This window comes from Chenopodium quinoa, unplaced genomic scaffold, assembly GCF_001683475.1.
Source record: "Chenopodium quinoa cultivar QQ74 unplaced genomic scaffold, ASM168347v1, whole genome shotgun sequence".
In the NCBI taxonomy this organism is placed as follows: Eukaryota; Viridiplantae; Streptophyta; class Magnoliopsida; order Caryophyllales; family Amaranthaceae; genus Chenopodium; species Chenopodium quinoa.
In genome coordinates, this window is record NW_018744367.1 from 8,273,450 (window position 1) to 8,345,538 (window position 72,089).

General features: G+C 36.7%; 4 protein-coding genes across 6 annotated transcripts; 1 reads left to right on the top strand and 3 right to left on the bottom strand.

The window, feature by feature from the left end:
* Positions 1-14,690: 14,690 nt before the first annotated feature.
* LOC110696736 (DNA damage-inducible protein 1-like) lies at positions 14,691-15,350 on the bottom strand. The gene has a single exon (XM_021874089.1). It carries the CDS (start codon positions 15,348-15,350, stop codon positions 14,691-14,693), a length of 660 nt encoding a protein of 219 aa, XP_021729781.1.
* Positions 15,351-25,365: 10,015 nt separating this feature from the next.
* LOC110696634 (histone deacetylase 6-like) lies at positions 25,366-29,589 on the top strand. The gene is made up of 4 exons (XM_021873975.1): positions 25,366-25,497; positions 25,595-25,731; positions 28,720-28,845; positions 29,127-29,589. The coding sequence occupies exons 1-4, from the start codon at positions 25,453-25,455 to the stop codon at positions 29,296-29,298; spliced, it is 480 nt and encodes a 159-aa protein (XP_021729667.1). The 5' UTR covers positions 25,366-25,452; the 3' UTR covers positions 29,299-29,589.
* A 1,391-nt stretch (positions 29,590-30,980) lies between these two features.
* LOC110696633 (FAD-linked sulfhydryl oxidase ERV1-like) lies at positions 30,981-36,849 on the bottom strand. Its single transcript, XM_021873974.1, has 6 exons — positions 36,584-36,849; positions 34,950-35,027; positions 34,677-34,724; positions 34,406-34,470; positions 32,614-32,691; positions 30,981-31,332 (listed from the first exon to the last, which is right to left on the bottom strand). Exons 1-6 carry the CDS (start codon positions 36,767-36,769, stop codon positions 31,218-31,220), a joined length of 570 nt encoding a protein of 189 aa, XP_021729666.1. The 5' UTR covers positions 36,770-36,849; the 3' UTR covers positions 30,981-31,217.
* A 4,020-nt stretch (positions 36,850-40,869) lies between these two features.
* On the bottom strand, positions 40,870-47,407 carry LOC110696635 (protein sym-1-like). 3 transcript variants are annotated; one of them, XM_021873977.1, is made up of 7 exons: positions 46,674-46,764; positions 45,782-45,905; positions 45,572-45,677; positions 45,105-45,220; positions 44,752-44,980; positions 41,522-41,646; positions 40,870-41,339 (listed from the first exon to the last, which is right to left on the bottom strand). In XM_021873977.1, the coding sequence occupies exons 3-7, from the start codon at positions 45,576-45,578 to the stop codon at positions 41,256-41,258; spliced, it is 561 nt and encodes a 186-aa protein (XP_021729669.1). In that variant the 5' UTR covers positions 45,579-45,677; positions 45,782-45,905; positions 46,674-46,764; the 3' UTR covers positions 40,870-41,255. The 3 variants fall into 3 exon arrangements, with proteins under 3 accessions (XP_021729669.1, XP_021729670.1, XP_021729668.1); XM_021873978.1 differs by lacking the exons at positions 45,782-45,905; positions 46,674-46,764 and having other exon boundaries at positions 45,572-45,760; XM_021873976.1 differs by lacking the exons at positions 45,105-45,220; positions 45,572-45,677; positions 45,782-45,905 and having other exon boundaries at positions 46,674-47,407.
* Between the last annotated feature and the right edge of the window lie 24,682 nt (positions 47,408-72,089).

Genomic DNA, 72,089 nt, shown 5'->3' on the forward strand with positions numbered 1-72,089 from the left:
ATCTGGCCCCACGGGACAATACTTTCACCACGCGCCAGAATCCAAAGTTCGAGTTTTATTTAAATTAGTCTTCTACACGTTCTGATTTTGTAAATTTATCTGTTTAAAACATTTTTTGAACGCATTTAAGACTTTTAGAATTTTGTGTCAAACTCGAATTACTATGCGAATTAGATGGATTTTAGAAATTGGATTGAAAATTAAAAAAGGAAAATTTGGTTTTACAATCCCAACTTTAACCGATTTTCTGTAAATAATCCCAACTTTGTGATTTGGGTAAAAATACCCAGGTCACGTTTCCCAATCAGAAGGGGACACGTGCCACCACAAGAGAGTCCCATGGGGACCAATCATCAACTAACACGCGGCATCTCCTATCATTAGGGAAATGGCGGCCTTCAAAGGCCTAAATCCCGAGGCGCGCCCAAATCCCGAGGCGCCGTAAAAACGGCGCAGCCTAATTACCTAGGTTGTTAACCTAAGACAAGGGAATTGATTCCCATTGCCCTATACATAGGGACATTTATCCCATTTTGGGGGCACGTTCATTTATTGCAAAAAACACAATTCTCTTACAGCAGAGAAATCACCAGATCACGGGATCTGAGAACATTTACTTTACTTTCCGCATTTTACTCAACTTCGACACTTACTAACTTGATCGTCGGAGGCAGAATTCCGAACACCCGGAGCTTTCGTGTGCTTGCAGGTTCAGGCGAAGAGGACCTAGTCTTGGTGAAGTAACTCTCCCGCAGGACATCTCGCAAAAAACCCCGAAACACTTTGGATTATTCTGGAATAATCCCAACTTATATATGTATCTTCTTATAATAATTTGAAGTTTTATTTTTATTATACATAATCGTCCCAAAAGGGATCAATAAAAGCAACAAAAATAACACTTCGGATTATTTATGAAGATACCTATAAGTTGGGATTATTCTAGTCTAATTAAAAGTTGGGATTATTTAAAGAAAATCGATCAAAATTGGGGTTATTAAAACCAATTTTTCCAAATACAAATAAAAATTAAAATAAATGGATTGAGTTTAAGATGGCTAGAAAAACATTTTTTAATGGATTTAGAAATAAATTAAGTACTCCTTTATTTCAATACTAAACCCGAACTAATTGGCAATGAAAGGTTTCCCTTATCATCGAGTTTTGGTCAAGAAGACATTTTTTGGTGTCTATAGGTTGATAAGACTATGAACTTTGTACGACCTAGTCTTTCCTCAAGAATAGTCTTTTTACATAAAGATACTAATTTGGGAGGCGGGGTGTGCACACTTAGGAGAGGAATTTGGATTAAAGAAATGGATTTTCAAAGCTTTGAAAACTATATTGATATTTATTAATTTTGAGAATTAGATTTTTTGGAATTATTGAGTGGGAAAAGTTTTATTTGAAAAGGTTATTTTTAAGAATTAATGCTATCATGAATTTCATGACTTGAGTTTTCGAAAGCATGTTTATGAATAAAATGAATTTACTTATCTTGCACTTATATGTACTTAGCATATATTTCTAATCCGTACTTTCTATTTTGTTTTGTCACATGTTTACCTTATTAGTAAGCAGTGATGAATTTTCAGGTAGAGTCTTGATTAAGCATATGGGTCTCCCGGGATTTGATTCACCTAGTTTAGGAATGTTGGTTGTTTTTTTATTTCAAATTGAGTACTCATAACAATTGTTTACTATTTTAAGTATTAAATAAAGAAGAGTTGATTTTTCCGCTGCAAGTTTGTTATTGAGTTTAGTTCTTTAAAGTCTTGCGTAATCACGCGGCGGTAATACACCTAAGCTTCTCTCTAAGGTATATTTATATGTATTATACTAGATTTCCGTAGAGGGAGATTTCGGGGTGTTACACTTTCCATTAGAACTATAGGTATAGAATTTTCTTCTCTAAAATTCAACAAGTGTTTCACTTTATGTGGTACATCATTACAAAATTGAGGTGAAAATTATGTGTTTAAAAAAGTGTATTTTTAAAGAAGTTTGTATATGTATGTGGAAATGTACATTTTATATGAAATTTCTTTTTAATTAAAAAAAATACATAAATAAACATTTGTGATTAGTTTATAATTGATGACAAAATTATAATTGTTATATTTTGTTATATTTATGAAGGTTTAAATTGCAGGATTTCTTTCAATTTCAATGGGAAATTAACAAAACATTGATTTGTTTTGTAGACGACAAAGGTGATTAATTTATATTGCATAAATGTTCACATGAGTTTTTGAAAATGAACATTTTAAATAAACTGTTAAATATGCATATATATTTTTGTGACCATTAGCTTTACAAAATTTTATTTATGCGTATAAATATGATGGATCTCGAAATTAAGCAAATCAGATGATTTAAATTAACACGTATTAACATCTTTAAGTATGTAAACATGTAAAAATACTCATACTATCAAAATGAACATATAGTGTTTCGTAATTGTTTATTTTACCTTGGCATTGGAGACATTTTTGTGTCATCTAGACCACATGGCTTTTTATTTCATTCAAAAGTGATTGATCTACTACTGGAGACTTTTGGTCGCGGTTTTTTTTTTTTATATATTTTATCTAGTTTATTTTGTATGGGTTCATCATCATCATATCTGTTTTCACAAATTTTAAATGCTTTTAAAATTGATTCTTCAAAATAAACACTTCTACAATTAATTTATTAAGTAACTAATACTTACATTTCTTCGAATTGTTTGAAGTTCTTCTCTGAAACTGTGTCCTTCGCACTGCAAAAAAAAAAATATTGAAAAATGTACTTTTTTAAATTACTAGTTTTTGAACAAAAATTAGTAAAAAATTACCAAAATGCAATTGGTCATACTCTTTTTCCATGTTTGATGTTTCAATTTTGTTCCCGCAACACAATCACAACAAAAAATTAGTAAAACTAGGGTTTATTATACTCTTTTTCGAACTAAATATGAACAAAATCACTTACTCTTTCGAATTTCGACTTTGTTATGTTGAATTTTGTAGTGATTGAACAATATTTTTTGATATTTTGTCATAAATTTGTAGAAATTTTTGGATCAAAAAATGTAGAACAATGGGTTTAGAGAGAGAAAACGCAGAAAATGTGTGTAGAGAGAGATAATGGAGAAAAATAGGCGAGGAGAGAGAAAGTGAAATGATACAGCGGTTTGAATTTTTTTGTATATATACAGGGGACAAACAATTATTGTGCGGTTACTGTGTAGTTTCAGAAAGTGGGTATATGGGGGTTGTTCAACGCGTCGTTTAGGGAGGTGTAGACACCTGATTGTGTCTCCCCAAAAACCAAACCCAGTGATGAGTATATTTCACGTCTTTGATTATCGAGTTAGGTGAAGAGTTGAAGAGTCTTGTGAGTTTCCTTTAGCCTTGACCATTTCTAACCTTTCCTTAAATGTTTATAGCCAAAATCATTTATTTCGTGTCTTTAAACCCAAAATCATTCATTTTGTGTCCTTAAAATCATTCATTTCTTGTCCAATTTATAAAAACGTCCAAACCAGTTTATTTTGGTCCATAATCCTGGTCCAATTATTGTTCATTTGGATGCAGTTTAAAAAGAGCTTTCCAACGATATATTATAAGCTCAAATCTGAATTATAACGAAGAACTTATGGCCAAAATACTAAACCAAGCTTAAACCGAGCCTTACCTGCGACCCAATGATCATGTGGAGGGTCCATTAACCTTAAGCATCATTCATAAATCCCTTAGGATATATTATTAGCATCTAGAATCTTCTAGAAGGTTCTAATTTATCTTATTTTTGAAAAGATAAAGATTTTAGAATTTTAATTCGAATAAAACACTTGTTTTTCAATGATTTTAATTCTGATAAAATTAGAATACGTACAGATATTCAATTAACCCAATTCAATTCCGAGGGTTTGGTCCCTGATCTATATTTCAATTCTTATTTGATTTATTTATTTGATTTAATTTTTCTTGAAGTTAGTAACGTGTGTATTGTTTTGATAGAAAGAGATACGAGACATCAAAGTGAGTAGATCTACTATTCTTATTCCTCGCTTTGATATAGAAATCATGCTTAGAATATTATTTTAACTCCTAGTATCATGTTAAGATGTCTTTTTTATTCCTAGTATCATGTTAGGGTGTTGATTTTGATTTCTAGTATCATATTAGGATGCTTTCATGATTTCTAGTATCATGTTTAGGCTAAAGCTTTGATTTTTATTGTTTAGTGACATGCTATGGTTTGTTATAAATTTGTTTAGTATCATGCCTAGGATCTTGATATTAATCATGATCTAATGATATTATGATGATTGTTGTGTTAATCATATGTTGCTTGATTATTCATGATTGATTGTTATTCCTTGATCATGCCCTTCTTGCAGGTTTAAAGGGAATTTGTACTTGAAATCACGCCTAATGAGAAAATTAATAATTTGATTAGGCTTAAGACGATTTTAATTCAAGTGATCACCAATAGTAGATTTATTTGTGCATTAATAATCAACCGACGTAGATTAAACAGGTTTAGGGCTAACTCGATGTATGTATGTTGATCAGAAAGCGCACATGAATATCATAAGAATTAAGTAAAGGCCGATTTAGGGAGGGTTCAATCTCTTTTAGGTTGGATTCGTACCATCATCCTCGAATATCCAGTCATGGTTCCAGACCACTATGGAGTTAGCGATCTCCTTGATCATGAATGGGGTGTAATCTTCACACCTGTGAACGGTTTACAAGTTCCTAAAACTTGTTGGCGACTCTTTTATCTCTAGCTTTCTTTCCTTTGGACGCCGCCATGCCTAAAAGCATGATCACAGTGGGGCTCAAAGTTTATGCTTGAAATATTCCCTACAAAAGGGGGTAAAAAAAAAAGGGGAACACATTGTGATATCATCATATGGAGATTGAGGAAGTAATGGACTACGTAGTACTATATTTAAAATAACTAGATTTAAGCTCGTACGATGCACAGTTTTTTTTATATTTATTTTGATTTATGGATGTCTTTAATATTTTTTATTTAAATTCTAATTTCTTTTACCTAAATCGAGGAAATAAAGGATTAATTTTTTTTTGTTTACTTTAAAGTCTAAATTTTTTTAATTAATAAATTTAAGTATATAAATCCCTAAAATATTGTGATTATAATTTTATTAGAAATATATAATTTTTTTTGAAGAATATATTTTTTATTTTTAATGTAATAAAAAATTGTGATTCCATTTGTTGATGACACTTAAATTAATTAAAATTTAAATAAAATTAAAAAAAACCGTTTACATTATATTTATCGTATATTTGTGTTAGACATATTATGTAAATAATAGTGGCCCGTATATATTTCCTGTATATATTAGGAAACTAGGTTATGTAATGTACTACTATATATATTGTGCATAATGAATACAGAGCTCTCAAGGGATTATTCCATCTTACATGGTATCAGATAGCCCAAACCCTTACCGTCTTCCCCGACCCTCTTATCTTCCTTCTCGAGAACTCTTATCACCCTGCTTTAGGTGTTACAAATATTGAAAACCTAATTCCATTGACTCTCGATGTGGACAAGGTTCAATACACACCTTGGGAAACCTTATTCCGCAACACTGCTAAGGCCTATAATATACTGCACCATATTGATCCAAAAGCAACAAAACCTACAGACATCAGCACAAATTTATGGGGTCGTCTTGATGCTATCATTTTGCAATGGCTTTATGGTACAATTTCTACGGACCTTTTATACAAAATTCTGGATGAAAAAGCTACGGCTATGACGGCTTGGGATACTCTTTGTGCTTATTTTCAGGATAACAAGGCTACTCGTGTAGTCCACCTTCAGCAACAGTTTGGTGAAATTTACCTCAAGGATTTCCCATCTCTTGATGAATATTGTCAAACTCTGAAGACAATTTCGGATCAACTTGCTTCTCTTGATCACCCCATCTCCGAAGACCGCTTAGTTCTCCAACTGGCTGGTCATCTCACTTCGGACTATGGCATGGTTTCTACTCTTATTCAACAATCATCACCGCTTCCCTCATTCTCTAAGGCTCGGTCTATGCTCGAATTGGATAGAGTTAGCCGTGATAAACTGAAAAGGCATGATGCGTCATCATCTCCAACGGTTTTGCTAGCCACAAATGACTCCTCGAATTCGTCCTCGTCCCAGCAACATGGTGGGGGAGGAGGCAAAGGTGCTGGTGGGCGTGGCAAACCCACCGGGCTTAACCAAACCAATCCGGCGCTGGTCGGGGTACTGAACAGAAGCAGCAGCTTCAATATGGTGGATATTATCCACCGTGGGAAGCAGCATGGCCACTACAATGGGCATTCCCACCTTGCCCATTTCCTTCTCAGCCCACGCAATGGAGGGGTCACCTCGCAGCAGGGTATTTTAGGTGTTTCATCACGGCAACAAGGGCAGCCTAATCAAGCATTTGTCGCTCCCGGTAATAGGTACCAACCTACAGATTTGCTAGAATTCTTCAATACTTTGTCTCTCCAAGCTCCGGACCCAAATTAGTATATGGATACGGGAGCATCATCTCATCTTATGAACAATTCAGTTATTTCTTCATCTATTGTCCATTGGCGAAATTTTAGTTCTCATATTTTGGTTGGTGATGGCTCTAAAAAAACCAGTTAGTGCGTGGTTCTGGTACTTTAACCCTTCCTACGCCTTTCCCTCCACTCTTAAAAACATTTTATATGCACCAAAAATAATTAAAAATCTAGTCTATGTACGTCAATTCACTTCGGATAATTTCGTATCCGTTGAATTTAACCCTTTTGGTTTTTCAGTGAAGGACCTTCGGACAGGGACAATACTGACGAGGTGCAATAGTGTTGGGAATCTTTATCCTGTTGCAATAGTGCAATAGTAATACTGGTTTTTGCTATTATTTGATATTTCTTGATGATTACTCTGATTACTTGTGGGGTTTTCCTCTCAAAAATAAATCAAATGTGTTCCTACTTTTGTGAATTTTCATTCTTATGTAAAAACTCAGTTTGTGTTGTCTATCAAAGTTCTTTAATGTAATAATGGCCGTGAGTATGATAATGATAGTTTCACTCTTCTCTCTCAAACTAATGGCATGATTTAGAGACATTCTTATCCTAACACGTCTACTCAAAACGGTAAAGTAGAATGCATGATTCAGGTGACAAATAATATTTGTCGTAGTTTATTATTTCATGCCTCCCTTCCACCTTTCTTTTGGGTTGAGTCACTTCATATGGCCGCATATTTATTGAACATCCGACCCACTCGCCTTCTAAGTTATCTTACTCCAATGCATGTGTTGTACAACAAATCTCCCTCTTATGACCATCTTTGTACTTTTGGGTGTCTTTGCTATCCATATTTATCTGCTACGTCTCCAAATAAGATGAGTCCTCGTTCCACACCATGCATTTTTCTTGGGTATCCATCCTCTCATCGTGGCTATAGGAGCATGGATATTAAAACTAAGAAAGTCATCATATCTAGACACGTAATTTTTTATGAGTCTATATTCCCAAAGGCTGAAAATTACAAATTAAACCAACTCTAGACACTTATGATTTTCTAAGTGATGATACTAGACCAATTTTTTCTCCTTTGATCCATCAAATCAATCCAACTCCACCTACTCCACCCACTCAAACTTGGCTCACTACCCAGCAGGCCACCACTTCTTCTCCATTATGGCCCATTACATTAGAAACACCCTCCCTTTCTAATTCTCCTTCACACGGGCATAATAGTCCACGCTTGGGCTGTGGGTCTGTTCAATCAGCCACGAGCCCAACGCGGGCTACCCACGTGCAGGATCTTCATATTCCCTTTCTTGGGTTAGACCCCGAAGCTTCGTCCACTTCACCCACTTCTCACAGCCCACATACAGTAGTACATGATGTTACTCATCCTCAAGTTCAACCTACTCACTCTATGCAAACTAGAGCTAAGTCTGGGATTGTTAAACCGAACTTGAAATATTTAAATCTTGTACTCACTTCCTCTCCAATAGTCTTCCCTTTGCCTAGATCACATCTTGGTGCTTTTAAGGACCCTAACTGGTATAATGCTATGTGTGACGAATATAATGCAATGATCAAGACTCATACTTGGGATTTGGTTTCGAGACCGTTCGATGCAAATGTTATTCGTTGTATGTGGATTTTCCTGCATAAGGAGAACTCAAATGGTTCTTTTGAGAGACATAAAGCTAGGCTTATCGCTAATGGTAAAGGATAGGAGATTGGTATTGACTGTGATGAGACTTTTAGTCTGGTTGTCAAACCGGCTACTATCCGTACAGTATTAAGTTTAGGTGTTTCTCGGAAGTGATCTATTCATCAGCTTGATGTGAAAAATGCTTTTCGTCATGGTCACTTACAAGAAACAATCTACATGCATCAGCCATTGGGTTTTATTGGCCCTAACACGCCCAAGCATGTGTGTTTTCTTGGTAAGTCTATTTAGGGTCTTAAACAGTCACCGCGTGCCTAGTATCAGCAGTTTGCTTCCTACATTCTGTCTTTGGGGTTCGTAAACAGCAAAAGTGATACTTCTTTATTCATTTATCGGTAAGGTACGGAAACAACATATCTTATCTTGTATGTTGATGATATCATTCTTACTTGTTCTTCCGATGCACTTCGTCGTCGTATCATTTCTTTGTTGAGTTCCGAATTTTCCATGAAGGATCTTGGTTCTCTCTCCTACTTCCTTGGTATTTCTGTCACTCGCACGAAGGATCATATGTTTCTTTGTTAGAGAAAATATGCTCAAGAGATTCTTGCAAGGGCTGACATGTCTTCTTGCAAATCAGCAGCCACCCCTATTGACACTAAGTCCAAGCTTAGCACTAGTAGTGGCAAACAGATTGACGATCCTTCTCTTTATCGTCAACTTGCTAGAGCTCTGTAGTGTCTTACATTCACTAGGCATAAAATATCGTATGCGGTTCAACAGATTTGCTTATTCATGCATGATCCGCGTGAGTCTCACCTCCATGCCCTTAAGCGTATCTTGAGATACATTAAAGGTACGCTTAACTATGGAATGCACCTCTCTTCTTCTTCTAAACCTAGTCTGGTCTCTTATACTGACGCCAATTGGGGTGGCTTCCCCGATACCCGTCGATCTTCTTCTGGATATTGCATTTTCTTAGGTGACAATTTGGTTTCTTAGTCTTCTAAACGGCAGGAAACTCTTTCCCGTTCTAGTACTGAAGCTGAATAGCGTGGGGTTGCTAACGTCGTCATAGAAACTTCTTGGATTCGAAACCTTCTTCTTGAACTTCATTGTCCATTGCGCAAGTGGTGTATTGTGATAACATAAGTGTCGTCTACATATCCCACAATCCCGTCCAATATCAACGGACTAAACATTTGGAAATGGATATTCATTTTGTTTGGGTTAAATTTTCTCTTGGTCATATCCTTGTCCTCCGATGATCCATATACCTTCCTCCTTCCAATATGCTGATACTTTCACCAAGGGTCTTCCTTAACCCTTGTTCACAAACTTTCGTGCAAGTCTAACCATTCGTCCGCCTCCCGCTTCGACTGAAAGGGTGTGTTAGACATATTATGTAAATAATAGTGGCCCGTATATATTTCTTGTATATATTAGGAAACTAGGTTATACGTGCCACTCTATGCACGGCTGTGCAGAGCAAGACATTAGCTACAGTTTGGGCTGGAAATCCTGCACGGACGTGCCAAGTATGGCACAAACGTGCAGCCTGTTCTGCACGGACATGCCAACTTAAGCACGGCCATGCAGGCCTTGTATTATAGAATTAGTAGCTACTGATTTGGGTTAGGCATTCTGCACGGACGTGCAGACTTCTGCATGGACATGCTAGGTATCTTGCACAGACATGCATAACTCTGCACGGACGTACATGCTCTAAAACCCTTAGGTAGAAGGTTCTGACCCTGCTGGAGCACTCTTGCACGGACGTGCAAGGTTTGGCACGGTCGTGCAGGGTCTTCTATGCCCTTTTCTTCCCCTTTTCTTCGGTTTTGCTCCTTTCCTTGGCATCTTTCCATCCTCTTCTTGCTTCTAACCTCGGTTTATTATTCATAGGCTTGATTTGGTCGTCTTTGGACCTAAAATCTCAACAAAAAGCACTAACAACCCGTGAAGCATAGGATACACAAAAATTGCATAATAATAGAGTAAAATGAACCAAAACACAAATTTATGAAGTAAACAAGTTTCAAAAACACCCTAAAATCATATCAAATAGCAAGTTATCAAATCCCCCCAAGCTAAGCTTTTGCTCGTCCTCGAGCAAAACAAACATGCCAAACCAAAGAAGGAAACCAACTTGCTAACATCAAACCAAGGAGAGGCAACAAGGAGGAAGCACAAATACACAAATCTGCATGGTGACAATCATAATCACTTTTAGCGCAAGTGAAAAGCAATTAGAGGACGAGTTTTATCTCGTAGGGGTTTCTAGTGAGCTTAACCCACAACTCACACAAACCACAACAAAACTATCAAACTACACAAATTCCAATGTTTTTATCACCCAAGTCATACAAGTGAGCGACTTTCAAGAATTACCAATCATACAAATGTACACATGAGTTGGGGGTAAAGAGGAGAACTAAGCAAGATTGCACTAGGATACTTCTTTAGACCTTTTACTAGTTCATTAGAGCACATCTAGATATTCCAAAGTTGTAACAAGCCCTCTTTCGGTTATAAAATCTCAAAATGCTAGTCTACCTCCCAAAATGCACACCCAAAGTCCCTTAACTACACTCTAACTCAAGAATTTCACAAGAAACAATATAGTAAACAATGTGTGGGAGGCATCCACAAGTTGACCTCTAAAGAAGAGAAAATCAAAATTTTGAGAATTTTGGGGGAGTTTTTATTCTCCCTTCTTTTCTATGTTTTTTTTCTCCTTTTTTTTTCTTTCCTTTATTTTTCAACATTCATTGCCCTCGCCTCTTTTAATTGTGAACGGCTCTTTCTTTATTTGAAACGTGTGGCTTATTATGCCACTATTACACATGATACAAATAGAGCTAACCCTAATAGAGTTTCATTTCGGGGAGGAGAGGAAGCATATTAAGGGCACAAGGGACCGTAATTCGATTCAAACATATCCTACTTTGGGCAAATTTGACAATATCCTATGCTAGACGTGCAATTGAGCATTCATCGGTTTTCGTTTCATATACTCTAATGCAATAAAGATTAATAGACCTCTAAATGACCCCAACTCTTGCACACACCCTTCTAAAAGAACTTTTACTCATCACTCAAGAGTCAAGCAAGCAAAACATATAAGCATCGTCATTTGAGTCTCATCCTTGAGTACTTTTTTTTTTAATAATTTTTTTTAAAGCGAGAATATTTACAGCATTAAGCTAAGCTAAGCATAAAAATAAAAATAATTATACATCTAAATAAGGAGATAAGAGAGGTATTCACAAGATAAGAGATTTGGATTTAGGGTATTGGATTTCAAAGGGAGCAAATTTGGATTCAAGTGATTTGGGATGTTAGGGAAAGGGAACAAACAACATGCAAATTCAACATGAAAACACGAGAACACAACATGAACCAATGACACATGAGAAAACACTCCCCCCAAGCTATCATAAACATTGTCCCCAATGTTAAAGCAATGCAAGCACAAAGAGAAGGGGAGGAAGAAACTAACTCATTGGTTCGGGCCCCTTGGGAGCTTGAGCCCCTAGGGTAGAGATGCCGGTACACATTGCAGAATTTGCCTAATTCCAATCTGAGACCCTCGAAACTTGATCTCATATTGTCATATGAGGTCTTCATGTCTTCGTTTGACTTTCTCATGGTCTCAAATTTGGTGGTCATGCTACCGAAGTTCGTATTCATGTTGATGATTTGCTGCTTAAATGTGAGGTATGGGTTTTTTTCACCCATCCCTTGACCTTGGTACTCCTCTTGGTACCCTTGTTGGAACTCGTGTTGTTGATCAAATTGTTGTTGCTAAAATTGTTGATGTTGTTGATGATGTTGTTGTTGATGATGTTGTTGTTGCTCTTGTTCTTGCTCTTCTCCCTTTTCACCGGGAGCCCAAGGAAAGTCCTTCTCAAATATCCAGTTGCTTTGGTCATAGATGGCGGTGGTCTCCAGGTCAGGGAGATAGGCATAGGGCCGCCTACTCACCAACCACAAGTAGGGGTGGTTCTCCTCTGCATCCATGAGCCACTTCATGGTCCTTAATGACTACATGTCCAACTGTGTCAAATCAAGGTTAAGAGCAACAACAATAATAGTAATCATGCCACCTATGGTGATGTTGCCGGATCCTGTGGCAACATCCTCAAGGTGGTCTACAAGCCAAGACCCAACATCTAAGCTAGTTCTCCCTTCACTCAAGTGCCAAAGGAAGTAGAGCTCCCTTGTGAATACCACCCCAGAGCTATCCCCCCTAACAAAAGTCGTGTTTACTATAGTGCGCTCAGAGAGTCTAAATGCGGGGTGGATAATGGCGGTGGCCTTATCGGATCAAGGGTTGTACTCAAAAACCCCCGGGATTCTTCTCCAAAGCATTATAACCACGGGGGTGTCTATTATTAAGTTCGATAGTCCCGGTTGTGGGCCACCCAAAATCTTTGTTCACTCTTCTTACAGTCATTTTATGTTCGGTGTTCATGAGTTGGAAGGTTATGTAGCGGGGGGTCCTCGTGGTGTCCCGATGCACATAAAGGGTGGAGAGGAATTCAAGGGTTAGTCTCCTATAGGTTTGGGCATGCAATTGTAACCAAGAACCTAGGTCGGCACCCTCAAACAACATCCTAACATCGTCTCTAACCCCTAGGGCATCGGCTACATTGTCATTGTAAAACTTAGTGGGCCTAATTCGCCTCCTACTATTTCTAAGGAAGTTGACCGAAAAAGGCCGGGTCATCGAAGATTATTCCCATTGTATCCACTTGTGGTGGATCAATGGGAGGAGGAGGCGATGGGTTCCTAAGTCTAGCGGAGGAGGTGTTTCTTGGTTGGTTCCTCCAAGACATGATTGGTTCTTGTGCAAAGCAATTAAACACGCCACAACAATTCAAATCACCACACTGAACACACAAAAGCTCTAGGTCCACCTAGACAAAAATTCAAAGCGCAACACAACACCAACAAACACCACACGAATCACGTTGGGGCTCTAAGTCCACCACCTACAATCAATTTCAAGCAAATCACAAAAGCAACCAAGATGGGCTTCACTATTTTAATTCTTAACAACTCAACACCAAGTTTGCAAAACTCATGCATTCATGTCAACTATTCATCACAACAACACATCTAAGCTAGCATGCTCTTCATTCACAAAATCAATTCCTCCAATTCATACTCACTTACAAACATCTAATTCTCACAAAATTCATGAAACACTATCAAATTCAACAATCCTTAGCATTTATTAACAATCATTCACACACTACCAATTCAAACAACTTTTCAAGCAAAATTAAACACAAATTATCAAGAGTTCAAGCATAGAAGTAGTGAATAGAAGGAACAATTATACCGAGTCTATCGTGGGTGTAAAACCCGCAAATGAACCTTTCTAACCCTCCTTATGCTTTCCCTCCTCTACCATGAAATGACATTTTTCCCAATTCAAAACTAAGTTCACCTCTTGACATCTTTTTAACACTTTAATCAAATTTGAAAGACAAGTGTCAAAAGATGAACCAAAAACAGAAAATTCATCCATGAATACCTCGATTGATGATTCAAGCATGTCAGAAAAGATAGACATCATACACCTTTGAAACGTGGAAGGTGCATTACAAAGTCCAAATGGCATCCTTTGATAAGCAAAGGTACCAAACGGGCATGTGAATGTAGTCTTTTCTTAATCCTCGGGTTGGATTGGGATTTGGAAGAATCCCAAGTATCCATCCAAGAAGCAATAATGACTATGTGATGCTAGTCTTTCCAATATTTGATCAATGAAGGGGAATGGGAAGTGACCTTTCCGGGTGGATTTATTCAATTTTCGATAATCAATGCACATTCTCCACCTGGTGACCAACCTTGTAGAAATGGTCTCACCCTTATCATTTTTTATGATGGTCATGCCTCCCTTTTTAGGCACAACTTGAAACGGGCTAACCCACTTACTATCGGAGATAGGGTAGATTATGCCCGCTTCAAGAAGTTTTAAAACTTCTTTTATCACCACCTCCTTCATGTTTGGATTGAGCCTTCTTTTGTGCTCAATCGAGGAAGCATGATCATCATCAAGTAGAATTTTATGCATGCATATGGTGGGACTTATCCCCTTAAAGTCATCAATTTTGTACCTAATGAAATCTCTATACTCTCTTAAAACAACTAGGAGTTTCTCAAGAGAGGTGTCATCGAGTTTAGCATTGACAATAACGGGATAACTTTCACTATCATCAAGAAAAGCATACTTAAGTAGAGGGGGAAGGGGTTTAAGTTCAACCTTAAGTGGAGACGTAGTCCTCTCCTCTTTTGCTTCCACGTTAAGCACTTCAAATTTCATCACATCGTGGATCTAAGGTTGGTTGAGCAGTAGATCATACCCCTTTGCTTCTTCACCCTCCTCAACTAAGCCTTCCGTTAGGGTAGCTTGTAAAGGATCTCTTTCATATAATCTTTCTCGAAACTCTTCTAAGTCCCTCTCCAATGTGTCAATTCTATGAACCTCATCAATCAATTTGTGAGAATGAAAATGAAATTTTCTCATCTCCCACGTTCAAAGTCAATCTTTCTTCCTTCATATCAATCACCACTCCCACGGTGTTCAAAACTGGTCTCCCCAAGATGAGGGGTACTCTTGTATCCTCTTCCATCTCCAATACCACAAAATCACATGGCACAAATACTCTTCCAACTTGAACCAGCACATCTTTAAGAATTCCCAAAGGTAGCCTAACCGTGCGGTCGGCTAATTGTAAGGACATTCTTGTTGGCTTCAAGTCTCCAACTTTCAAGCTCTTTGCAATAGAATAGGGCATCAAGCTCACACTTGCCCCAACATCACAAAAAGCATCCATAGCTTCCAAATCTCCAATCTTCATCGGTATTGCATAGCTATTGGGGTCACCAAGCTTTTGGGGAAGCTTGTTTTGAATGATTGCATTCACCTCCTTAGGAAGGGAGATGGTTGCACTCTCTTCAAGCCTACTCTTGTTGGATAGAAGATCCTTCAAAAAAATTTCATAGGTAGCCATTTGTGACATAGCATGAAGAAAGGGGATGTTCACTTGAAGTCCTCTCATGACTTCAAGAAATTTTGAAAACTTCTCATTCAACTTCTTCTCTACAATTCTATGAGGAAATGGAATGGGGGGCTTATATACTCTCATGGGGGGCTTTTCTAGTCTCTCTTTATCTCCCTCATCTTTCTTTGTGGCTCCCTCATCACTCTTTTGTTCTCTTTTCTCTCAACTTCAACTACTTAATTTTCAATATCATCGTCACTTCTCATCACAACTCCCTCATCTCTCTTTTGTGGCTCCTCCTTCACTCATAACCGAACCCACATAACCTCTTCCCGATCTCAAGGTAATAGTCTTAGCTTGCTCCTTTGGGTTCACTACCGTTGAGCTTGGAAAGTGACCACTAGGATTGGAGGATGAACTTCCAACTTGTTGTGCAATTTGAGCCAATCAGCTCTCAATTATCTTATTGTGCGCTTAAAGTTGTTGGATGTTTACATTCATATATGCATTGTTCCTTACTTGTTGTGTCATGAAAGTTTCAAGAACGGATTCAAGGCTAGTCTTTTGAAGAGGTGGAGGAGGAGAAGTGGGTTGGTTATATTGTGGTCTTTGTTGGTTTTGATCCCTTTGGTTAGGATGGCGATATGGAGCTTGCTGGTTTTTAGTATGGGGTTGGTTGTAGTGGTTTTGAGGTTGGTTTTGATTTTGGTTGTAGTTGTTTTGTGGGGGGGCCTTGGTTGTGTTGCTTCCATCCCGTGTTTTGTTGGGGTTTTCAACTTTGGTTGTAGGATTGGAAGTATTGCTCATTTCTTTGCCCAATTTCTGCCGCTTACTCTTGATTTGTTGAGTTGCAATAAGAGGACAAGTGATCATTTCCTCCACAAGTCTCACAAGACATGACTTGTGTGGAAGAGCTTGAGGGTGTGAGGGTGGTGCAATAAAGTCTATTGCACTAAGATCATGGATTCCACCCTTCTTTGTTTGAGGTTGCCTTCGATCACCTCCATATGCATAATGCTTGGCCACTTCCTCAATCATCTTATATGCATCATCCACCGATAGCTTTTTGAGGCTACCACCAGCCCCGGAATCAAGGTTGGCCCTTGAAATAGGAGTAAGACCGTCATAGAAGCTTTGTACAATAATCCATGATGTAAAACCATGGTGGGGGCATTTCCTTGTGTAATCTTTAAAACGTTCCCAAGCTTCACTCAATGTTTCATCAATGTCTTGATTGAAATTGGTGATCTTTCTTCTTAATTCGGCAGTCTTTTCCGGAGGACAATACTTTCCAAGAAAGGCTCTAGTGATTTCTTCCCATGTACTTAATGATCCCTCTTCAACCGTTCTCAACCAATGCTTTGCTTTATCACGGAGGGAGAATTGAAACATGTACATACAGATAAACTCTTCCGAAATGTTGTTTTGCTTGATGGTTGTACACAAGTCAAGAAAGTTTTCCAAATGAGCAAAGGGACACTCATGAGGACTGCCTCAAAATTGATCGCTTTGAATCATGCGGATGAGTTGAGGTGAAAGCTCGAAGTTGTTTGAATTTGTGGTGGGGAGACATATGCCACTCCGAAGTTGGAATGCATTGGGGTGGTCATAGTTGTAGAAAAGGTGGAGGAGGATTCTCTCCCATGTTATCTTCTTCGTTGGTTCTAGAAACCTCTTCTGGATCGAAATCCGAATATACAATAGAGAACTCGGGTGTGCCTTGCAAAAGTCTCCTCACATTTCTCAAAGTCCTATTTAGCTCTGGATCAACGGGAATAAGCGGTGATTGCTTACTCTTTCGTGTCATGCAAAGTCAAACAAAGCTAACAAAAACGTTAGCAATGACTATCACAAGTTAAACACACATAAACAAAAATTAAGGTAAGAAAACTATTATACATATACACACATTTAGTCTCATTCAACAATAATATATTTAATGTGACTTTACCTCCTCGGCAACGACGCCAAAATTTTGATAGGCCGTCGTCGAGCCTACCAAAATAAATCATATTTTGGTTTCACTAACTAATAGCAAGGGTAAGAAAGGGTCGAACCCAAGAGAGGCGTTGAATCAACCACCGAGATACTACTGTTCAATTAAGGTAAATGAAGTCGAAATTGGTTTGGTTTTAAGTAACTTCTACTAGTTTAAAACAACTAAAAGCTAAGGGAAGATTAACAATATTAATAGGAATCAGGGCTCGGGTTATACCACTCAACTTCATTACAAATCACAATTAGCATGCAACAATCAAAGTCAAAATAGGAGATAAAGTAGGGGAAGTCATCTAAGGCACCCAACTACTCTCTCAAGCTAGAGGGATTACTTGAATCATAAATACAACCTACTCTTGTGGTTACAAAGCATAAAACAAGTGTTAAAGCATAATCATGATGACATAAACATTCCCTTGACCGGAAATTCCTATTCTTATGGCATTTCAAGTCAATTAAGCATAAGGGAGCTAAGTCAAGTTCATCTCTCGATCCTTCGTTAAGAAAGCTTGGACAAATAGTTCTAGCAATGGCCATATACAAGAACTAAACAATTAAACCACTTAGCTCAACTAATTAACATCCCACAATAACAAAATTAGCACATGCAACTAGTTATTAGTGACTAAATTGAGGGTTTTACCCAAACCCTAGAAATTAGACTACTCACAATCCATGGAAATTAAAGCAATTAAAGATTTCAAGCAATTCATGAACAAGTTTAAACTAAGAATTAAAATAATTAACAATCTAAGCATACAAGAATTAAGCAAGTAATTAACAACTAAGTAGATAGAAATGGAAGAGAAGAGTAAGAAATAGTTACTTTGAAGCTTTAAAGTGAGCAACAATGGTGGAACTTGTCTTCTACATTGATTGAATTGAAATTTCCAAGATTAAAAACTAAGAACTAAGCAATGATTTGAGAGTTTTTGATGGTCTAAATTACAAACTAAGAGAAATGACTATAAAAACTTCAATCTCCGTAAAAATGAGCTCAAGGGGGGTATTTATAAGACCCCTAAATAATAAGGACGGAGAAAACAAGAATCGGGCTCGACTGCAGGTCTGCACGGACGTGCCACCCTATGCACGGCCGTGCAGAGCAAGACAGTAGCTACTGTTTGGGCTGGAAATCCTGCACGGACGTGCCAAGTATGGCACGGACGTGCAGGCCTTGTATTGCAGAATCAGTAGCTACTGATTTGGGCTGGGCATTTTGCACGGACGTGCAGACTTCTTCACGGACATCTTGGGTATCTTGCACGGATATGCATGCTCTAAAACCCTTAGGCAGAAGGTTCTAATCCTACTGGAGCACTCCTGCACGGACGTGCAAGGTCTGGCACGGCCGTGCAGGGTCTTCTATGTCCTTTTCTTCCCCTTTTCTTTGGTTTTTCTCCTTTCCTTGGCATCTTTCCATCCTCTTCTTACTTCTAACCTCGGTTTATTATCCATAGGCTTCATTTGGTCGTCTTTGGACCTAAAATCTCAACAAAAAGCACTAACAACCCGTGAAGCATAGGATACACAAAAATTGCATAATAATAGAGTAAAAGTGAACCAAAACACAAATTTATCAAGTAAACAAAGTTCAAAAACACCCTAAAATCATATCAAATAGCAAGTTATCAACAACCGATTTAGGTTCCTTTTTAATCTTGCTGTTAATCGAAGTGATCACTAATTTTTAGAATTATGCGTGCATTAATAATTTAGCCTAATTTAGTTTGGATAAAATTGAATCTTTGTTTATATGCTTTTGAGATCATATGAAATACTTTTCGCAATAAAATTCGAGCAGAGGCTTATACGGGTGAAGTGGCTTCCATGACTCACTTCGTACCATCATCCTCGATCCTCTTTTCGTGGTTTCAGACCATATGGAGTTATTAATCTCATGGATTATGAATGAGGTGTAAATTTCATGGGTCAATCGTTGTTTCCTATTGTTATCCCTTTTCGTGGTTGCCTTTTAATAATTCGTGAACGGTTTACAAGTTCCTTAAAAAACTTGTTGGCGGCTCCCTAATTTATTTGTCCCTAATCGTATATGTCAAATCCCACTTCCTATGATTTCCAAGCATATTCACAACATACTTAAGTAGGCGCGCTTTGAATGACGCCTACAGGTGTTTCTTTCGAATACTAGATTGAAAAGGCATGAGCTTGAAAAAATAAAAAATAAAAACTAAATTTTAACTATGCTTTTGTGGTGGAGTGTGAAGGCGAAGGTAGGAGGAGAAGGGGCGAGTTAGCGCTATTGTGGAATAATTCAATAGATGTGGATGTCCAATCCTATTCACAAAATCACATTGATGTTTAGGTGTAGTCGGCCTTCCATGAAGGGTGGAGATTTACGGGTATTTACGGTTATCCTGAAGATGATAATAAACATATGATGAGTTTACTGATGAGGACTTTGATGGATTCTCAAGGGAAACCGCGGCTATGTGGAGGTGACTTCAACCTTATGATGCTATCTAGTGAGAAGCAAGAGGGTTGTGATTTTTGTAATGAGGAAGCAGACATATTGCGAGGAGATGTGAATTTCTTGTAGGTGATAGACTTTGGGTATATTGTCCATGACTTCACTTGGACCAACAATCGTGGAGGCAATAAAAATATTCAAGAAAGACTAGAAAGATACCTCGCAAATTAAGCTTGGAATTGCTTTCCGGGCTCCTTTGTCACGCATTTGTCCAAAGGGAGATCTGACCACCTTCCCATTCTTTTGTGTGTTAAGGAAGCGTTGAGTACTCCACGGAAAAAAAAGAAAAAAAATAAGGATGTATCGCTTTGAAGAGATATGGTTGAGATATGAAAATTACGATGAAGTAGTCTCTTATGCGTGGGAAGAGGGGCGATTATGCTCAAAAATCGCCTTTACTTCGACTCTCTTGAGTGCTTGGACTAGAGTGAAATTTGGAGATTTTGTTAAAGAGATGAAAGCTTGTAGATTGAAGATAGAGAGTCTCATGAGTGAGAACCAAACGGAGGAGGTGATTGCTCAAATGCGTGCCTTAGATGACCGGATGGATGAATTGGAGAGAAAGGAGGAGATGTTTCGGAAGAAAGGGAGCCATCAAGAATGGTTGAAGAATAGAGATAAAATTCTATTTTTTTCCATATGAAAGAAAAGCATAGAATGGCAAGGAATGAACAACATCAATAAAATTAAAAATGCGGTAGGCAGCTCTTTTATTGATGAAAATCGTATTTCTTAAGTTTTTGTAGACTACTTTGATGATCATTTTGCCTCCAATAGTCACATTGAGGTGGAACCAGTTATTGACAAGGTTGATCAGATCATCACTGAAAGTAAACTTAGCTCTTTAGATGCCCCTTTCACTGCCGAAAGTTCGAATGGCTCTCTTCTAAATGCATCCTATGAAAGCTCCCGGCCTCGCTAGTATGTCAGCTATTTTGTTTCAAAAATTTTAAGAGATAGTTGGTATTGATGTTGTTGGGAAAGTGCTTGATATTCTCAATAATAATGGTGATATAGGTTCTATTAATCAGACTCATATTGTGTTAATTCCAAAATAAATGTGTGAGTCTCCTATTGATTATAGGCATGTCAGCTCGTGTAATGTGATGTATAAAATTGTCACTAAAGTGCTTGCTAACCGATTGAAAGTAGTTCTTCCTTCTATGATTCATGAATCTCAGAATGGCTTTGTTATGGGTAGAATAATCACGGACAATGTGTTGGTTGCATATGAATGTTTTCATTACCTTAGAAAAAAGAAGGGGAAGAAAGGCTACTTAGGGCGCAAAATGGATATGAGCAAAGCTTATGATCATGTTGAGTGGAGTTTTTTTTGGAAAAATGATGATATAATTAGGGAAATTTTAGAAAATAACACCACAAATTTATCAAAAAATGGATTATAACACCACATAATCTAAAGCTTTTATTATAACACCACAAAAATTCCCAAAAATTTGATTTCACCGCCACTTAACGGATTTTTAGACGGGATCCGTTAGTGGGACTCACTCTGGACACGTGTCAATAAGACATTGGTTTAAAAAAAGAATATAAAAATAAAAATAAAAACAAAAAACCTTAAACCCTAACCCAGCCACCAGCCCACCACCGCCAGGCTTGACCCCACCGCCGACAACCCAACCTCAGCCACCGGAACCACCACCTAACCTCATAGCCCACCAGCCGAACCCACCACCTAAACTCCATTTCCCACCAGTCGAACCCACCACAGCCTTGAAACCACCACCTAACCTCCGACAAACCCCTTCGCCCACCAGTCGAATCCACCATAGCCCCACCACAAATCCCACCACAACCATCAATCAAAACCCTTACTCCCACCAAAACCATGGATTGAAACCCCCCACCCCACTATCTTCTCGTTCCATCTCTGATTCCCAATCGTGAAAACCACTTACTCACCCTCTTCTCGTTCCCTCTCTGGCCCGCGTGCTCTGACGACCCTCTTTCATGGTTATGGTGAGAGCTAGGGTGGGATTATGGGGGCTGTGGACATGTGGTGGGTGGGGCTGGTGGGAGATTGGGTTTATCGGGTGTTAGGTGGTGGTTTCAAAGGTGAAGGAGGAGGTTTCGGTGGCTGGATTGGCTTACTAGCGATAGGTTTATAAGGCTGCCGTTGGTGAGGGTGGTGGCTGGATTAGGGTTTGGAGTTTTTTCTTTTTTTTTAATTCAATGAAATAGTGACATGTGTACATTGTGGGACCCACTAACGGGTGTTTGGATGAAATCTGTTAAGAGGTAGTGAAATCCATTTTTTGGTTTTTATGTGGTGTTATAATAAAAGTTTTAGATTTTGTGGTGTTATAATCCATTTTTTTGAGAAACTTATGGTGTTATAATCTAAAATTTCCTAAAATTAGGCTTGCCGGAAAATTTTGTGGGACTGGTCATGAGGTGTGTTAGTATTGCTTCTTTTGATGTACTAGTAAATGGGCAGTTGTCAAGATCTTTTAAGTCGAGTCGGGGGCTTAGACAAGGTGACCCACTTTTTCCCTTTCTGTTTATTATATGTGTGCTGGAGGTTTGTCAAGTTTGCTTAGAGATGCAGAAAATAGACGTCTCATTCATGGTGTCAAAATTGGTCGGAATGTTAATTCGATATCCCATCTTTTCTTTGTGGATGATAGTCTATTGTTTGTGTGAGCTAATGAGGAGGAGGTGGATAATGTGCTTAGTATTCTTTCTACTTATGAAGTAGCTTCTGGTCATAAACTGAATATGGATAATTTTGAGGTGTCCTTTAGCCGAAACATAGAGCAAGAACGGAGAATATACTTCAGATGAAGTTATCTTTTAAGACTGTAGAAGGACATGACAAATATTTAGGGTTACCAATCTACATCGATAGTTCTAAGAAACAAGTGTTCCAAAATATTCAGGATAGAATCTGGAAGAAATTTAAGGGTTAGAAAGAAAAATATTTATCTCAAGTGGGCCGAGAGGTTTTGATTAAGTTAATAGCTCAAGCAATTCCTACTTATGCAATGCAATGTTTCTCTACTCCGATGAGCATCCTATACAAAGTTGAGAAATTTTGGCAAAGTTGAGAAATTATGCCAAAATTTCTTTTGGGGCCAGAAAGGGACAAGAGAAGGATGAATTGGGTGGCTTAGGAAAAATTTTACGTTCCGAAGAAGCAGGGAGGTTTTGGTTTTCGGAATATGAGGAATTTTAATAGAGCTCTCCTAGCGAAGCAAGTATGGCGCATCCTGACTAAAGATAACTCTTTAATGGCGAAAGTTCTAAAGGGAAAGTATTTCCCTAAATCATCTTTTATGGATGCTAAGATCGTCTCTAATACTACACTTAGAGATCGATCTTAGGGTGCGCGGGATGTTCTTATGAAAGGGCTAAGGAAGACTATGGGAAATGGGGCTTCAATTGACATATGAAAGGATCCTTGGGCCTAATATACCTGAATTTCATGTATTAGGTACTTGTGATCAGAGTGAGAATTAGCTAACTGTTGTGCGTAAACTCGGAATAGAAGGATGTGGGATTTGCAGACTCTGAACAACCTGTTCACCTCGTTTGAAGTGCAGGAAATTTATAACATTTCGATTCCTCTTTTTGATAGTCCGGATTTGTGGACTTGGCATTTTTCAAAGGATGGCAAATTTTCTGTGAAGAGTGCATATAATATGATCACTGTGGCACAGGCTCAAGAAAAGGCTACCATTTCCTTGGCAATAGTTGACTTTGAGTGGAATATTATATGGAAAACTGAGATCCCACCAAAGATCAAAAATTTTGGCTAGCGGGCTGTTAGAGGAGCTGTTGCTGCTCGTGCTACTTTGCTTAGTAAGGGTATGACTGTTAACCGTTGTGGCCAATGTGTGGGGAGATGCAAGAGACCGTCTTGCATAAGTTAATTTTCTGTGGTAAGGCAAGGATGATTTGGTTCTTATCTCCAATGAGATTAGAGATGGAGAAGTATAATGGGGCTATCTTTGCGAAGTAGTGTTGCGGAGTGCACGTTACTTATAAAGATTCTGGTTGAGGAGGAATGAATGGATTGAAGAAGGAGCTGATTGAATTTATTCACTAGGCATTTGGTATTGTGGGTGAGTTCGAGCAAGCAAGGGAGACTGATTTTATTAATAACATTCCTGAGAAATTGCAAAGTCACTGGAGTGCTCCTTCACCTGGTATTATCAAAGTAAATTCAAACGTTGCTATTTTTAATACCAACCATGTGGGTTTTAGGGGTGTGATGAGGGATGAATCAGGGGATGTAGTTGCCTTTACGTGCTTGCAAATTGATGGCAAATTTGATGTTAATGTGGTCGAGGCTATGGCGATGAGGCACACTTTGAAGATTGTCATTGAAGCGGGTTTTGTGAGGTTGTGCTTGGAGACTGACAACCTCAAGCTATATCACAACTTGAGGAAAGGCAACATTGATCCAACGACTTTTGGTATGGTAATTAAAGACATCCTTCAACTGGTTCGCTCCTGCCAGTCTTGCTCGTATTGCTTTTGTGAAGCAAGATGGCAACAAGGCTGCCCATAGCTTAGCAAAACTTAGCTATAATTTTGTTGGCCTTAGAGTCTAGTTGAAAGTGTATCTTAATGAGATACGCGAGATTGTAATAGCTGATTTAAGCCCAACTTTTACTAAATCAGATGCTCGTGTTTCCCGTATAAAAAAAATTAATTTAAAAATATTAATTGAACAAGGTAAACATAACAAAGCCTAACTTCTACTATAAAATATTTTAATATCAGCTAAAATAGGATAAATTAAAAATAACCACCCCTCAAATCACCTTAAATTGAATTTACCACCCCTTTTTTTGTTTATTTTAAATAATCACCCCATAAAGTAACAAAATTTAGAAATCAGCACCCCTTATCTAAAAGTTCAATTTTTTAAAATAAAAACATTGATTTTTGAGCAAAAACTTGGTCTTTTAAGGTTTTGGGGGTCACTTTGACCCTTTGATTTCAATTTGGGGTCAGAATTGAAAAAAAAAAATATTGAAAATGCCTCGTTTTTCATGTTGAAAATTATCTCGATGTGGGTGAAACCCTCAAAAAGAGGCATTTTTGATAAAAAAAATTTAGGTGCTAAAGTGACCCCCGAAACCTTAATATACCAAGTTTAGGCACGAAAATCAATAACTTTTAGTTAAGAGGTTGTGATTTCTAATTTTTTTTACTTTAAGGGGTAGTTATTCAAAATAAACAAAAAAATGGGTGATAAAATCAATTTTAGGTGATTTAAAGAGTGGTTGTTTACAATTTTTACGCTAAAATTATTTAATTTTGGTGGCCTTATTCTTAATCCAATTTACTACAAAGTACTTTTTTATTGGTTAACAATACTCAAATACTACGTAGTACAGATTATCATTGAATTAGCTTAGGCCCCGTGCCATGCACGGTAAGTGTAATTTTTTTTTAAAAAAAAAAAATAATTATTATATCTAACAAATAGAAGTGATGCTTTAAAGTTATTTCTTTAATATCAATAATGTGAATTAATTTTATTACGGAGTATTACTTTTTTGGCAAAATTTAATATTACTCAGTTTATATAATTAAAAAGGAGTTGGAATAATATTTTTGGTAAAAGGAATATTTTTGTATTGATTGATATGACATGACATATGTCATTCCCGATATCTGTTTTACTATTGTATTGATTGATTGCGTATGGAGAACGCTTTCATTTTGCAGTAAAAACTGAAATTGAATTCCCAGAGAGAGCGCGTTGGAGACAACATCAACATGGCTGGGGAGGCTTGTTCTTCTTCATCAGCTGCCATTCCAGAGGTATAAATTCACTTTTGAACAATTAATCATGCTTAATTTCTTGATTTATTTTCTGGGTTTTGAAATTTTGATGATTTTTGGGCTATAAAACAATCAGCAATTCGAAGATGAAGAAGATTTGCTGTTATATGGAGGTGGGTCTGGTTGGGTGGAGCCAAGAACATGGTGTGAGCATCTTCCTTCTTTGACTTCCGATCTTTCTCACATTCCCACCCCTGATACTTCCTGCTTCAGGTCTTTTTCTCTCTCTTTCGATGAATTATTACTGTTTACTCATTATTATTGATTATTTTCGAAATTGCCCATCAACAAAATTATTGGTTTTGTTATTGGTACTAGTTTAGGAATGTAGGACAAAATCACGTCTATTCCGTGATATTTACTGTATGTTTGGTTAGTGTTTTAATGTTTTTATTTATTTGAAATATTATACTCCGTAGTTAGCTCTTAGGACTGCGTATAATGATGAGCCCTTTGGGATGGACAAGACGATACGTTAGTAAAATTGATAATTGAAAATATCTGAGTTGATGGGTGATGTTTGTTATGTTAAATTGGGATTGACAAGTTTATGAAGATTGATTTGAATAGCCGATAGTACCCAATGAGCTAGGAGCTACTAATGCTCTGATAGGTGTTAGATTCGAATCGAAACAGTTTTATTGTTGTAAAAGACTAATATCAGAAGAGATGGGTAACCATTGTACATCCAAACTGTTCGACATTTACTAAGGTAATAGAGTAATTTGTCTGTCTTATTCTTTAATAATGTGATGTTGAACAGATGTATGATTATTTCACTGTTATGTGGACTGTGATTGACTAATTGTGGTGTACTCATATGGTTCTTATATGCACCGGATACATTTGTTGCCGGAAAGAATTTGTGTTTACATGCTATTTACAGAGATGAACACTGGGTTACCTAATAATAACATCAGGGTTGAAGGATGAATGCAGAGAAAATATTAAGAAGCTCATTTAGATTATGGCGGAGGGTTACGGTAGGCCATCACATGAAATGAGCCACAATGATTGAGAGTAAAACTAGGATGGGTGACCTCATGGGAAGTCCTCGTGTTAGTTCATGTAGCCAACCCCACCTATGGGATTAAGGCGTTTAAGCAAGCATTTAGAAATATCGGATACCAATCCTTACTAAACTTGCCTTTCAACTACCAGATTTGCCTTCATGATAGGATCATTTTTGAGGCACTGCACTACTGTATTTCAAAATAAGTGTTGTTCAGATAAGTATTATAAAGGATTTTTTTTTTTTTTTTTTTTTTTTTTTGAGGAAAGTTTTGAAGGTCAAATTTTTTGACTTAGAGTAGCATTTTGTATTTGTTATGATGAGACACCCCAAACATAATGACCATTCACTATAGATGATTGTGCAACAATATAAATATGTTTAAATGAGAAAGTTAGTTGGGTAGGGAGAGTGAAAGATCAATATTCCTTGTTTTTATATGGAATTGGGTAAGGGTGAGAAGGGAATGATTGAATACACTGTTAGGGTAAATATCTATAACCTTACAAAGTATGATGTGGCAGTGAGCAAATGCTTTTCTGTCACTTGTTACTTTGTTAGTAAAGATAAAGTTCAGTCCTTTTGTGTTGTTTCTTTTATTTTATTTTCTATTATCTTCATGATTCTTTCATTTGATCATGAGAGTTGGGGTGGCTGTACCACCTTCCTTGATTAGGTCCCTCTACCTCTTATTTCCCTCCCTGAAAGTGTGTAACTGCCTTAGCCAATGTTGTCTCCTATTGGCAGATATCAATGCAATGTGAAACTATTTGTGATTGATAATTTTTTTTTGTATGCTTTCCATTCTAAGTACATTGAGATTTTTAATTCTGTTACTACACTTTAGGGCTACTCTCCTGCAGCGTCAGGACTTTATAGGGGTGTTCGTTGCATATAATCTATCAACCAGAGGCTTGTCCATAGCTTAAAGTCTTTAACTATACTCAGCTATTGACATTCTTATTCTGTTTTCCACATTTCTTAACTGATACTTGTGGCGCATGCCACCTGCCCTTATGCTGTGCACAAATAAACTTTTAACTCTATTTGTGCCTTGGTGTTTAGCAGATTCACTTAATGTGTCATGCTGCTTGGTAATTTGATTGGACTCAACCTAAGTAACACCTCTGTAGAAGGTCACTTGATTGGTATCTGCAAGTTTTTTAAAGCGAACTTAGTATAACTTAATCTTTAAAAATATTTGTTTGTAGCAAAATCTTCCTTATTATTTATCTTTAGGCCTTGTTTGGTTGACAACATAAAATAGGGGAAGTGGAAATTCATGGGATTTGATAAATTGAGAAGTTGTTTGGTTGACACAAAAAAACAAAAATTGAAGAAGTGGAAATTCATGGGAATTTCAACTTCCCACAAAACAAGGGAAGTAAATTACCTAGCACCCCCCTAGGTTAATCAAAATTCATGGGATTTCTAAATTTCAACATTGCCAACCAAACAAATTTAGGAAATTCCTAGGAATTTCATGAGAGAAATAACTTCCCATGAAATGCAATTTCCTATGGGAATTTAATTCCCATGTCAACCAAACAAGGCCTTAGGGTATTTGTGAGTTAATCTTAGAAAGCAGACCATGAGAAAGAGCTGTAAGGACAGAAAGGCCTTAAGCTATTTTTCTTAAGAAAGCTTTGAGCAGTATACCTGCATAAAAATTAGATGTCAATGATGGAAGCTATTCTTTATTTGCTTGGTTCTCTATTTTGCTTTCTTTTCTAACTCCTTGTATTAATGTCTTCGATCCATTGGTATTTTGGGAGCTTGCTGTTTGAGTTCAATGCTATTCAATCTAGCCTATGGTACTTCTGGCTAGTCTGATACCACATAGGAAGTCCAATCAAAAAGGAACTGATATAACACTAGAGCCTAGAGGCATTCATTTACTTGAATCAAACCTAAATTAAGCATTTGTCTGCTGTATTGTTTTACCTTTAGCCCAATTTCTCTAGATAAGTTTCTGTTACGTTTACATTAATTTGATAAGAGAAATTTCTCTTAACCGTGCCTCTTCTATTGTTCTCTAAGTTTGGTCTTGAGTTCTATTCGATAGAGACATTTTGGTATTGAAGTGTATATATCAAGCTTTGTGCTGAAGTACAAATTTTCAGTTTTGTATTGAACCTTGTCCTGAAATTTCTTAGCTGCTGTTGACAGTTGTCGTTTCTGTTTTTAAGGTGTCATCACCCTGCTGAAAACTGGGTATGCTTATTCTGTAAGGATGTCCTTTGTAGCCGATTCATAAATAAGCACATGCTTGAGCATTACGAGCAGAAAGGCCACTGTCTAGCACTTAGCTACAGGTACTTCTTTGCATTTTCTCTATTCTTTTAGTCACCAAATTACTACATGTCAAATCATATGCATCAATGTCAACAAAATGTGCATAAACAAATATATAAATCAAAACTGTAATTAAGATAACTTAAGTCTCACATAATTGCTTCTTGGAAGGCATTAATTCCTTTTCTTTTCCGTGTAAAACAATGAGATGATCTGGGCAGGCTGGGGATCAAGAGATAAAACATGGTTGAGCTATTGGCGGCTAATTTTTCTGATTGTGTTTTATTTTTTTGTCCGACAGTGATTTGTCAGTTTGGTGTTTCACTTGTGATGCATACTTGGATGCTCAAGTCATTCAACAGCTGCGCGTTGCATATGAAACTGCTTACTTACTGAAATTTGGAGAATCTCCACCAGTCCGCACGATGAAATGCATGCTGTTGGAAGACACTGGGTCTGGCAGTTCATCCTAGGGTTCGCTTATATGTAAAAACCAATAACATGCTATAGTACTTTAAGCTAACAGAACACGGCAAGATTAGGGAGCTTCGTAGCCAGGTTGTGCTTAAATTGATCAGATGCTGAAACTTTCTAACTTATAAATATTCAGGAATAGCTTGTTGTCACTGTTATAATAACTTTGGTATTCTCTATTTGTCATTGTTTAAACTCTCTAGCTTATAAATTATTGTTCATTTTGTATATTTCATTTTAACATTCTTAAGTGACTATTAATATGGAATAACCTTTTTTTCTTTTATGAATAACGGATAAATGGGGACCGTCGTGATTTGTTTTTAGCATTTGCTTGTTTTGTAAGTTGAACAATTTGTTAGGCAGTCATATATCACAGTTCGATGTTTCTTCATTATGCTGTTCAATTAAATGCCAAATTGTCCCATGAATAGCAGCATTGTGAATTTGTGCGAAAACTTATGAAATCACGATTAAAATAGTGGGTTTGTGTTGAGCTTTTTTTTAATCGATAATAAAATGTGTTGACCCGAAGCCCAAGCGAGTCTTGTGTGTGATAGTCTAACTCACATCTTAGCATATGTTATTACCTCAAGGCGAAAGTAAAATATCAAAAATTAAATTGGTTAAATTAAACCCAACTTGAATACTCTACTTTTGCTTTAAAAAATAAATAATAATAATAATAATAATAATAATAATAATAATAAAATAAAATAAAATAAAATAAAATAAAGTAAAAAAAAACCTTGTGTAACCCAAAATAATAAATAAATCAGAATCAAGCCAGCGAGCCAGCCAAGTTAACCCAAACCCTAACATATCACCTGAACTAGAGGTGGCCAACTATGCGAGCTGGGTGTGTTAGGGCGAGTTAGATGGTTCATGGATTGAGTAGGGGTGACACAAGATTGGCACAAGTAAGGGTCAAGGTAGGCCAAGTCCCACGGCTTGGTCAAAAGAGGTGAATTCGGCTTGGACCTTCACATTTGGACTTCCACATGCTCCCCTCCCCCCTTCCAAATAGTAACAACATTGTACCCTTGATCTTGATTAATAACAAATAGACATTAGGTTTACCGTTTCTCCTTCCTCCCATACCATGATCAACACTCGAAACACCATCGCCACCTCATTATCTCTCGCCTGACCTTGAAAACCAGCCCCACGGACTCAAAAACCAGCCCAAGAACCCTCGAAAACCACCCACTACCATAAAAAAAAAATCCCACCTCCCTAATAACCTAGCCCCACGCAAAAACCAAGCCATTTTGGAGGTGGTTTTCGTGATTTAGGCAAGTTTTAAAGGTGGTTGTGTGATTTAGAGATGGTGGTTATGACAGTTTAGGGATAGTGGTTGTGATTTCATGTTTAGTGGTGGTTTAAGGAGATAATAGTGATGGTTTCATGAGGTGATAATGGTGGTTTAATAATTCGGTGGTGGTTTAAAGAGGTGATAGTAGTGGTTTAGATCTGGTAGGTGTGCTGATTTTGGGTTTTAGAGATGGTCGTGGTTAGTTGATTAGGATAGCTTTACATGAAAACTAACATAATCATTAACATCTAGATAACAGTGAGGGTGCCACGTGGTTCCTTTATGGATCTGAGGGTACCAAGTGGAATTCCAAGTTTTTTGAAGGAATAAAATGTAGTAAAGTTAATACCTCGAGAATACACCATGTAGAGGTTTTTCTAGTAGTTGTTTCCAAAAGAGAATAAGTTATAGGCACTTGTTTGCAATATTTCCTTAGAATTATAAAGTAATCCCAATAAGTTGCCTCATATATACAGCTCAGAGGGATCAAATCGTTGTGTAGGGCAGAACTAGTTGCATCTTTTGTAACCTCAGAAATTTAAATAATTATAAGCATCAGTCATACAAGATAATCTGATATTAACAAAAGAAGATTGGATAGTCTCAGCTGTCATCCCCAAAGGTTGTAGTTCCCTGTAAATCACACAGACGTTGCTCGCAGTCCAGCTTGCCCCATCTGGCATCAACTCGCTCACAGGGGAACATGGGCTTGCTTAGGCTGTTGAACAAAAATAAGATGAAAAGAATAAGAGTTACAAGCATTCCTGCAAAGTAATATTCCTTCTATTCCAAAAGGATTAAGATTACCGTCACAAAATTCTAATATTAGACTTCGTTTTCTAATATTAAACTGGTCTTGAATATTTGTTTTACATAATACAGAATATTTAGTCATAGGCTTACAGCTACTAATAAGAATGGCAATCTGACACATAAGATTCAGCAATTAAGAAAATTAGTTTTTGTATGTAAAAATAGTTTTTGTATGTGTCATATTCAAGATCAGATTATCAATCACCCTAAGGGGCCATTTGGTTCGCTGTAATGGGGAAAGGGAATGGGAATGATTCCCTTTGTAAGCAGTTTGTTTTGCAACTTTTGTCATTCCCTTTCTCCATTTTTATTTTTGGGTTTACCCATTTTTATTCCACCCCCATTCCCCACCCCCCCCCCTACCTTTACCATTCCCTTTCCCCAACCCCCACCATACCCATATCCCACCAACCTCGCCGGATGGTCGCCGGCTCTCCCTGACCTTGACTCCACCTTTGCCGGCTCTCCCCGACCTTCGCTCCACCTTCGCCGGCGATCCCCGACCTTCGCTCCACCTTCGCCGGCAGTCCCTCGACCTCGCTGCACCTCCCCCGACTTCGCTCCACCTTCGCCGGCACTCCCTCGACCTCGCTGCACCTCCCCCGACCTTCGCTTCACCTTCGCCGGCGATCCCCGACCTTTGCTCCACCTTCGCCGGCGATCCCCGACCTTCGCTCCACCTTCGTCGGCACTCCCTCGATCTCGCTGCACCTCCCCCGACTTCGCTCCACCTTCGCCGGCACTCCCTCGACCTCGTTGCACCTTCCCCGACCTCGCTCCACCTTCGTCGACACTCCTCCGACCTCGCTGGTCGCTGCCGGAATTCTAAACTACCAATTTCCGGAAAAAAAAAAAAAAAAAAAAAAAAAGTCAAAATAATACCCTAAAATGGTGGTGCTGTGGTGGTGGTTCCATGGAATCATTCCCTTTGTTTTTTTTTAACAAACAACACCCTAAATTTCAAGGGTTTCATTCCATTCTCCTCCATACCCTTTCCCCATTCCATTCCGATTCCACTTTGCGAACCAAACGGCCCCTAATAGTATCAGAACCTGTAAATCTGTAATCCTTTTAACAGCATCCATCAGATGCTCAGTCCCGTTTTTAGGATTAGAAGTTCAGAACTACTCATAAGTTCAGCAGCCTGCCAAAGAATATTTGGCCAAAATTATACAAACACGCTTACCTTCTGTTAACAACATTATGAACATGACATAGCCATTGAGAGAACTCAGCTTGAGATCCAGCTTGCACAGGATTTGCTCTGTTTCGAAAAAAATAAATTATTCTATTAAAAAGAGGGGAGAGATGCAAATTATTATACTTAGTTTGCTAGCAGAAGATGCAAATTGAAACCAGATTTTTTTTTCCACATATGAAGTAATTAACAACAGAATTAAATAAAAACATGTACATAAATGGTAGTGAACAATATTCTGTAACCATATAATGTCTTAAGCAAGTAGGCATTAGGCAACCATAAAACGCAGTTGTAATTCAACACAAGGGGGTGGATTTTATGGCAGCTATAGCTGAAACTCATGCTGAAGTTACTTGTTAAATGTCTGAAGCAACACAGGTCTCTACAGCTATAAAAGAAACAGGTCACTAAAAGGTCGGTTTGCATACTTTCATAATGAATTTTCAATGCAAAAGACATATACTATGAAATTATGAACTATAGCCTATAAGTCAATATTAAAATAAGAATCCTTGCAACAGCTATAGCCTCTGGATCACTGATATTCACATAGTCCGGCCTGTTGTCATTTCTAGTGCCAATTTATCTTTGCAATTACAATATGAACTTCTACTAAGCTCAAATCTTTAATACTCCCTCCATCCCCAAATAAAAGTCCCATTTTATCCCAAAACCTTATCCTTAATCAAAGTCTCATTTTACCTTCTCCATTTCTTTTTTCACTTTTAATCAAGCAAACCCCACTATCTGATTTTTTTATTCATTTTTAATCAACCAAAATCACAAACTATTTATTCATATTCGTAAAAACAAGTATAAAAGGCATATTTAAGCAGAGGGAGTAATTGATTTCATACTCCTCTATCCCTTTCAGATCAAGGCTCTTAAATTTTTGTTCCATACACCTCTAAGATCTTTAGAACTCTAGACCCAAAAAAAAAAAAAAAAAAAACAGTTCCATCCTTACCTTCAGGCTTCAACCCTTCTAATGAAAAATATTTCTGCAGTTCAAATTGCAATACTACAGTACTACCCCAGATTAATTATCACCATGTAATTATGAAGCTTTTGACCTCAGTACCCAACGGCCAACGCATAAGGCTATGCATGACATTCTTAAACTGGATGCACATACATGACCAAACAATTCCTAACATTGGAAAGCCCCGACACCAAGATACATTACTAGCATCAATTCAAACATAATAAAAGTTCATTTCCTTACTGTATCATTCAATCAAACCTAAGCAATCAGCTTAGGGAACAAAGATACAAAAGCCATATATAATAGAGTATTCTTTACACCCCTCCAGGTATTGGAGCAGCTATTAGCGCAAGATATCATTCTTTCTTTTCAATCCTCTACAAAAAAAATTGACAAAAGGGGGGAAAAACACATTTTCTCAAAAAAGTTCTCAGGTGATACATACAAGTCTAGCCAAACCATAGAAAGATTTCTTATTTTCCAACATATGTGATGATATGCATGTTCCATATGGTACATCCATCATTTACGATTTACACAACTGATTATCTATATAATTTTGAAGACTCCATAAAAAAATCATTATGATTCCACTAGCTCAAGCCAAGAAACAGATGAGTTTGGACAATTGTTTTGAGCATGTAAACTGGCCTATTAATGAGCAGTTTCTCAAATCCACACTTTTAGGAATTCCATGTTGATGATTCAAATACAACTGAACCAACCCACTACAAATTAGAGAAAGAATGACCACTATCACTTTATGGGCCTAAAAAGGAAATGAATGTGTACCTTAAAACTTCTTTAAAGTGGTCTGCACATTCCTTGCATGGATACATCCGTGATAAAATTGCCATCTGCAAACAGCATAGATTTTTATGTTCTTAGGCCAATTAGTCAATGGGAGAACAAAAAATTACGATGAGCAAGAAATAAAATATAATTCATGCATAAATAATAGCCACATTGACTTATTCAGCCTCCTCTAAATTCCATTGAGTGATTTATTCATTTTCATTCAAACAAATTCCAAATAGAACATGTGGAAGACAATGGAACTTACCAGTTCTTTCACATCCTTCTTTTGCTGCCTAGTTGGGTGCTCTGGATACTAAAAAAAAAAAATGTCACTCTACAGTGAAAGTAATAAATTCAAACAAGTGTATTACTTATTAGCAGTTGCTTACAATTCTTTTATTTTCTAAAGAAAGGGAAAAGATAAAGATAAAATGTCACCTTCCTCAGAAATAGTAATGCCAGTAGAGAGAACCTGTGAATCATGAAGAGAAAGTGCAAGTGCACAGCATAAAGATGCTTGTCATGAAAAGAAGAGTACCTGAGCCGCAAGAGTGTGAAGAAATGTCCAGGTGGACCTTCCAAGATCTTCCTTCGTCACTGGCTGTGAGGCTTTACCCTATATTAAAGGAGTCAAACCAAACCTAAGAGTAAAGCAATGGGCTTCAGCATTAAAAATAAGCGCACATTGCATAACATGACCAATGCAATCCACCAAGTCTCAAGCCGGCATATGCCTAAAGGTGTTCAAAGGATAAGCAACCACAAAGAATGTAGCTGATAAAAATCCATACAATGGCTTTATTTATTTATTTTTTTTGGTTTTCCGTTTTGAAAAGGTAAGGAAATAAGAAGTCTAGGATTGCCTTCTCTCAAGGCAGAAACCTAGCTAATGTAAAAGCACATAATGATATGTTCATTCCCGAATGATATAGACCTTGATAGGCAAGAATATGGGACAAAAGATAAATCTACTTGGTTTCAGACTAGGTACAACACAGACATTATTCCCTTTTGTTTTCAGAACCAAAAAACCTGTTCAAAAGGTCTACAAGAAGATCAAGGGATTGTATAAAAAATTATGTAGTAAAAAAAAACAAAAAACAAGAGCATCCTTGAGTGTCGAAGGCATCCTAGGGGTGATCTCATAGTTCTTACAGGATGGAGACGATGGGGTCGGTCCATGGATTTTCCTTCCTTTTGCCGCATTTCACTCAAAGGGTTGAAGGGAGATAGTGAAAATATTTGGTTGTGAATGAACAAGAATTACAAGATATTGAGGAATTTGACTAAGTACTTATCAACAAATTCCTAGAATCTCAAAGGATGTCAGCAACCCTATCAGCTTTTTCTTTTTATACACGATGTATGCTGATTACATTAAAGGAGTCCCCTGTGAGGTGACACAGTTTCTTCATATTGAACTAAAGATAGGCAATTCAAACCTTTCTAAAATCACACTGTCACAAACAATAACCAAAAAGATAGGCAATGCAACAGACCTAGTAAACTTCGGCTACATGGAACTTTTTTGGTGCCACTAACAATGTGGCCATGTGGGTTCATCCAGACTCCAGAGCATCTTAATGTCAAACATTCAAATGAATCAGCTCATGACTTCCAAGATGGCACACCACATTCATACCTTCCTCATGTAACACATATATAGCAGAATTCATAATTAGACTGCATACTCAAAAACTAAACAAGGTAAGGGTAACTCTACAGCTCTTATTCTCACACACAGTTAATTGGCTGCAAAAATTCAGAATCAATCAGTGTAAGAATTGTAATATTCCAGCCGAAATCGTGGCGCAAAATCCTGGGAGAGTGATATATATGCACCCTTGCTAAGTTGCTATTTCCAAAAAAAACTCCTCCAAACAGCAAATTCTAATTGATTTTCAGAATTCAGTTTCCTCAAACCCTTAATTCCAAACAAAACCTAAATACAAAATTCACAAAATTTCACAATGCACACAAAAACCCCAGCTATCATATTCTCGATATTTGAATAGTAAATGAAGTTTAACAAACAAAATTTTAAGTTAGGAGAGCATTTAACAAATGGGTAATTGAATTTGACAAAAGTGTATAACATAATCATATAAAATAAAAGCAAATAAAGAGTTTCAAATTGAAAAAATAATCGGAAAATTACAAAGGGGACAATACCTTAGCAGAAACGTCGGTATCGTGTGATGAGTTTGGCTTGGAGGAAGGTGATAGAGAGAGAAGAGGCTTTTCATTGGAAGGTGAAGGGTGAATAGCTAAGCCAGTGAAGGAGAAAAGTTGCGTTTGAATAGAATTTGAAATTCTTTGGAAGGTTTTGAAGATGGGTTCTAATGGATTCTCAGACATGGGTGAACAAGACTGAAGAGGGTGAACCAAAATCAGAACTCTTCTAGTTCTCTGTGGTTTATGACCGAAGCCGCGTTTAATTATTTTGATAAACAAAGTTTGTTTATAATAGCAAAATGGTAAATGAAACCGCTTAAATGTCTAGTCAATATGACATTTTGTAAATATATCAACGACAATAAGACTCATACTCCCTTCATCCCTTAATTTTTGCCCCATTTCAAAAATATGGGTCAAACTTTTAAAACTTTGATCATGAAATTTCGTTAATATATAAGTGATAATATATATTTATGTGAGATCATGTTAGAATTGTCTCATTGTATAGTTTATTAATATCAAATTTTTATAATTTTTACACGTGTAGAAACGGAGATAAATGCATTTGAAGACGTGTCTTGAAAATCGTGAAAAGTCAAATTGAGTAAAAAAAATAAGGGACAAAGAGAGTATTTTATAAAGAGCTATTAGTTTATTTAAAATTTTGTCATTTAATAAACAAATTTTATTTATCATAATGATAAACTTGTATTTTTTCAACACTTCACATATGAACATATGATCCAGCATTTCATAATTTTGTCAAACATATCACTATAAATATAATTCACAACACATTGACATAAAACCAAAGGTGTAGCAACCTATTTAAAGTGTTTCATTCACATAGTTTTCACTTATTTACATTTATTTTATCTTATCTAAACTTACATGAACTTATATAAACATAATAACCTTTTTAGAACTTATTCCCTTCGTTCCCGTTTGTTTGCCCATAGAAATATGTCACTTTATTAAGTTTTTGGTTGAGTGGAATTAATGAGAGGGAAAAGTGGTGGGGCCTAAAAAAATTTTGTGAGAGTAAAGTGGTAGTCCCTATGTACATTAATAGTATATATCAATCTTTAAGGGACGACTTTAAAAAGAAATTAGGACAAACAAAAAAGGACAAATGAAGTATTTTAGTTGTAATTTGAACTTAACTACTAGTTCCCTCTATCCCCCTTTGTTTGCTCCATATGGGGAAGGTTACTTTTTAATTTTTGGTTGAAAAATAACAGATGAGAGATAAAAGTGGTGGGATTAGTATAATGATTGTGAAATAAAAGGTTTGTTCCCTACAACCAAAAGAAGTATGTGGTAAACTTAAAGGGACAAACTAAAAAGAAAAATAAGACAAATATAAAAGGATAGAGAGAGTAACCCCTATTAAAACTTATTTTTCATGAACTTATCTTATCTAAACTTTTTTTTTTTTTTTTTATAATTTCCTAAAATAAGGTGAAAGACTTGTACATTCTCATTGCTACCCCATCCATTGTAGATGAGTACGGCTTGTACATTATAAATGAACTTAGATACCTAAATGCATTTATGAGATAATTTGCCTATGCGATTATAAGTGTGCGTTATCCATCATATATTTTAGCAATGACATGTAGAGGTGGCCAGTGGGCCGGGTTGGACCCAGCCCACCCTAACTCGCACGGCTGGTGGGTCACGTGGGTCCGACCCGGTTTCAATCCGGCACAGCCCGGCACAGCTCGGATTTAATCCGGGTTGTGTCGTGGTCCAAAATTTTCGACACAACCCATTTCAACCCAGCTCAGTTTAACCCGTTTGATTCGACCCAAATCGCACAACCCGTTTTGACTCATTTAATTCGACACACCTAGCCCGTGAACCCACCTAACCCGACCCACCTGGCACAACCCAGCCCGCACGGCCCACCCGCACGAATGACCCACCCAACCCGCACGAGCCAACCCACCTAACCCGCACGCATGACCCACCCAACCCGCACGCATGACCCACCCAACCCGCACGGCCGGCACAACCCGCACGGCCCGCACAACCCGCACGGCCCGCACAGCCCGCACAATTCGCACGACCCGCACGGCCTAACATCCATTTTAAAAAAAAACTTTTGTTCGTGATGTTTTAAATGCTTTTGATAGTGCAACTCATATTTTCTCTTATATTTATGAGCCTAACGTTCATTTAGTCATAATTGAGTGTGTTAAAGTTGTTCACACCATCGAAGAGCATATGAAGATTGATGGACTTCGTCCCGTTCTTGATAGCATGAAACGTAAGTGGCATACTTATTTTAGTGAATTTCCAATCATTTATGGAATTGCTGCTATTCTTGACCCCGGTGTCAAAGCTGAAGGTTTGGAAAATCTTTTAGAATTTTATTATACAAGTTTAAGTATCGATTATGATCTTAGTGAATATATTAACAAATGCAAATCTGTTTTGGGAGACCTTTATGATCATTATGCATCTATTTATGGTTTTGATTTGGCAACACCAACTACTACTAGCACTTCCGATTCTAGATTTGGTTTTCTTGATAAAGTTATGAAAAAAAAAAACACAAAGCATCTACATCATTCTCATCATCATCTTCTTCAACACTTGCTATTAATGATTATTTGTCATATCAACATGAGACCAACAACAACTTTCAAATTATAAAATGGTGGCAAGAACATAAAAAAAGTTTTCCTATATTGGCGAGAATTGCAAAAGATATACTTGCAGTTCCCGCTTCATCTGTTGCTTCCGAGTCTGCTTTTAGTGCAGGTAGAAGAGTGTTAGATGAAAAAAGATCTCGCTTAACTCCGGAAAGCATTCAAATTTGTGTTTGTAAGAAAGATTGGGATCAAGCTGAAAGAAGAACTCAAGGTTTAAAGGAAGACGAAGACGATGAAGATGATCCTGTGATGATATTGGAGTCGTCAACGGATGATGCAGCTTCCGGGGATGATGATGCAACAAACATGGGTGGCTAGAAAAGTCTAAATCAGGTACGCTAAGAACTACATGGGCTTTGATTCTTTCGGGATACGTAGGCAACTTATTTTTCGAAAATTACAATTTAATTGCAAAATTAAATTTTAGTTTTCTAAAGATAGGTCCAAGCCCCCCCCCCCCCAAATTTCAAAAGAAGTACAATATAAGAACTACGCTGGCTTTGATTCCTTATTTTATAATATAAGGATACGTAGGCATCTTAATTAAGAGCAAGCCATCAAATTGTTAATTTTGTAAAAATTAAAACACCACACAACCCACCCGACCCTAACCCACGAACCCACCCGACCCTAACCCACAAACCCACCCGACCCTAACCCACCTAACCCACAAACCCACCCGACCCTAACCCACTAACCCACCCGACCCTAACCCACCTAACCCACAAACCCACCCGACCCTAACCCACTAACCCACCCTTCGACCCACCCTAACTCACTAACCCACCTTGACCCGTCTAACCCACGAACCTAGCTCGACCCACCCATGACCCGTCTAACCCACAAACCCAGCTCGACCCACCCACGATCCGTCTAACCCACAAACCCAGCTCGACCCACCCACGACTCGTCTAACCCACGAACCTAACCCTGGTGTGTCCAACTTCTCCGACCCAACCCACGACCCGGCCCACCCTACCCTACGTGTGTCGTGCCGTGTGTCATGAAACCCCAACCCGCGACCCACCTAACCCTAACCCAGCTCGCACGACTCGCACGGTGGACACCTCTAATGACATGTATCCATGCGTTTATGTGATAATTTGTCTCTACGATTTTAAGCTGTGATAAGTTGATTATCTTTATACCAAGTTAATGATGAAATGTGTGCATACATGGTTGCATTAATCAACATGTCTACAGCAAGCATGAGATACTGGTCGTTAGGTGTGGTCTAATTATATTCAAGTTAAATCATATACGTAATACTTTAATAATGGTAGCTCGTCCTCAACTGCTCTCCCATGAGATTATATGTGAGCTAGGAGAGAAGAATAGGTATAATTTATACTTACTGAGAATTATATATTATTAGTCAAAGTTAATGTGTCGGTTAAATTAGGACATTTGTTTTAAAGCAGATAGAATGATTACAAAATACGGAGTATAATTATAAATCTTGTTAGATTCATCTCACCTTATACTTTCATAACATTAATTTTTAATAAATTTGATATCATTAAATGTGTTAATAATCAAAATAATACATAGTATATTGAATTATTGACATGATATAGAAGTGTTGCAAGTAAAGTATAAGGTAACATATGACATAATAAGGAAAAGAGAAATATAGGCCCAAACAAAATTAAAATTATTTACAAAATGCCATGTTATACAATTCCCTAATGCATCACAGTAACGCAATAAGACTTCCCTGATTTTGACCCCCATTCAGCCATTCTGCATAATTTAAGTGGACATAACATCCCAAAAAAATTACAGCAAATTAACATACTACATAAAATAGCAAAGACTTAATAAAGTAACAATTTTTTTTTTTTTTAATACTGAAATATATTACAAAACTTAACCAGCCAGCCACGGTCAACTGAATAGGCAAGGAAGCTGGTTTAGTTACTATAAGAGATGAAGGTAATCCATTATCAAATAGTTGATAAATTTGTTCCAGAAAGCCATCTAGCTCCTGAATAAAAAATGCATCATCAAGCCACACTTGGTTTTTCCAAACTTGCCATGTATGTCATATAAATAGTCCACAGATAAGAAAATGAATTGCTCGCTAGCGGCTGCAAAAATAACACTAAATTAGAAACAGATAAAAACCCAGCCATAGTGGTCATGAGCTTGCTTAATGAATTGCTTGAATTACCCGCCCCAATTGCCCCATAGCCCCCCATTTATAATAAAAGATAAAGCACTGATTAAAGAACACTATAAAATCCATCATGAACAAGCAAATGACTGTTACCTGTAAGTGGACAGGAACAAATCTGAATGTGATGAAATCACATATCGGCCAATACATGACACCATTTAGCATTGTTGGAAGTAAATCCCGCTTCAATCTCGCAAAAATTTCCATGGCATCTTCACCTGAAAGAATAGCGAGGAAGAATGTAAACATAGTGAAGAGAGTAGTTCATATTCATCTCCAACAACCTCAAGGAATCTGAGAGGAAATATGTAATACAACAAAAACCAGCCAGATAAGTGCATATTTCCATTGACTTCTTAAAAAATTTCACCAAAACAAACCTGTACAAGCATTAATTACTATGGAGCATTCGAGCATACCCATTAAACACCAACGACAACTAAAATACTGCGAGGATCACAACAAAGCACCAAACAAAAGATAGAACATTGGAAATTTATGCCTTAACTGGTTTGCTATCTATCCACAATCCAAATCTCCCCCTTTCACTATTAGAACAATTTTTTAATGCAGCAGAGTAAGATTTCCATAGTAAAAATGGCATACTAAATTTGCAGAAAGGAAATGACTTGAAAATATAATCCTTCTCCAACAGTCCAACCTTTCCTCCACAGATAGGCTAAACACACAGTTGAAGCTGAAAAAGATTTTCCCCAGTCCATATATGCATTCAGCAGCTACCCACGCAACAGTCCCTCCAACATGACCAACAACATTTGTCCAAGGGCCTTTATTAAGCAATATTGTTAGGCTTCACAGAGATGAAAATTCTCTCCATAACCAATACTACAACAGTGGCTCAAAAAGTAGCTTTCTAATAAAAATCTACAGCCCAGATCTCTCATACTTGCAGTTTGAATATGCATTTTCTCAAATTACAATCAAGTGTTTGTTTTGTAAACAACCAGAAATGGAGAAAGTGGAAATTCATAGGTATTAACACAGATTGGGTAGTTATTTTTTTACCCAAAAAGTAAATTGGAGGATGTGGAAATTTATGGCAATCAGAACTTCCAACAAAACATGAGAATTAACAAAGCCCCCACCGCAATCAATCAAAATTAATGAGAATTTCAAATTCTCATGTTGTCAACCAAACAAGTTGAGGAAACTCCTAGAAATTTAATAAGAGAAATAACTACCCATGAAATCCATCCCATAAGAATTTGCATTTCATGGGATGTTATTCCCTTAGTAATTACTATATTACTACGAACTTCTTTAACTTATTTGGTTGACAACATGAGATTTTGAAATTCCCATGAATTTTGATTGGTTGGGGAGGGTTTAGTAATTTATTTTCCATGTTTTGTAGTTAGTTTTCGATAAATTCCCACTTGCTCAATTTTACTTTTTTTTGTCAACCAAACAGCTACCCAATCTATCAATTCCCATAAATTTTCATTTCTTCCATTTGTTTTGTCAACCAAACAAGAACTATTTCACATGTTAGTATCGCATCGTAGTCCTTTCTTAGATACAAAGTTACTTGGACAAGAGTATGAGTATCGAATACAGGTGTCTGAAACAAATTATTTAGAGAATTAGGATACGGGAACACTTCCTAAATTCGGACACGGGATTGGGGATACAAGAATACAACCATTTCTGAAAAAATTATATTTAACATTTATATTCATGTATTTCATTTACATACTAATTCATAAATAATTTTGTGTTTCAGTGTCTGCAAAGTAACTCAGTAAGAACTCGGAAAAAAAAAAAAAAAAAAAAGAGTTTGCTAGTTTAGGGCCCTTTAGGCTCAATAGGAAACCAAAATAATGATGACTGACCTCAAACCCAAGCAGTCAATGAGCTGCATTCACCCCGAAATAACAGAGATAATGGATGCAAAGAATGATCCCTCAAAAAAAAATTAAAAATAAGAAGAAATTAATCAAGCACATGCACCAAAGAAGACAACTAATATTCCAGCAATCACAATTGTTTCCTCTCCCTGTCAGCCCCTCCAATATCTTTTTTCATACAGTAAATTTCATCTTGAATTGTCAGACCTAGGGACATTTCCACAGATTCTAGATCTGAAAACTTTCAATCTTATCGTGTAATGGAAGTCTTGAAGACCAATTTTCACCCAGATATTCCCCCCTTAGTCCCTTTTCTTTGATTTATGGTTATTATAGGATGCCCTTTCAGAAGTACAAAAGCAACACCCGACCTGTATTTTGTGCTCGGATCTGTGTTGGGTTGTATCAAAACCAACACTCGGGAAAATATCCCTAGTCTGAGTAACATAGCCTAGACTTCATTTTAGTGACTAGTTTCATGGGGGTGTTTGGCTGGACATTTGCAATGGGTTGGAATGGAGTACAACCGTTTCAATGTTTGGTCAGAAATTTTTTGCCATGGTACCTCATGTCATTAGTATCTAACTTCATTTCAACCCCCTACAACCTTATACCTATCTCATCCCCTAAGTTTCTAAATCCATTCCGCTTTAGATACAAACCCTGACAAAATACATATCCTTTTAGTTTAAACCAAACAAATATGGCATGGTATGGAGTTCCCCATCCATACCACCTTGGTATGGGTTCCCAATCCATTGCATTCTAGTTTACTGAACCAAACGACCCTAAATTAAAAGGGTAGTTATTGTGTTCTAACAAATTACGCAAAACAGCTGAGCATATGTAAACAGCTAATTATTAGGAAGGATATCATGCTGCAGCCTGCACAATTTAAATTTAATGCTTTGATTGTGTACGGTGATGAGAAGACCATATAAAGTGCTTTCAAATGAGTATCAAATGAAGTATATCAGTTAATGAACTTTCAAAATTATTGCTCATAGAATGCTCCAGACACTCACATATCTAGATAACATGGCAGAAGCATCAATTGAAAGACCTAATTTATTTTACAGCAAAGTAAACAATGAACTGCATACACAAAAGCTAAACAAAAAGTCTTAACTCTTTCATGCACCAATACTGCTATTCCAACTGACACTATTTGTTGATCTCCTTCAGCTGTTGCTGCAACTAAAGGCCATCAGAACTATGTTTTAATCTTAGTGTATATCCTAATCAAGAATGCAACTCCAGCCCATACTAATCATGCTGCCACTACTGCAAGTTTCAAGCAACTAATGAGTAATAAGATTGGCAATTAAGCTAGAATTCTCCCGTACTGCTTGACCTACATTTGCTTGCATGAAAGTGCAAAACATTTGACAGCATCACACAGTTATACAGATAGCAAATTAAACTGTATAATAGTGGGATTTAAAAATCCCCTACCTTGCAGAGCAGCATTCATCGAGAAGAAAGTAACGGTCATAGTTGGTCCATAAACTGTCTGCCCCAATGCCATTTTCTTCACTGTTGTCAGTAAACCCGTTCCTGGAAGGATTCTTGACATAAAATTGAACCAATAATGCAATGTCGGACCTAAAATCACCCCTCCATATCCAGCCATGCGTAGCGTCCTAATCAAGTCATACGACTCAGAAGATTGCAATGCAATAGTCTGTCATGAACCAGTAAAACCATATTAATATATATATATGCTATGATATGGAGTGCATTATAATAAGAAAAGAATTCAGGAAATCATTCAAATCAAGGATAGATTAACTTTCTAATTGACTCACGAAATATAAGAAATTCAGCATAGTTGAATTGTAGGAGATCAAAAGGTATTGACTGACGATGGGGACTGGTACACCAGAGGTGCGTCCTTCCCGGTCCTCTCGTCCGGGACGTAATCCTGGACGCGAAGAATAAAAGGAGTGGGAAAGGAGCAAAAAGTAATCTTTCTTGAAAAATAGAAAAAGAGCCCCTTAATTAGCTTCCTTCTTGCATGCGTGCCCCCCCGGAAGCACATACTATAATAAGGGGGTATTTGTAAGGAGGTTCAAGTCATGATGATCGTAACATTTTCTTTTCTTATGGTGTGTGTGTGTGTGTGTGTGTGTGTGTATATATATATATTATATACGTTTTTTTCTTTACTTACAACTTTTTATTCAAAGATTCTAGAGACAAAAGATGTCAAGTGAGATATATTTCATATATATCCTATAAATGTCCACAAATATAAGATAAAGATATACTCCACCTGACATATCCTAGATGTATCAGGCAGATGTGTGTTGGTGTCCAATAAGTGCCGGATATGAGACATGCCACTTACATGGTGTGTGATTGCAAACTAAGCTCATAATCTACATAAAACCAAAGAATCATCTAAGAAATTGTAAGCCATATGGAATTTCCTAATCAGTAATGAAACAAAATAATATTCCATACAGTGTTTGCATTTCCTAACCTTATTCATGTTCATGAGTATACTCTAAAATGCCTTGGTGCGCCCTTGAGCCTTTTTATACATTGGTTCCATACTTGCATTTCCTTTTAATCCACCCAACCCAGTCCACCAACTATCTTCACACCTTTCTTCGGCAAAGAAATCAGAACAGAATAAATCTTGACAAGCTATGTTCATACCAGTTTTTCTTAATAGTACACACATGAATATGAATGAGGTTACAATTTCCCATCCTAACCCCGAAACAATTGTATATGACTTTATAAGATAACTAATCACCACCATTAGTTTGACCCCTTTTGTTTGACAAAAACCTAAGATGTTCTACAAGTATCTTCCAAATTAATAAAGCTCAATATTCCTCTCTCCGGGTCCAAGTATGCATATTCTAAACAACGAAGCAAAGATAAGCTATTTTCCTCAGATCAAATTAATTAACAAAATATTGTATGTCAGCTAAGTTTAGTAAGGTGAATTCTTGGAGGTTGGTCGCCAAAACCAGGATTGAAATCCCGTCTACATTATTGTCCATTACGACACTCAATACTCCAAATTCTCACAATTTACGCAATATATAATCAATTTATCAATCCTATAGCAAACTTCTACTTCATAAAACCACTCATATCCTATAAAATCCACTTTTTCAACCAACAATAGTCAAAATCTTTCATAGATTCTTTACTCTATATAGTATAAACAACTCTCAAACTTTCTTCCTTAATTTATTTCAAAACCCCATTAATTTCCTTTAGGAGTAGACACTTTTCCAATACAATAACAATAAAATTCATAACATTTTCTTCCCAGCATAATCCCAAATCAGGTATATCACAATTCAGAAACTCAATCAACCAAAAAATATTAAAATTAAAGAAAATGAAAGTGATACCTGAGAAGTCAAATCAGCAGCAATGTAAATAAGAGAAGAAGTAACACTTTTAGTAAGAACAGGGCGAGACTTAATCAACCCTAAATACCACCCAACAAACCCAGATTTCGATAAAACCGACGATTTTGTCGACGTTGACGAAGAAACCGACGGCCTAAACAAAAATGGCGGCGCCGGAACCTCGACTTCTTTGACTGATTTTCTGAAAAAATTAGAGAATCTGGAGTAATACTTTACATTCTGCTGTTGTTGTAATAACTGTTGCAATTGATTATAATTATGATTATGACAAATTTGAGAACCAATATGTGTAGAATTATTGTAGAAATTATGATGTTTGATTTTATTAGAGTAAGAATGGCGGAAATTAGCACTACTTTGACTGCGTAATAAAGCAATCGCCATTTTTGTGGAAAAAAGGGGTTGTTTGGTTGGTTAAGAAGGGTGTGAAATGAAGCACGAGTAATGAAGTAGGGAGAAGAACTGAAGAAGAAAAGGAGGGTTTTGGAAGGGTTTGAAGATTTTATTTTGGGTGGTTTTTAATATTTTTATGAAGATGAAGAGGAGGAAAGAAGGAAAGTGGGGCTAGTTTGTGGCAGAAAGGTGTGAATTTATGTGGTGACGAAGGTAGTGGGTTGTGTTACAAGTGTGATTTGGGAAAAACGTAGGGGTTTTTGTTTTGTTTTGGGGGTTTGTCAGCAATTCCGGATTATTTGGAGTTGGACCAACCATGTGAGGGATTTTAAGGGGAGGGATATTATACACATAGAAAAATGCATAATAAGGGGCATTTATATAATTACACGTATATTTAAATGAATGCGTATTTTGGTATCATTTGATGATCAAATAATACCATTGAACATACGGTGACACTATATATGCATATAGAGGTATTATATATGCATTCAGTTGTACTAAATTTATGTATAAATAGTAACACTAAAGATTCAATGGTACTATATAAGTTTTAGTGGAACAATCAGCATGTGATCCCCCATCACGTGAGACAATCTAACCAAAAAATAGGTGGGGTCCACATAAAGACCTCTCTCTTCCTATCTCTCTCCTCTTTTCTCTCTCTACCATGTGTTTTTAGAATATTTTAATCATTGTTATGTATTTACAAATACATAACATTCCTCCAATACTACTTCCTCCAACTATGCCGACCTTCATGTTATTTGATGGAAGGCTTCTTACCAGCCACTCAAGATACATCTATACCAGTACACCACTGCATTTAATTTATTTAGGGTTTTTCTATATAGTAACCTTGTTAATTTTGTTTTTCTAAGTTGTGCCCCAACATATATCACTTTCTACATTGTAACCCCAATATACATTTTGTTTTTATACGGTAACCTTGTCATTATCTAGCCGTTAAAAAATTTCGTTAGTGGGGCCTACTCTCCATTTATTAATATTTTTTATCGTTTTGCGCGTTGGAGAATATCCCATTAAAGGTTTTGGGGGCTGTTTTATCTTAACACAAGACACAACAAATACAAGGTAGAGTCGGTAACATTCAAAATCTCTGGCTCAATGTCTAAATGTTCAAAGGAACATTCAGTTAACATTCAGTTTATAAGTTTGATTTACAAAAAGAAATTGTAAATCAATGGGTAGTTTTGTCATTTCATCTAATAATTAGGATAATTTGTAAATCGGCTTGATAAACTTGATTTTTCTCCGCTATTCGTAAATTTGATAGTTTTCTATTTAAGCCTTATTTGACATCTTTTTTGTTTCCACTTTTCTGATTTTTTGAAAACAAACCAAACAAGAAAAAGGTATTTACACTTTTCTGTTGTTAGTGATCAAAATTATCATGATTTTAATAAATTTGGCCAATTTTTTTTTATTTATTATATGATACTTATCATATGATTATGAAAAAGACCAAAAACCAGAAAACCACTGTCAATGTTATTAAATTCGCGATTCAGATCGTAGAATTGTGCGATTCTACAATCCCAATCCACCTAAACGATGTAAATCGTTGGTAGAATCGCTATGCTGTAGAATTGCTCATAGAATCAGTAGAATTGGTGGAATCGGTACAGATTCTATGATTCCGTACTGATTCTAACGATTCTACTCCTACAAAAGTCTGATTTTTAGAAACCCAAAACTTTTGATTGCAAAGTCGGAATTGGGTATATAATATATCGTTGGAAAGCTCTTAAGGTCTACTTTCTAATAGAATTAGTCTCGTACCCATATCATTTATATATTTTATGTTATAGCCTAAAGAGTGTAAGGGTGTCATAGTTTAGCCTAACTTTAGTCAATGACTTACATAGTATTCAATATAAATTATAATAAAGCTTATGAAACATCAATTTAAATAACTTTCTAAATTCTATCCAACCATTTAAATTTTATGGGCATAAGAATGTATTCATGAGCCTTATGCACTCAACTTTGGGCATATAAAAAACACTTTTATACATGAGTTTGTTGTAGTTGTCATCAGCTATCTCGTTAAAATGAACTAACTTGACACTTAGTTATCTATTATCATTGGATTTTTATATTAAGGGAAACAATTTTACGAGTCAACAAAGTTATTTTTTTCATAATTTAACAACAATTGTCTCGTACTCTCGTGGTTAAGAATGTGTACCAATAATCTGACTTTATAATTTATAGTATACTGTTGAGTTATGCGTGTGCAAAATTACTTCTAAAACTATTTTATGTTTGTGTTGTCGATATTATGTTATCAACAATATATATTATTATCATTCTCATTGCTTGAAAATTATGTATGTAGTCATTTAAGCCCAATTTTACAATTTTGTAGAATCGTACGATTCTAAGATTCGATTTTACCGATTCGATTCTATCCTACTCACCGATTCAAGGTAGAATCCTGATTCTGATAACTATGACCACAGTGATACCAAGCGAACTCTAGGTTTTTGTTTTTCAAAATCATATGATATACTTCCTCCATTTTTTTAATAGTTGCAACACACACTTTTTCACGATAGTTAAGAAAATGGGGTTTAAATGATTTAATATATTTTAAAATGGGGTGAGAGATTGTTAAAAGTATAATTTAGTGGGCCATCGGCCATGTACTTTAAGTAAAGGAAAGGTATAATTTTTCCTCTAAATAACTTTCTAATTATAGTGTGCTGCAAGTATTGTGACATTTCCATTTTAGGGAGGTGTTGCAAGTATTTAAAAACGGAGGAATTGAAGTATGTCATATAATGAATTAAAAATTGGTCAATCTTTTTTAAATCATGATAATTTTGAAAACTAACAGTAGAAAAGTGAAAAAGACTTTTGTTTTTTATTTTCTATTTTCGATTTTTGTTTAAGGCTTTGTTTGGTTCAATATTAGTAAAGGAAAGAAAGGGAAGGGAAAAGAAAGGAAGCGAGGGGAAAGGAAATAAAAAAAAAAAAAACTATGTCATCTAATGTTTGGTTTTATATTAATATAGGAAGGGAAAAGAGAAGAATCGATTGTTTGGTATGACATTAGTAAAGGATATAAAGGGAAGGAAAAGTTTGATGGATTTAATTTCTTTCTTTCCTCTCAAATTCCTCCAATTTTGGGAGGAAAGGTAAGGGTGTTGACACCGAAATTTTGTTAATTTTTAGGTGTCAGATATGTAAATAAAGAGATAATATAAAAAAAATAAGATATTTATTATCTTCATAATCTCATAGATTATTTTATTGTAACACCCTAGAAATTCCTTCCTTTTTAAAATACTTGTTTTGACCTCTTTAAAATACGAAATAAGAAATTTTAAGACATTACCGCCATCGTGATAACGGCTAAGGCAATTATCAAAGACACACAGCGGAAGACTCGTCTCAAAAATCCTTTTTAAAACATAAAACCAACCTCAAGTCAAACCAAACGAAAGTAAATTCAAACCAAAGTCAAATAAAGTCAAACGAAGTCAACCTGCAACTTGGAACCATTATAGGCCCTTTTCAAAACCAAACCAAATAATTAAAATCATTGTTTTAGTCTCACAAGCAATGAATAATATTCAAATCAAATAAACACATCATATCTTTATGGAAACTAAACAAGATTCTCTCTTCACTCATGCCCCAACATGAATATGTTGCATCACCTGAAAAGCTTCTCTTTACTTTGTCCCCACCACTCACCATTAGAAATGGGTCATCGTAGGACAAAGATAAAGACAAGGCCAAACAAACATATAAACACACACAATCAGCAATGTTGAGTACATAAGCGTAAATGAAATATACTAACATGCGTACAACCTAGCATCACACAACATACCTTCTTGCACCTGTTTTCAAGCATACAACTCATACAATAGACAATCTAATCATTCATTTAATTGATTACGCTTTGAACGAGTTTCCAACCAAATCCCTGTCCTAAGTAAATTGAGGTAAACTACTCCGAGAGCTAACCAGGTAGGCATAAATGTCACTTGTGAGTGACGAACGTCCTACGCATAAATTAAAAAGGAAAATATAGCGTCTTAAACTCCCGGTAGAAGCTATAGTCAAATATAAAGTCGTATAACTTCCCCCATATGTTCATACTTGAGGTATATACGTTCTAAGAGTTTTGTTGCGTAATCTCTTTCACTTTACGTTAGTTACATTTTAGACTTGGTGATGACTCTCAATCCACAACGCAATCAATCAATACAATTCAATTAAGTAATCAAACATTCCAATTTAATTCTTGAATAATTAGTGATCACAATTAATTAAATGTTGAATCCTTTATAAACTACCTTGGTGTTAAAACACCTTAAGCGCATAATGCACCGCAAATCCTATCCCTCAGTGTTTAGAACACCTTAAGTGCACTTAAGCACCACATTACATTTTATTCATGTGTACTAAGACACTTCCTACTTGATTTTCCCTTTTTAACCTTAATGATTCCCACATCCACTCAAAGTGGTCTTTTGACTTTATTTTAAAAAAAATTGACTTTAAAACTCCTTCATAATTTAAATGTGTCCTAAAGTTTACAAATAAAAAAATAAAATATTTCCAAACCATATAAATAAATAATAAATGGGTTTTTAATTTAAATACATCTTTTTAAATATTAAAATACCATAAATAATTCATTTCAAATGATTTAAATACGTTATAAAATAAAACTTTAAATTTATAAACTGTATAAAATACGGGGTATTATAGTCTACCTCCCTTAAAGAAGTTTCATCCCCGAAACTTGGGTGACGAAAAACAAAACCCACACTAAATGAGTGAAAGAATACCAACTTTTGAAAACCTTTTTCCTCGTTTTGTGTAATATTGTTATACTCTTTTTGACATACATTTACCTTTAATGTCTTCTTGAAACCAAAAGTACTCTAAATAACCATTAAAAATGTGCAAAAAACACTAAAATTAATGAGAATTCAGGAAAAAAGCGCGAAATTCTACCGCATTCTACCCCCTTTAAAGAAAACGAGTTACGTCCCTGTAACTCAACATACCTTAAACAACTCATGGTATATCTTTCTCATCTCATCCTCAGCTTCCCAAGTTGCTTCCTCATATTCTTGGTTAGACCATAGCACCTTAACAATCTTAACTTCCTTGTTGTGTGTACTACGCACTTTACTGTCAAGAATCTTGACGGGTCATTCCTCATAAGTTAAGCTTTGATCTAACTCAATTGTTTTGGGTTGTAACACATGTGACTTATTAGGTATGTACCTTATCAATTGAGACACATGAAATACATTGTGCACCTTGCTCAGATCCATAGGTAAGGCCAACCTATAAGTAAGAGTGAACACGGTCTGGTTGGTGCGGTTTGAGTCCAAACCAAACCAAACCGCAAAATACGGTTTGGTCAATATTTCATACGGTGCGGTTTGGTTTGCGGTTTATGATGAGACGTCATTTTTCCCTAAAAATTGCCAAATAATACATCATTAACTCATAATAAAGTTTAAATAATTAGCCCAAACGGATTAAATTGTATTACAAATTTATAATAAAAATAACAATCTAAGTGCTAACACATAATACAATAATCAATTTATCATCATAAACTCATAATACATTATAGTCATTACTATAATTTATACATATGTCTAACTAGCAGCAACATGACAAGATTGATAACATCAGGGGCTCACAGCAGACTAACAGTATTACCACATGTCCAAGCACTCATCCAACATTAACATATTTTTATTTACCAACTGAGCGTATAGTCATATACTCGTATACCCTGTTGTATTTTGATTTTTCATATTTTTATTGTTTTTTAATTTATAATAATTATTTTAATTTATTTAAAAATTATATAAATATTAAAATACGGTTTACTGGTTTAGGGTTTGGTTTGGTTTGTTACTTTTGAAAACGGTAAACCGTATTTACAAAAAAATCGAAACCAAACCGTATATTTCTACAAACCGTAAACCAAACCAAACCGCTAAAATGCGGTTTGGTCTGATTTGGTTACGGTACAGACCAAACTGTGTACAACCCTACCTATAAGCTACTTTGCCTATCCTTTGTAATATCTCATATGGACTTATATACTTTGGGCTAAGGTTCCCTTTCTTGCCAAATCTCATGACACCTTTCATACACTTTTAATAACACCTTGTCACCAACTTCAAACTCTTCTTCCCTACGCTTCAAATCTACGTAACTCTTTTGATGGTCTTGTGCCGCTTGAATCTTATCTTGAATCTCCTTCACTTGCTTGATTGTATCTTCAATCATTTGAGGCCCTAATATCATTGTTTCACTTATGTCGTTCCAACACACAGGGCTACGACACTTCCTTCCATACAACACCTTAAATGGTGCCATGCTAATACTCGCATGGTAGCTATTGTTGTAAGAAAACTCAATTAAGTCCAAGCTATCTTCCCATCCACCATGGAAATCAATAACTCAGGCTCTTAGCATATCTTCCAAATGTTGAATCGTTCTTTCAGTTTGTCCATCTGTGGCAGGGTGAAATGTTGTACTTATCTTTAGTGTTGTTCCAAAGTTTTCTTAAACACTTTTCTAGGACTTTGAAAGAAACCTAGAGTCTTTGTCAGACACAATATCCTTTGAAACTCCAAGTAACCTCATAAAATTTTTGATGTAAGCTTTTGCAAGTTGCTCCATCTTCCAGGTTTCCTTCATTGGTATAAACATTGGGGATTTGGTAAGTCTATCTACCAAAACCCAGATGGTATCATTTTCACTTTTCGACTTTGGAAGACAAGTAACAAAATCCATTGAAATGCAACCCCACTTCCATCCAGGTACCTTTAATGATTGCACGGTTCCTTGTGGTCTCTTGTATTCGATCTTTACCTTTTAACATGTTAAGCATTTCTCTAAAAATTCGGCAACTTCATTCTTCAATCTAGGCCACCAATACACCTTCTTTAAATCTTTATATAACTTGTCCCCTTCAGGGTGTACTAAATATGGTGTATTGTGCCCTTCTTCCATCAACTTCTTCTTTAATTCCTCGCACTTTTGTGGTACACACCATCTCCCTTTGTACCTCAAGCTTCCATCCTCTTGAATCTTGAAATCTGTAGCTTTGTAGACACCTAATTGTGTCTCCCCAAAAACCAAACCCAGTGATGAGTACCTTTCACGTCTTTAATTATCGAGTTAGGTGAAGAGTTGAAGAACCTCGTGAGTTTCCTTTAGCTTTGACCATTTCTAACCTTTCTTTAAATGTTTTAGACCAAAATCATTTATTTCGTGCCTTTAAACCCATAATCATTCATTTCGTGCCTTTAAACCCAAAATCATTCATTTCGTGTCATCTTTATAAAAACGTCCAAACTTGATTATTTTGGTCCATAATCCTGGTCCAATTATTGTGTATTTGGATGAGGTTTGAAAAGAGCTTTCCAATGATATATCGAGCCCGAACCAAGCCTTACCTACGACCCAATGACCATGTGGAGGGTCCATTAACCTTAACCTCATTACTAAACCAATTAGAATTTATTACAAGCTTCTAGAGGGTTGTTTTCGATCCTTAGTTCATTAAGATTTATTGTCAGCTTCTAGAATCCTCTAGAAGGTTCTAATTAATCTTGTTTTTGAAAAGATAAAAATTTAAGAATTTTATTTCGGATAAAACACTTTTTTTTCAATAAATTTAATTCTAATAAAGCTATAATACGTACGAAAATACGATTAACCCAAATTAATTAAAAGTCGGATTCCGTACGGATTTTATCTTCCAAAAGTATCGCTGAACGATGCTAATATCGCGCTGCGATATAAGTTTTGCGCCACAATACGCGATACAATCTATTTTATCGCGAGTCGAATTCTGACTCTTTTTCTGATCTTTTCCCTCGTTTTTTCTATAAATAGAGTTCGTTTTCCTCCGTTATCATTCACCAACAATCATCATCTTAATCCCTCTCTAAGCTATAAGCTTTTCTTTCTCTCTTTCTCTTTCTTAGCCTTAGCCTAATACATCCCAACACCATACGTCCTTCACGAGCCTTGAATACTCCAAGCCAAACTCGAAGTTGCCTTCGACCTCGACGTGAAAGGTTGATAGTTCTAAGGGTTTGGTCCTAAATCTATATTTCAATTATTTGATTTATTTGGTTTATTTGATTTAGTCTTTCTCGAAGTTACTAAAGCGTGTATTGTCTTGATAGAAAGAGGTACGAGGCATCAAAGTGAGTACATCTACTATCTTAATTATTCTTTTGATATAGAAATCATGCTTAGAATATTATTTTAATTTCCTAGTATCATGTTAGGATGCTTTTATGATTCCTAGTACCATGTTAGCATGTTGATGTTGATTTCCTAGTATCATGTTTAGGGTGTTAATTAATATTTTTATTATAATATTTGTAGTATCATGTTTAGGCTAAAGCTTTAATCTTTATTGTTAGTGACATGCTAGGATTTGTTATTAATCCGTTTAGTATCATGCCTAGGATCTTGCCAATTATGCTTTGAGGATATTATTATTATGATGATGATTGTTGTGTCAATTATAATTATTATGTTGCTTGATTTATTGCTATTGCTTGATCACACCCCTTTTTGCATGTTTAAAGGGAATTTGTACTTGAAATCACGCCTAATAAGATAATTAATAATTTGATTTAGGCTAATATGATTTTAATTCAAGTGATCACCAATAATAGATTTGATTGTGCATTAATAATCAACCAACGTAGATTAAACAGGTTTGGGATTAATTTGTTGTATGTATGTTTATCGAAAAGCGCACATGAATATCGTAAGAATTGAGTAGAGGCCTATTTAGGGCGGGTTCGATCTATTTTAGGTTTGATTCGTACTATCATCCCCGAACATCCAGTCATGGTTCCATACCACTATAGAGTTAGCGATCTCCATGATCGTGAATGGGGTGTAACCTTCACACCGGTGAACGGTTTACAAGTTCCTTAAACTTGTTGGCGTCTCTTTTATCTCTAGCTTCTTTTCCTTGGAGCGCCACCATGCTTAAAAACATGAACCACAGTAAGGCGAGAGTTAAAGATCCCCGACAATTTTTGGCGACTCCACTGGGGAGGATTTTTAAAATTATTTTAGCAATTGATTTAGAATGAGGGGATGAGGCTTGAAAAAAAATTCTAGATTTTCATGTGCGTAATTTTGATTAAAATTGTGGCATAAGCATAAAAACGTTCGCATTGGAAAGACCATTCGTAATGTGTCAAAACATAAGATATACACGTAGGAAAGACCAGAAATATTTTTCACAACTAAAATCGAAATGACGCTATGAAAAATCGGAAAAAACATCAAAAATTGAATCTGCTGCAGAGCGTCAGAACTGTTGCACGACGACAGTATCCAACGCTGAATGACAGCATTGTCGCACCGCAATAGTGTTGTCGCCAAACGTTGGCTACTGCCTTCCAGCGACAACTTCTAGCGATTCTGCGCCAGAATTTTGTCTTCGCGTTTTGCTTGATTCTAGTATTGTCTCGACAATTTTACTTCCTGATTAAGTTATCCGACTTTTTTTGGACCTATATGTGTTTTACATATGGTTTTAGCCTTCACGCTCCATCCACCCTAATAAACGCTCCGTGAAATAATGGGTGCATCCGAGTTTGTTGAATTCACCAAACCATGGAGTTGAGTTTAACTCGCGGAGTCTCGTCCATCGTGCCAACCCTTCTAAGGTATGGCTTCCGCGCGATGCATCCGGACTCTTAACCATGGACCCTCTTGGACACCATAACCCTTGACCTTAGAGAACTAGAGCCATGGTTAGGTGGCAAACTCATTACATCATATTGTGACTACTTGACTACTTTTGCATATCTTGCTTGTTGTGATTAAACTAACCCTTTGTGTTGACTTGTTTCTTATACATAAGTCTAAACATACTAACTAAGGACTTAAAGGACGTTTCTTAATCAATTTGGTTAATTAATATGAACCCATAAAGTCTATCGACCTAGGAGACTTTTAGGCTTAAACCTTCGAAAGAATCGCTAAAAAACATATTGCAGTGACGTTCCAGTTATTAGCACGTCACTTCGGTCTGTGACGCAGGACGTTGGTGTCTAGCGCGCCGCGACAACCTTGTCGCTTCTCGTTGGTACCAACGCCAGGCAATAGTTCCATCGCCATGCGATGGTTAAGCCGTTTCTTTCCGAGTCTTTGCATCGAGTCTCACTATCACGAGTAACCAGTTTAATGTACATACATGGTCTTTCCCTGATCTTGTTTGACTGTAACCACATGTCTAGTCCCATGATCAACACACGAGTCTTAAACATATCACTTTCACTTACGAGTCCTTGCACACACTTTGTACATGTCCTTTTTAACCATGACCATGCTTAGAGTCTTGCATGCGTTGTTTTTCATCATTTTTTAGGGGGGTAAGTCGGATATTATCCTCCTAACATAAACTATGTTGCTTGAAAACTTGTCTTCCTCACTTGATTCCCACAAAATATGCATCCATTTTTTTCCTTTTCAACTCTATAAAAGTACAAGTCAATTAGAGTCAAGTCATTAAAGAGTCAATGGTTTAATTTTTACAACGTTTGGTCGAGGAAAGAAGGGCGCTTAGTTCGAGATAACTCCTACTTACAAGAGATCTTCTTCCAGAACACGGTTCGACGAAAGAGGAAAATGTCGTCCAAAGAAGAAGATGTTGACAAACTCCAAAAGACCATGGAAGGTCTTGCTGAGCTTGTTAAAGGGCTCACCACTATAATAGAGAGGTCGAAGATCCTGACAAGCAAGTACCACCTGAGACAATCAAGCGCATTGAAGGAAGCCTTAGTCAAATCTTCAGTGACTATAAGTACCTCAACATAAGCTCTAAGGGACTCTCAGTGGACAAAGACCTTCTTTCGCAGAAGTTCTCTGCCAATAACATTCCTAAGTTCAATGCTACTGACAATCTTACTTTCACTTAAAGGCAATTGAGACAATCAAGGAAATCAAGGGGATTGATAAAAAGATCTTCCCCTTGCTTTTTCTCTCTCTCCTTGGAACCAGTATGTCAACAATGGTTTTTTTCTATAGGTTCTGAGAAAATTGCTACTTGGGATAGTATTACACATGTTTTCATTGATAGATAAAAATGTAATATCTAAGTAGAAAATGATCATAGAGAGCTTGAGATCCTTAAACAAAAGGAAAATGAGGGCTTCACCGCATTTTACAATAGGTGGAAGCAAACTTTTGCCAAAATGATTGAAGTTCCAAGTGAAAAAGAATCCGTGAGAATGTTCATTAGAAATCTCCAAGAAAAGTATCAAAAACACTTGAAATACCATGTTTTGAATGCTTGCAAGGCCGTTTATAACATAGGCATTGATATTAAAGATGACCTTATAAAATCGAAAGCTGCTAACAATAGTAACAACAGTGGCTGGAAAGGAAAGAAGAACGACCATCCTTCTTCTTCCAAAAACACCCACTCTACTAACAATGTTAGCACCTACGATCTTAATGATGTCTTAGCCATGGACAATCAAGGAACAAGAAAGCAGCTAAGAAAAGAGTTCACCCCTATTGGGATGAGCTATGACCCCGCTTTCGATCGTCTCCATGCCAAGGGACTCATCATTCCTATTGGACCCATTCAAGATCCTGCACCAAAAAGAAGGTCACATAACTGGAATCCTAATGCCCATTGTAAGTATCATCAAGGTAGGGGCCACACCACCGAGAGTTGTTGGAAGCTAAAGAAAGCCATCCAATATTTGATCGATAACAACAAGCTTCCCGTGCCTCCTGCCAGTAAAAAGCCAAGCATCGACACTTCTCCACTTTCTAACGCCTTGGCTATTTCTGAAAATCAAACCTCTTTTGGTCCATCACTCCTTATTAAGCCTATTGAAGAACTTTCCATGGAAGAGGTTGCTGCCATTGAAGAAGAAGAGGAGGTCTTCTTCAATGCCATGACCGATTTCCAAAGTGAGGCTACCAATGAAGACATTGCCAGTCTCCCCCAAAAGGCTACCAAAGAGGATATTGCTGGTCTTTGTAACGCTCTTCATATGGCCCATGTTGAACTTCAAGAACTTCTTAAAAGGATACTAAAACTTGAAAGTTAGCCTATCCTCAAAAGAAAGTGTGACTTTTCTTCTTCTTCCTATCATGGACTAAATACCGTTGGAAGGAAGCCATTTATTTTTAACGTTATTGAGCCACGAGAGAAGAGGAATAAGAAGACTTACTAGCCTATAGACACCAGTTATGAGAGAGCCTTTGACATGCTCCATAGCAGGGGTATGGTCAAGCCTCTTGAACCAAAGCTATTTGAATCCCTTAAGAGGGTGGGCAACTGCAAATATCATCAATCTGGAGGCCATACAATTGAGAACTATTTCCGGTTCAAAGATTATGTCCAAAAGCTCATAGATGAAGAGAAGCTCTTTATCTTAAGAAAAATTAACATCCCAAAAGAAGATAACACTATCCCTACCTCTAATGATACCACTGTCAATGGAATTAGGGACAGTGATGATTAAGATGTACACCTCAAGGACGTGATCGAATCACCACTTGCTGCACTTTATCCTAATAATGACAATGATGATATATAGGATGGTGATTCCCCAATCACAGTACTTACAAGGTCTGGAAGGGTGCAACAAGCAGTCACAACTGCAACTTGACAAATTTCAACATCCATCATACAATGATATAGTCAAGCAAGTTAAAAAGACTAAAGTAGAGGTGAATGTATGGAAGCTTCTAACTTGATCTCATGAGCATAGAGTAGCATTGATGGATGCTCTAACCTCATCTCTTGGCCAACTTCCTCACAAGTGACCTCCCTAGTCCAAATAACTTGATCACCTTCTCTGACAAAGACTTATCTCTAGAGGGTGATAAACACAACAAAGCCTTACACCTCACAGTAGTATGCAAAAGGATGAACGTGCCAATGACCCTTATAGACAATGGTTCAACAATCAATGTATGCCCACTTCGTACTGTTAGAATGTTAGGAATAAAGGATGAGGACTTGACTCCATCCACACAAGGCATAAGGGCTTATGAAACTCTCGTTGCTAAGCCTTTGGAACCATCACCATGAATGTCACTGCGGGAGTCATTGAACATAGCACCACTTTTCAAGTAGTAAACATTTAGGCTTCATTCAACTGTTAGGACGCCCTTGGCTCCATGACCTAAAGGCCATTCCTTCATTTCTCCAACAATAAGTAAAAGCTATAGTTGGAGGAATTCCTGTTACAATCGATGCCTCCCCAATGAGAATCAAATAGGTTGACAAACCAATCATTTATGTGGAGCACGATGAACATGATGAAGATTTGCGGGAATTTAATGCCCAAGAGGTCTCTTTTATCGACGAAGATGAAAAGACCCCTCTTGAATATAATCCTCAGTCAAATCTCATCCTTAATGTTATTCTAACAGACAAGGACACTTTCCCGGAATGACTCTAGGAAAGAAGAAAGAAATAGCCAAGCGTGTGGGACTACCTAGCCTCCCTAAGAAGGATAATTTTGGACTTGGATTTGAGCCAACTCTAAAGACCTTAAGTGAGCCTTGGACAAGTCCGCTGTGCGAAGAAAAACTCGTAACCAGAAGGGTGCAATACCAATAGATCCATACCTTATCACTTTGAATGGACAATTTATAAAAGAGGGAGAAGACTACCCATGCTATAAATTTCCTAAACCACTTATCAGGAATGGAATACGCTAGCCTGGGTTTGAGATCTTGGATTGCAACTTTCTAGAAGGAATTCCCAATCCTACCTATAAGGAATGTACACCCCCATACTTTGAGTTCAATGTGATGGGTCTTCTCTTTGGGTATGAGAGAAACGAGCCTAAGTGTGTCGACGACAACTCCACACTTGTACAAACTATCTTACAAAGTGAGGACTTTGACCCCTCCAATCTCATTACTCCATAGGAGGGATTACTCAAGGGATGGCACTAGACTACGAAAGTAACCACACCAAGCGGAAGGAAGATAACCATAACTACGGGTGAAGGCCCCATGTTTGATGAGTTTGAGTCGTCTGGGTCCGAGTCTGAGTTTGAGTCTTCTTTAGAGTTTTCTACCTTTGACTCTACTAAGTCTCTCGTAGTTGCACCCCCTACTATCAATCCTAGCTTAGAGTCTACCCCTAAAATAGTTAACAACAAGGTCCCTGCAGACCTTTCTCTTTTTGATGTAATGGTTCAAGAGTTTAATAATATGACTTCTTCGGCTTACTTTTCGTGTTATTCCCTTACCCATGATGGTGTGTATTTCTTTGATAATAATGAAAGTGAGAAAGGAATAATTAAAGCATTGGAAGCACTTGAAAATAAAACAGCATTAATTGAAGAAACTGAGACTATTAACATCTTAAAAGATCCCACCATTAAGAGAGAAGTTAAAATTGGATTAGCTCTAAATCAAGATGAACGAGTTAAAATTGATAAATCTACTTGTTTAATTTATCGATGTTTTTGCTTGGTCATATGAAGATATGCCAGGTTTAAGCAGAGAAATTGCTCAACATACTATACCACTAATTCCGGGAATGAAACTTGTAAAACAATAGTTACGCCAAATGAAACCCGACGTAGCACTTAAAATAAAAGAAGAAATTCAACAACAAATAACTGCAGAATTTATCAAGGTATCCAAGTATCCAGAATGGGTCGCTAACGTGGTGCCGGTTCCCAAGAAAGATGGTAGAGTAAGAATATGTGTTGACTGCAGCCTAAGGGATGATTTCCCTCTACCTGTAATCCCCCGTATTTTTAAATATTTTATAAATGAAATTTTATTTTATTTATAATACTTATTTGTATTTTCATGAATTTATTTTAAAAAGTTTCAAATTATTATTTTTGGGTTGATAAACGATTTTATTACAATGGAGTTTTTATGTGTTATATTCTACAATTTAGGCCCATATAAAAAAAGTCCAAACCATTTCATTAATTAAGAGGCCCATTATTTATTTTCATGAGGCCTAATCTTACCCTACTTAACTTATAATTTTTCTCCAATAAATACCTTACTAATTCCCAAATTTTTCCCTACATACAAAGGTTAGTTAAACTCTTTTCTCTTTATTTTATTTCTTTTTCTTTTCCTTTTCTTTTCCTTTTCTTTCTTTTTTCTTCTTTCTTTCTTTTCCTCTTCTTACGCGAGCATTGCTAACTATTGCTGCTGCTGCCCCACCACTACTACATCGCCTCTGGCGCACGCCGGCTGCCGGCGATCTCCTGACCGTCGACCACCACGCCGGCCACCCAATGTGGCTGGTCTTCTTTTTTCTTCTTTCCCCCTTTATTTATTATTTGGTTAATAATTATGAATTTGTTTTGGAGTTTGATTTTATTGTTTGAAATTGATTTAATTAGTATCAAAAATGGATTTTGATGATTTAAAAGTTATAATTTCAGATTATAATTGTGTTTTAATTTTTCAGATTTTATGAATTATAAACCTAGGGTTTTAATTATTTAAATTGAGATGTCAGGGTTCTTATGATCAATTAATTTGGGGGTTTTTTTCCTATTCAATTTCTAATGATTATTTAAGCATAAAACATGTTTTAAAGGAAGTTTTAAGGAGTTTTAATCAAATTTATATTGTTGGAAATTAATTTATGATTGGTTGTTTTCTAGGAGGTGATTATTCTCTAGGAGACTTTTAAGTGATTAAAAGTGGCACAAAAGATTGTTTACACAAGGTACGTACATGTCTAATTCGTTGTAAGTAGTATCATGTTTAGGTACATAAGGGAAAAAATTTAGTTTCATGTTTAGAGAACTCTTGGATGTTAATAGTTTGGTTAAACATTGAATTAAGGCATGTACTTATGTTTATGAGACATGTTTTGGCGAATTAATTATGTTTGTATGGAATTATGGATGTAAGCATGTTGAGTTGGAATAGCTGTTTGTATGGAATGTTGATACAAGCATATTTGTATTGGATTGGTTTATTAACCACATTTAGAATATTGAAGGATTGAAATTGAATGGTTTAAGTGGAACGAATCAATTAATTATTCCAAGTGATTATTATTATTTTATTTATTACTTAAGCATGACTTGTTAGTATGTTGAGTATAAGGTGGATTAAGCCGAAATGGCTAGGTGGGTTGACTATGTTCAACAATGTTGGATATCTTGGAAGTTTTATGGAATTAAAGGTCAATTTGTGATGTGATCATCGTTGTCCTAAATAAGATTAAAAGTGAATTGCATATATGATTAATATGTATGGTTTACTTGAATGAGTCGGCTATTAATTAAACTTGTAATCACTTAAAGTGAAACATGGATGAGGAATAAAACTCTGGAAAGCGTGCACTTCTAGAGTATTGACAATTATGGGTTGGGGTACACAGTGGTAAACCGTGGCTTTCTGAGGCTTGATTGATCAACATGTCCTCTTTTCTTTTGGTATTTACATTTTTATTTTATAATGAAAGTTAGATGGGATCCTAGACTAACTTTGTGAGAATGGAGTCGTGCCCATTCTTGCATCACGCTATATTTTTATTTTAAATGGTCATTTGGGACCAAAATTATTTGGTGGATTGGACATCCTCGTCTATTGCTTACTCCAAATTAAATTAATTAAATTAAATATAAAGAGTCAAATGATTGGAATTTGTTAGTAAGTATGTTGATTTGATTGAACTATTTTAGTGTGGAGTCTTGGTTAATGAATTCTTGATGTATGTTTATTTACTTTAATTAGTTGAGCATGCTTGGTTGGTGCGTTGTAGCTTGTATGTACTCAACTTTGCTGATTGCGTACTTTTGTGTGTGTTTTCTTTTGGTCATGGCCTTTTCCTTTCAAAGACCCTGTGATGATCCAATTATTACACTTGTATTGTTAGGGAGCAGTAATACATAGGTTAGCTAGATGATTTGAAGTCCAGGTATTTGGCATACACATTTCCAAGTGATTAGTGTGATTGAGAGTATTCGTTCTTTGTGTTGAACTTATTTATGTTTATTATTCCGTTTATGTTTTGGGTTTTGAATATTGATTTGGTTTTAAATAAGGGTCTTTATGATTCCAGTTTGTAAGCTTTTACTTATTGGTTTTCTTCACTATATTATTTTAAAGACTTAAGTTTGGTTTTTTCGCTGCGATATTATGATAAAGCCTTAACGTTTTAACACGTGGCGTTAACATGTCAATAGTTCTCCTCTATTTTATTTGAAGTAAAAGGTTTGGAAAATGGAGAATTATTGGGGTGTTACACTACCTCACCCTAACATGTTAGTAGATAATACAACAAATCATGCACTTCTCTCGTTTATGGATAGGTACGCGGGTTACAACCAGATTCTCATGGGAGAAAAAGACATGTAAATGATTACCTTCACGAAACCATGGGGCACTTACTGCTACACGGTGATGCCATTCGGGTTGAAAAACGCGGGTGCCACATACCAAAGAGCAGCAACTGCCTTACTTCATGACATGATGCATAAAGAAGTAGAGGTGTACGTGGACGATATGATTGTAAAATCTAAAGATCGCCCAAGTCACCAAACAACCTTGAGGAAATTCTTTGAAAGACTCTGCAAGTACAACATGAGGTTAAATTTAGCAAAGTGTGCATTCGGGATTACCTCAGGAAAAATTCTAGGCTATGTCATTAGCTCTAGAGGGATTGAAATAGACCCAACCAAGATCAAGGCTATCATGTCTCTGCCACTGCCCAGAACCGAGAAGCAAATTTGAGGATTTATTGGCCGGTTGCAATACATAAAGATCGAAAGTTACCACAATATGTGAACCAATATTCAAGAAACTTAAGAAGAATGTATTAGTAGTATGGGATGATGAGTGTCAAGAAACCTTTAATAGGATTAAAGCCTATCTTTCGAATCCTCCTATACTAGCACTGACACTACCAGACATTCCCCTTCGTCTATACTTGACAATCACCAAGGAAACAATGGGGGATATGCTCACATAAGAAATAGAAGGTAAAGAAAATGTCATCTACTATCTAAGTGAGAAAATGCTTGAATATGAGGTTCTCTATACACCACTTGAAAAATTGTGCCTCGCACTTGTGTGGGCCATAAAGAAGCTAAGACATTACATGCTTGTTCACACAGTCCATGTGGTGTCTCGAATGGATCACCTCAAATACCTCTTCGAGAAGTCCACACTTAATGGAAGAATGTCAAGACAAATAGTCACCTTGGCTCAATTTGACTTAAGATTTGTGCCCCAAAAGTCTATTAAGGGATCTGTAGTTTCTGACTTCTTGGCTAACTTTCCACTTGAAGAATCGACACCAGTGCAAGAAAATGAGTTTCCGGATGCAGAATTACTTGTCACTGAGGATGACACCTGGATACTATACTTTGATAGTGCATCCAATCAAAAGGGATGTGGCGTAGGAGTCTTGCTGGTGTCACCTAATGAAGAGCACAACTCAATCTCAATAAAACTTGACTTCGATGTAACCAACAATGCTGCAGAGTATAAAGCATGTGTGGTAGGCCTCGAAACAGAAATGACACCTGGAGTCAAAAAGCTCTGAATATTTGGAGATTCATCTCTCATCATCAACCAGGATTCCAAGAGATGGAAGGTGAGGAGTGAAAGTCTAGCTCCATACCAAACTTACTTGGAAACTCTCACTGATCAACATGAAAAGGTAGAGTACACATACCTACCAAGAGAAGAAAACCAATTCGGTGATGCCTTACCAAGACTAGCCTCAATGGTTAGGATTCCTAAGGAAACCGAGCAAATTCCTCTAACTGTAGAGAAAAGACATGAGCCTGCCTACGTTCAAGCCCTTGAGGATGAAGAAGAAGTCTAAGAGGACGAAGAAGAACCATGGTACATAGACATCCTTAACTATGTCACTAAAGGGGAAAATCCACCTAATATTGGCAAAAGAGCGAAACGTGCTTTGAGACTCTTAGCCTCATAGTACGTACTTATCGATGGAGAACTCCATAAAAGAGTACCTAGATTAAAGAAGAGCTCTCCTATGTGTAGGCAAAAAGGAGGCACAAAAGGCAATGAGAATCATCCACGAAGGAGCATGTGGGACACACATGAAAGGTAAAATGCTAGTCCAAAAAGTCATGCGCCAAGGCTATTATTGGACTACCATGAAAAGAGATTGCTATCAATATGTGAAGAGGTATTCAAAGTGCCAAATATATGCCAACTTGCTACACGTTCCACCTTTTCTTCTTTACACTTACACATCTCTGTGGCCATTCTCAACATGGAGAATAGATATCATTGGAAAAATCTCTCCACCTGGATTAGGAGGCCATGAATACATCCTCGTTACCATCGATTATTTCACCAAGTGGGTTGAAGCAGCATCGTATACAAAACTCACCATAAAACATGTGGCACTATTCATAGAAAGAAACATCATATGCCGATATGGAGTCCCACATGAAATGATTAGTGACAATGGTACTCACTTTCAAGCAGAGTGTGAAGACCTACTTGAAAAGTATGGTATTCAACATCATCACTCTTCTCCATATAGACCTCAAGCAAATGGTGCAGTAGAGATAACCAATAAAAATCTAAAGACAATCATCAAAAGATGACAGAGAACTACAAAGATTGGCCTGCTAAACTCCATTTTGCTCTTTAGGGTTATCGCACGTCAATCCGCTCGTCCACAGGAACTGCGTCGTTCTCCCTGGTCTATGGAATGGACGTCGTACAACCTGTAGAGCTAGAAATACCTTCCTTACGCGTAGCATTGGAAAGTAAGCTCGACGAGGTCGAATTGATAAGTGAACGATATGAAGAGCTAATTCTACTCGATGAAAAATGACTAGAAGCCTTACATCATGTCCAATGCTTCAAAATTGCATGGTTAGACACTTTAACAAAAAGGTTAAGACAAGAAACATCAAGGAAGGAGATTTGGTGTTGAAAGCACTTAGAAAGAATGTACTAGACCTAAGAGGCAAGTTTAGGCCTAATTGGTCTGGACCATACATCATGAAAGATATCCTATCTGGAGGAGCAGCTAAATTGAAGATATGGACGGCAACGAATTCTCAAGTATGATAAACCTTGACCAGCTTAAGAAATTCTACCCATGATCTAACGGGTTCCGTACCCAAGAGAACTACGTTTGACTTGATTCCTTAATACTAAGGATACGTAGGTAACCCTTTCGTAGGGTGCGGCCACTTTAAACATTTAAAATTTCGCCTTTGAAAACACAAAGCCGACGCAGAAATCGTGATCAGAAAAAAATAAAGTCAACGCCTCACTATCGCGCCGCGTGAGGTGAAAACGCGCCACTATAGGACCCAACGCACCGCGACAAAATCGTCGCATCGCCCTGGCCAACGCGCCGCGACAGATCCATCGCACCCCGTTGGGAGCGTCGTCAGGCGATCAAAGAGTTCGATTTTTGCCGATTAACTATGAACGATCACAACCGCTTTTGCATTCGAATTTGTTCGAAAATTTTCCGACTTCAATTCTCGGATTATTTTTGAAATAAATTACATGATCACAAATGATTAATAAATTACAAGAAAGGGTAAATTAATTTTTAAGAAGTTTCGAAAGTTGAGAATAAGTAATTGGACTCATATCTAGGATCCCCAAAAAAGAGTAGTTCAATTTGAATTGTTCGAAATTTTTTAACAAATGCATCTTGCTTTTATCATGGTAACCTGTAGTGACCTTGGATGGTCTTGGCTACAGCTTCCAGTTTGAGAGGTTGCTGCAAACCACCGAGTCATGAATGACGAGATACGGGAACTCATATATGTGTGATGTGTCGATTTGAGATTTTCAAGTTCTTCCATTGCTCCCAACTTCCGTACTTGGGAAATTATTTCAAATAAAATTGAATTAGAATGAGTTTAATTTTATTAAAGGCTAAAACTGCATTGATAATTAAAAAATTGAAACTACATTATTAATGGCATTACGCTTTATTAAAAATAAAATTAACTTCGAATTGAAATCGTCTAATGAAATTAAAAGCAAAGTAATACTCTAAATCTACTCTTCTTTTTCCTTATGAACCCTTTTCCAGCTCTTATCTGTGTCTTCATCATCTGATAATTCTTTTACTAGTAGTGAACCCTTGGATGAGCAAACTGAAACCTTTAAGGAAGACGTCTCTCCTTTTGCAAAAACCCCCACCTTTTTCTCAACCCAAACTTTGTTTTCTTTCTCTATAGGAATATCTTTTCTCTTCCCTTTACCCTCTATAACACTTTTCTTTTTAGGCATGGTAGGAGTCTTGAATTCAATTATTGAACTCAGGCGCTCTTTAGGTGGAGCCTTCTTGTCCCTAAGGCGGTCTTTTATGTTACTCTTCTCTTCACCCTTAGAGTTTGATTTTCAAGATTTGTTCTTTTCCTTTTGATTTCGAGCGAGTAGCCATTGTTTGTATTATCGAGACAATGAAGGTAGAACTCTATCAGATACAACAGTCCATAATGGTATCGCGTACCAATAATCATCGATCCTCTCAACATTCTTTGAAACAGAATATTCATGAGGACGACGGTCATCACCACCAGGGATAGGTTGTGCAAGTCCGTATTGTCTCATCACTTTAGAAGGGAAATAAAAATGTCAACTTTGATAAACTCGGGATGCGACAGAAAGATTGATTGTTGACTCCATTCATCTTCTCATTCTTCCACCATGGACCAACCCACTTGATGGAGAAATCGCGAGTTTGGAATATTTTGTTCCACTCCCAATAGCCCATCTTTATGGAAAAGCGTTTCTTCCTTCTCACAAGACAATTTGGAGTTTACTTTTCAACATCATCAGGAGGATTAATCAATCTAGTCGCTCCATTAGCCAAATCTGCAAGCATAGAAATGAATTGCAATTACAATACAAAATTAAATATTTTTTATTTATGTAATTAAAAGTATTGATTTTATACCTGTAATAATAAAGAAAATCCTTGAATTGGCGCTTTAGGATCCTTTTTCAATTCATCTAATTCCATCATTGTTTCTTCAACAATTACAAGCATGGGATTCCTCCCAGCATCAACTTGTTCCATAATTGTTGCTAATATGGCTTGGCCCATGGTTACTACCATTAGTGAATAAAATTTGAGTAAACATGCAAAATATAAAGGCTCTCCTTCTATAGATGTAAAAAGAACTAGACTTAGGTCTATTAAAGAAAAAAGATGCAAATTTTCTTAGATCTACTTCTTTTTCATGAACTATAAAATTTACTTCGGTTTCCCTACGATTATAAAAATGCTCAAAAACCTTATAATAATACTCACATATTGTAGGGATTATGGTAAGATGCCTAGAAGGAAAGCCAAAAATAGCTCCAAATTCCTCTGGCAGGGGGCTAATTACATAGTTTTCTAGCCTAAAACAATGAGTGTTGGGGTCCCAATATTCTATTTTAGCATGAATAAAATCACTATCAAATTCTACACTCCTGATACCTAATAGACCATTCATGTTCTAATATTCAAACTCTTTTTGCTCACCATCGGTTAAATATTGACACCATTCACGAGTGATCTGTAAAGTTCTTAGCCATGATTGCTAGAAATAAAATGCTAAGGCTAAATATTATGAGAATTTAGAATTTGGATTTCTAATTATGATGAACCTGAAGAATTTGGGGGCTTTTTATAACCAAAAGTTGACAAAGAAATAGAATTCTATTCGTAGTCTGATTCCCTGAAACCCACGCGCCGCGATAAGTATATTATCGCGCCACGACAAGACCCATCTCGCCACGTCAGCATTGACGCGCCGCGATGGTACCTGATGTCCTACAACGAAATGCGTTTGTACAACTCTTTGATTTGATTCCTAATATGACTCGTACTATTCCATATTACACCCAATTTTTTCCAAACTAAACTTTCCCTTTCCCACCTTATCCCAAATTTCTTACCATCTTTTACCGTGATTAATCCTTGATGATTTGGAATTCTTTTTAGGAATTTCAAAATATTTTTACACTCACTCATTTCAATTTCCCATTTTTCATTTTTTCTTTTGGGAGAAAGTCGGATACCCTCCACAAAAATGACGGAAATTTTTTGCTTTTTTCGAGTTGCATGAGTACAATCACTACATAATGCACATAAGCACATTAAGTCATGTCGTGTCACCATGTCGAATTGAATTTCACATATCGTGTTAAAACACATTGAGTCAGGTTGAGCACATTGAGTCACACATTGTGTTAAGTAACACCAAGTCTTGGGTCAACCTCAAGAAGATTACAAACATGAGAAAAGTCCTATAGTCCAAAACATAGATGCATGTACACTAAATCCCTGGAAGGCGAGGAACCTTTACAGATGATTTGATGAAGAATTGAGGAAGAACGAAGCGAGAAAGCGCGAGCAGCAGCAGCAAAAAGAAAGGGTTTATAAGCTTTGATCCCAACACAGCGCGACAATATCAAACGTGGCGCGGCAAAATTAATGCGTCGCGATAAAGCTGTCCCCGCGCGGTGAAATCTGACATGGCCACGAAATGATCTGTCAGATGATGATCATCTCACTTGAGCCTCGTAATGAGCAAATGATATTTCCTGGAGCCTCGTGATGAGCAATTGATAAAAGAATTATTCTTCAGTAGTTTACCAAAGATATTGATTTGATTGATGGTCGGCCCGATTTACAATCACATTTGATTGATAATCGGCCCAATTACGATCACCTTTGATTAGATATCGGCCCAATTACGATCACATTTGATTGATGATCGGTCTGATGACGATCACATCTTGATTACGTATTGATTGAACACGTTTGAGAAGTGATCGACCCGATTACGATCACATTTGAAAAGTAATTAGCCCGATTACGATCACAATTTTCAAAGATGGTTTGGTAGGACTCTCCAAGCAAGATATAACAATTAGAGGAAGATTTCTACGGAAATCAATTTGAGCTCGGTAAGATCTTGAAGAGTAAGGTTTTACGATAGGTTTTCCAAAGCGTGAGAAACTATCACTTCTAAACCGTGAAGACGAGAAATTTTGAAGACGGCTCAAAGTGAAGTGGTATTCGACAACGCTCCCTGAGAATGTTGAGGTTGTCACCCAATTTGAGAAGATGGCTCGAAGCGTAGCAGTCTTTGACAACGCTCCTTTAAAATGTGGAGGTTTTCAAACAACACAACTTAGATTCAACAAGATGTCACCCAGAGACGTGTGCTTAGCAAACCTAGAAACGCGTTTCTTTTACCTTAACTCCTTTATTTGTAGAACTGACGCTTTCTACAAGTACCGGTGTTAAGAAAATGATTTAGGATCGCAGAACGTTCTGAATCATTCTTCGTCCCTATAGACTTACTTTGACTTTTATTTTCAAAACTTACACTTCTCCAAACTCTGTCAAATTGGGGGCTTCTGTAGACACCTGATTGTGTCTCCTTAAAAACCAAACCTAGTGATGAGTACCTTTCAAGTCTTTGATTAATGAGTTCTATAAAGAGTTGAAGAGTTGAAGACACCTGATGTTCAAGCCCAAAACAAGCCTAGACCCACCTTACCTACGACCCAATTATCATATGAGGGTCTAAATACCATATTTCCAATCCTAAATCATTTAGGAACTTCTAGAAGTCTTTAGAAGTTTCTAATCTATCCTTTTTGAAAAGATAAAGATCAAATGAGTTCGAAGCCGAATAAAATATCTCATATGATAGTCCTTAACCCGTTCAAATTAAAAGGCGTCCGAATATATTTCACAAATCTAATTCTATTAGAAATCAAACTCCGTACAACTTTATTATCTTCAGAAATCATCGTACACAACAGAACCAATGCGACACGTCAGCTTCATCGCGCCACAATGGAGACTGGCGTGCCATGACAATTCTGTTGCCCCGCGTCAAAAAGAGTTCTATTTCGTTCCAAATTCTGATCTTTTTTTTATTGTTCAGACTATCTTTTATCCTTATAAATAAAGGTTGTTTTCCTCATTTCAAATCATCA

Excerpts from the sequence above, each read along its gene's own strand:
- LOC110696634 (XM_021873975.1), top strand. The coding sequence starts at position 25,453 with ATGGCTGGGGAGGCTTGTTCTTCTTCATCAGCTGCCATTCCAGAG. Across the intron at positions 25,732-28,719 it reads CCTGATACTTCCTGCTTCAG|GTGTCATCACCCTGCTGAAA; the intron begins GTCTTTTTCTCT and ends TCTGTTTTTAAG. Across the intron at positions 28,846-29,126 it reads TGTCTAGCACTTAGCTACAG|TGATTTGTCAGTTTGGTGTT; the intron begins GTACTTCTTTGC and ends TTTGTCCGACAG.
- LOC110696633 (XM_021873974.1), bottom strand. The coding sequence starts at position 36,769 with ATGTCTGAGAATCCATTAGAACCCATCTTCAAAACCTTCCAAAGAATT. Across the intron at positions 35,028-36,583 it reads ATACCGACGTTTCTGCTAAG|GGTAAAGCCTCACAGCCAGT; the intron begins GTATTGTCCCCT and ends CCTTTAATATAG. Across the intron at positions 32,692-34,405 it reads CACTTTAAAGAAGTTTTAAG|AGCAAATCCTGTGCAAGCTG; the intron begins GTACACATTCAT and ends TTTTCGAAACAG.
- LOC110696635 (XM_021873976.1), bottom strand. The coding sequence starts at position 47,078 with ATGGCGATTGCTTTATTACGCAGTCAAAGTAGTGCTAATTTCCGCCAT. Across the intron at positions 44,981-46,673 it reads CTGCTGATTTGACTTCTCAG|ACTATTGCATTGCAATCTTC; the intron begins GTATCACTTTCA and ends GGTTCATGACAG. Across the intron at positions 41,647-44,751 it reads GATGAATGCTGCTCTGCAAG|GTGAAGATGCCATGGAAATT; the intron begins GTAGGGGATTTT and ends CTATTCTTTCAG.
- LOC110696736 (XM_021874089.1), bottom strand. The coding sequence starts at position 15,350 with ATGAGAGTATATAAGCCCCCCATTCCATTTCCTCATAGAATTGTAGAG.